Genomic DNA, 61791 nt, shown 5'->3' on the forward strand with positions numbered 1-61791 from the left:
ATGACAACAAGAGGAGAGGAGAGGAGCAGCCAGAGCCTGACATAGCAGAGGAGAGTCATCTACTCTTTCTTTGGTCCTCGACTTGTGATCAAGTGGAGAGGTATTTTTGTGATCTCAGGGTAGGCAAGGAATTCTTAAACAAAACCCCTAATCACAAACCCTAATATTGATGGATTTGATGACGTAAAAATCAAAGGTTTCTGTTCAACACAGGGCATATAGACAATGTTAACAGTGGAAATAGAAATCTATATGTTCATTATCAATAAGAGGTTATTATCTGGAATTAAAGAAGATCATTGTAAATCAGCAATAAAAAATAAGAGAAATGGGAAATAGAGATAAATAGGAAAAAGAACAAAACTGGTTGTTTAATAAACAAATATATAACCAAAATACTCAATCTCAGTAATCAGAAAAACACAAATTAAAGCAACATTGAGATATCACTTTATATGCAACAGATGGACAAAAATTAGAAAGTCAAATCATATCAACTGTTGGCAAAGATGTGGGGATGCAGGCATCCTTCATGCACTGCAGGGTGAAGTATAATCAGAACAGCTGTTCTGGAGGGAATATGGCTTGTGTAATACAATTAAGCATGTGCACATCTCATAACCTAGAAATCCAGCTCCTGAGAATAGACCTCTGACAAGCTGGCTCAGACCTATAGCAGGCACTTAGGAAGATATTCATTGCAATGGTGTTTGTGGAATACTAAGAACAGGGTCAACCCTGTGATGTGTTTGTTGTCAGGGGAATCAATAAGTAAAACCAAGGCAAACACAACTGAAAACATTAATGTTCTTACCTCTCTCTGTGTGTCTCTCTACACATGAGTGTGTGCACTCACAGACACACAGCCATGGAAGGTGAAATGGAAGAATATACATTGAATTCTTTAGAGTAGAAGTGAAGGAAGATGTGGGTGATTAACTAAACTTTATGCATTTGAGGTCTTTAAAAAGAGAAAAAAAAGAAGCTAATAAAAGATTAGCTATAAAATTGGTTTATATCAGTGGTTTTTGTTATTAATCCATGAACTAATAATTCTTATTATTTAGCGTTACATAGAGAATTTCTTCTGATTCCCACTTTTGTCAGTCAGGATTCTCTAGAGGGACAGAACTAATAGGATATTATGTATATATGAAAGGGAGTTTATTAAGGAGAATTGACTCACACGATCACAAGGTAAAGTCCCACGATAGGCGGTCTACAAGTTGAGAGAAAGGAAGCCAGTGGTGGATCAGCCGGAGTCTCAAAGCCTCAAAAGTAGGGAAGCCAACAGTGCAGCCTTCAGTCTGTGGCCAAAGGCCTAAGAGCTCCTGGCAAACCACTAGTGTAAGTCCAAGAGTCCAAAAGCTGAAGAACTTGGAGTCTGATGTTCGAGGGCGGGAAGCATTCAGCACAGGAGAAAGATGGGAGCCAGAAGACTCAGCAAGTCTGCTCTTCCCTCTTCTCCTGCCTGTTTTATTCTAGATGTGCTGGCAGCTAATTAGATGGTACCCACCCAGATTGAGGGTGGGTCTGCATCTCCCAGTCCACTGACTCAAATGTTAATCTCCTTTGGCAACACCCTCACAGACACACTCAGAAATAATACTTTGCATCCTTCAAACCAATTAAGTTGACACTCAATATTAACCATCACACCACTCATAATTCCATCCAGCCTTTGGGGACTCTCTTTGACCAAGACTTTAATTAGCACTTTCTTAAGTGTTTTGCTCATGTGGTGACCCTCATGGCAGACCTCTGAGGAAGAGACTTCATTTTATAGTTGAAGGGAAGAGGCTCAGAGATGTTGAGCTACGGCAGAATGTCAGTGGATTTGGAACTAAGGTGGATCCAACTCCAACAATTGCCTTCTTTCCTCATCACCCGGATTACCTCAAGTCTCTGCGGAATGTTGCACAAAAGCAGTTGTAATTCTTACAGCTTTAGAGTGCTTAAGCTGCTGATAGAAAAAAAACTGAAATTTTTATTTATTTATTTATTTTTATTTTAGATACATTTCAACCTTCCACTGAGACCAGAGTCTTTTCGGGCTCAAATATCCAATGAACCACACCTGACAAAGTTCAAACTTGATGTGAGGAAAATGACTTTCTCTTTGAAAAGTGCTACAGTTGGCCTTTCAGCTCTTCAGCTGATTTCCCTTCTTAGGAGCTCTCTGTTAAGAATTAACTTGCTGGCATAGAGAAATATGATCTTTATAATCTCCTCAGCGTCTAGTGCTGTTGTCTGTGTGTCCTTTTTGTGTCCTTTGTACTTTCCTCAAAACACAGATAGAATCAACCTTGGCTAGTGATTATCCGATACTGTTACAGGGACAACAGCGATCTGTCTAGTGCTTTACAGTTTGCAAAACGTTCCACTCACATTATGTCACTGCATCCTTGAAACAGTCCCAGAGGTTTCATTCTCTCCATTATGCAGAAGAAGAAATGAGAATTCTAAGACATCACTTGTTTCACCTGAGGAGTGCAGCATGAAAATTGAATCTCATTCTAAATCCCATGCTCTTTTCTTTAACCATGTCTCCTCTCATAAAAGCCTCAAAATAGTCTTTATCATTTCCAAAGCCCATTCCCATACTTTCACCCATATCAATGCTTGCACAGTTGACCCTTACACAACACAGGTTTGAACTGCTTGGATCCAATTATATGCAGATGTTTTTTCAACCAAATGCAGTGTTTGCAGGATGCAAACCCTGCGTATATGGAGGGCTGAACTTTTGTATATGCAGGTTGACCGTGGAACTCAAGTATGCACAGATTTTGTTGTGGGAGTTGAGGGTATGTGTCCTGGAACCAATCCCCTGCGTATGTTGAGGATGACTGCACAGATTGGATGACATGCCCAGCATTAGACCATTAACTGGGGTGGGAGGGCGGGATCTGAAGCTGGGGATTGTGTCTTCATGTCCCCACCACTACAGAAAATTATACTCCTCCAGTTTCATGCATGGTGTTTCTAATGTGAATCAGAGATTGTGCCAATAAAATAATCCTTCAAGGTGATGAAGAGCACTACCGCTTCTGTGAGACTCTGAGGGTGAAGCAGACTTTTCAAAAGAGAAAATAACCTGTTGTAAGTTACTCAGTAGAACCAGAGCTGCCAGGTTCCGCCTCTTTCTCAGTGACCCTTAAGCTGAAGAAGAAGAGTCCACCAGGGAATAAGTCATGAGCTCTAAGATAGAGGAGCCTTAATGAAGGTTCTCACAGAGCCTGATAAGACAATTGAGAGGTGAAAGATGGTCCAAGGGATCTGAATGAGTCAGGAGAGGATTAGTCAACGGTGCTTCCTATCAGCTGCCCTTAGTTCTCCACCTCCCTCTGGGCCTGCCTGCCTGCCTTCCCTTCCACATTTTTATTGTCCATTAGCACTTCCAAGGAGGGTGCTGGAGGAAATGAATACTAGAGCTGCTGATTCACTGCTTGGATGAGTGTAGATTTGGGGGTGTCTAGGAGTTCTTCCTCAGGCCTCTCAAAGTCAATACCCCCATATCCCCAGAATAGCTCTCCAGACCCTGGGGAAGAGTATGTTGCAAATCAGCCTCTGAGGATCTTCCCAGAAAAGATCCAGCCTTTAAAGTGAGTGACCAAGAGTTGGTCTTTCTTGGAATCAGAGGTAAGATGGAAAGTTATGTAGAAGAAGAACTAGTCACCAATGATGCCCTAATGATAGGCTGGGTGGCCTGAGAGGCAAAACACAGAGAAACTGTGCTTTTAACCTGTTCATGCTGTTCCTAACCCTGGTCTCTTATTTTATTTATAAATGCATATAGGTCACAGGGCGACTTGGTAGATGGAGTTTTGATAATTAGGGCCTCTGCTGTCAACCCTGGTGGCTAAACAACACTGAGCTCATATTCTGCTCACACTCTCATGGCATTATCTCTGTAAGTTACAAGACAACTCTGCCATATCACTACAGTATAAACCAATTAGCAGATCAGTCTCACAGATGGAACCACTGCAGTGTCCCTGGAATCTGTCCTCTCCTCCCTGTTTCAACAGCTGCCACACTAATTCAGATCCTTCTAACCAGGCTACACGTACCAGCTCTTACATATCCCCCTGCCCCCTGCCTCTTTCCCTTGCATCCACCCAGCCCAAGGTGTTCAGATTGTCTTTCCAAGGCATGGCTTTCTATGTGCCACTTATGGGCGGGTGATGACTCTTTCAGGAATCCAAATAGCTGCATCCCTGCCTCCTCTGGGCTTTCAGAATATTTTTTTTTTACTGTGTTACATAAAGACTTTCATCTTGAATCCTTTTCAAGCTGTTTTATAAAAATAAGTGAGCATGTGCATCTCTCCCCTTAGATAATGAGCTGCCCCTTGAGCAAGTCCAGCCTTCTGAATCTTGTGTGCTCCACAACCCTAGCTGGGTGCATGGCCCATAGGAGGGACTCAACATATGGCTGCTGAATCCAAATATTTTGTGTGAATGCAAGTTTTGTATATATCTAAACACATGTCCTGTAGCTTCTCCTAGAGTAGGGTGTGGCAAACTACAGCCAACCAGCAACCAACTATAACCAAAAACAACTGCCTGTCTTTGTAAATAAAGTTTTATTGTAACACAGCCATGTTCATTCATTTGCATATTGCCCATGGCTTCTTTTGTACTACACCAGTGGTCCCCAACCTTTTTGGCACTGGGGACGGGTTTTGTGGAAGACAATTTTTCCATGGACTGGGGTGGGGTAAGGGGGTGGGAGGATGGCTCAGGGATGAAACTGTCCCACCTCAGATCATCAGGCATTAGATGCTCATAAGGAGTGGGCAACATAGATCCCTCACATGTGCAGTTCACAACAGGGTTTACGCTCCTATGAGAATCTAATGCAGCCACTGATCTGACAGGAGCCAGAACTCAGGCAGTAATGCTCACTCACTTGCCACTCACCTCCTGCTGTGCTGCCTGGTTCCTAACAGGCCATGGGCCAATAGCAGTCCATGGCCCAGGGGTTGAGGACCTCTGTACTACACAATAGAATTGAGTAGTCGCAAAAGAGATTGGCGTGCAAAATTGAAAATTTTTACTATCTGGAACTTTACAGAATCTAAAGTATAAGTACTCTGAGGGCAGGGATTGTGCTTTGTTTATTTTTCTAGTCTACTTAGGAAGCACAGTCCACACTTATTGAATAAATTAACTGGTGAATTAATATTTGGTGAAGAACTATAATTCAAAAATTTGTCTTGTTTTAGATAAACTATGCTGGTTAACTACCTGATAAGGGATCTATTCTTTTCATTCATTCATTCAATGATTATTTATTGAGCACCTACTATGTGTCAAATACTATCCTTGGTGTTGAGACAAATGGTGAGCAAAACTGACATGGTCCCTACTCTTATGGAGTTTAAGTCTTTGGTGGGGACATACATCATTCAAATGTCAAGTGTATAGTATTCATTGTAGTAGGGGAAAAGAGGTATATGGGCTGCTGAGAGCCTATTCCTTTGGGATTAGCTCCAGTAGGGAGGTCAGAGAAGGTTTCTCTGAGAAACTGGCTTTGGAGGGATGTGTATGGGTTAGTTTGGCCAAGAGTTAAGGGAAGAGTGTTCCATGATAAAGGAGTGGCATGTGGAAGGCCCTGTGGCAGAAGGGAGCCTGGTGAATATGAGGAATGGCAGAGTAGGGTGGTGAAAGCCCAGAGAAAGGGCACGTGATATGGCTGGAGGAGAAGACAGTGGTCTGGTTGAGAGCCTTCAAGGAATTCTCTCTTCACCTTTGGAACAAAGGAGGACCACTGAAGGGTGAACAGGGAAGTGCTGCTAGTGGAAGGGGAGTGGGAAGAGGTGGATTTTAAGACAATTGTATTTTACAAAGATTATGCTTTCTTTGGATGCAGATTTTTTTGGTGACAGCTGCTTTCAATGATTGATTGCATATTTCTTAATAAATCAAACTCAGGAAAATAACAGTTATGTTCGTCTTAATATTGTGATAGTAATACCTTGCATTTGTTTAGCTTTAAAAAAAGAACCTCCGTTTTCACATTTAATGCTATCTTTTATTAAGTATTGCACATATGGTACCACAAGCTAGAACATTTTAGCACAATCTACGGTGTCACCCTCCTGGTGAACTGCACACAAGATCACATTAATGAAAGCCTTTGGGCATCGGTTTTAGTTCCGGGGCTGATGTTTCTGAATCTTTTCAGACCGAAATCTCACAGCCCAGGCTAGCTGCTTAAAGAAAAAATGGGCTTAAAGACCTTGGCACTAAACCCTTCAGAGCTTGGAAGAGTCCCAGTAATGGCAACTTGCTGCTGCATTTTGTTCTCAGAGTTAGAAAACTAGTGATTTTTCCTAGCTCTAGTAATTTCCTCTGTGCTAATTGTTCTGTATCTAGGCACTCTTTTCCCTCCTTGGCTTTTCTTTTTTCTTTATTGCCTTTTACCTTTACTTAGTCATTAAAATTTCTTTCTGCTGTCTTGCCATTCTTTTTCCTAAAAATTTCCCTTTACTTCTCAGCTGCAGGAGATGCCTGCCTTGCTTTTCTGGGAAGGGCTGGGAGATGGCTCATGAGACATAAGGTTGGAGCACAGCTGCTAGAAGCACAGGATAAGCCAGGACAGAAAATCAGGACAGAGCCCCCAGTCTGTCTTTGTTTGTTTGTTTTCCCTTTAATTGAACCAGGGTGGCTAGATACTTGGGCATGTCATATAAAATCATGAGAAACTACATTGGTAAACTGGGTCTCCTGAGAGTCAGCGGTAGGAGATCTGAGAGTGCTGCTGGAATCAGGAAACCACTTGGCCAATGTGTGCCTTTTTGAAGCAGCTGGATAATTATGAGGAATGTCATGGTTTTCTCTTTGGTGTCATCCTATTTCACATCATTTATTTTTTATTTGATTAAGACATTTGAATGAAACTGTAGCCATTATTCAGAAATACAGGGGTGTCATTCTTTCTGAATCCAATTGTCTTTGCAATATTCACTTCAACTCAGACCTGAGCTGAGTCTAACTTAGAATCTGTTTTAGCATTTTAATTGCAATTAAATATGAAAGTTGAAAATGCTGTAAAATAACTGCAATAAAGATGCTGTAAAAACATCTTTTCTGTTTGAAAGATTCCCTTTGGGATTAAACTATCTCTCTGGAGGGTTTTTTTTCCTGGTTTTTTTTTTTCATCATTTATAAGTGTATTTGATGCTGAAATTTGATCACCAGATCTATACTTCTATTCACTTTTCTTCTTAGGCATATTTTTGTCTCATTATATTTTTTCTTTGAAATTTATTTACTCATTTATCATTCTTTGGTTCACTAGGTTCTTTTTCACTCTAGCCATGATTTCACTAATCTTTTGGTCCAGAATGAAATAGTTGGCTGTAGAGGGAAAAAGGAGAGAAAAACAGATTCAATTTGGGAGCTACCCTGATGATCAAAGAAAAGATGAGATCTGTGAACCATGAAAGATAAGAACTCAAAGAGGTCTGATATTCATGACTTTGCTCTATGCTTAGTGTCCAGAATGTCGTAGTTAGTAAAATTACAGTAGACATCATCCTGTTCTGATCAAAACAAAACAAAAAATAGACGGAAGGAAATGCTATTCTGTAAACTGGATTACAAGATTTTGACCAGGTCTAAAACTATTTAAGAGACTCAGATTTTTCTATCTTTCTCTAAGCAGAGCTCATCTTGAATTGATTACATTTCCAATGTTTCTCAGCGTTAGTGAAATAAAAACAAATTTGCAATTTATTTTCATTTAAGATCCCATCTAATAAAAGGCAATTTTTGGTTACATAAAAATATAACTCTACCTATTTGGTTTTGGAATGCCCTGTGGACAGAATACATTGTTCCATTCTTTATTTCAGGAGTGGTAATGCCAATTAGCTATGTACTATTAAGTAAACCACAGATGAAATGCTGCAACCCTACCCCACCCAGTGGGATAGAAAGTGAGACAAAGAGCTTTTCCCACCTTCAAGTTGGTTGGGATCAGCTGTTTGAATGATCTCACAGAGGAGTTAGAGTAACCGACTGATTCACAAGGTAAAAAAAAAAAATAGTAGCGAATCCTTGGAGGATGCCATATGCTCTGTGCATTGTGGCAAGCTGCTGACAGCATACAATTACAGACCTGAGATGCGGCACCACCCCAAAATCCAGTGGACAGGAATCTCTCCAGGCTTTTTAATCACTAATGGGGGCACACTCCTTCATTTCTGATATTTATCAGAAAGTGAATTAGTTAAAATGCAAATTCTTTCTGCCTGAAGAAGTCTGCATGTGGACTGAATTAATAAAACACGATTTAAAAAACACTGTGTTGAAGTTATAGTTAGAATCCTTCTTTCCTCTCTGCCATCATGGCCTGGAGATTCTAACCTCATTCTAAAGTCTGGGCCCTTTAAACCTAACCTATTTGACTGCAGCCCAAGTCTCAAATGAAGTTGTTGTTCTAGAAACTTCTTTATAAATATTCATCTCAAAAGGCAAGGGTGACAGTGTTGTAACAGGACATTTTTGCATACAAAGCAAGTGTATGAGGCCTGTATTATTAAAGGCATTTTCACTTCCTTTTCTGTGTGCAGGAAATCCTCATGCCTGTAATTACTAGCTAGTAACATCGCTCCTGCAACGTGGAGCAGTTGGCCTATTGTACATGCAGTGATGGATGTGTACCATGTGCCGGCAGAAGAAGCATCTCCTTTAACAGCCATGGTTTGCTGCATATTTATTATGTATTATTATAGTCTTCATTGTAAGCTAGCCCAGAGTGAAGACTGCAGTGTGATTTCCATTGTAATTTCTTATTTTCATTCACTCTCAGCTTTGGGAAATGAGGTGAATTCGTTCATGAGGGCATTAAAGAACCCTTTTGTTGTACCGTGGCTATTCACCTGTCTTTATCTGACCCATGGAGCATAACTAGAAAGGCGCTAATATATATTTCTGAAAAATTGGGAGACAAATTCATGAGTCAATGATATTTTGTCATGGCTTTTGCATTTTATTCACTCTCTCTCTCTTTTTTTTCCTGCTGATAGTTCTCTCTATTAGCATGGAAATTTGTAGCACAACACAGCATCTCATTGAGTGCTCACTCAGGATCTGGTCTGCCTGCTAGTGATTGGACAAAACAACAGGCTAAAGAAAAGAGAACTTAGAAAGGCCAGGCTGAAGTGGGTGGGGGCTTTTCTGGCCATTCGTAACAAAACTCTTCTTATTTGATCATTGCTTCAGTTACTCTCTTTATCTCTTTAGGATTTTTGTCCATTGCTATTAATTCCGTGTTTCAGAAAATTTGACTTTGTTATAAGGCTGTTGAACCTGAGAAGAAGAATGCACAGCAAACAGTGAGGTGCTGGATGGATGGATAGAAAGTGGTAACATAACCAGGAAAACATTTAATAACACCAGATGGCTGGGCACAGTGGCTCATGCCTGTAATCTCAGCACTTTGGGAGGCTGAGGCGAGTGGATCACCTAAAGTCAGGAGTTCAAGACCAGCCTGGCCAACATGGTGAAACCCTGACTCTACTAAAAATACAAAAATTAGCTGGGCTTGGTGGCACACACCTGTAGTCCCAGCTACTCAAGAGACTGAAGCAGGAGAATTGCTTGAACCCGGGAGGCAGAGGTTGCAGTGAGCTGAGATTGTGCCATTGCACTCCAGCCTGGCAACAGAGTGAGACTGCATCTCAAAACAAACAAACAAGCAAACAAACAAACACACTGAGATAAGGGCAGACAAAACATAATGGGATGACACAGGACATGATTAAAATATGAACAGAATAGCAACATTATTAGTTTGAGTTCTAGCCAATTGGAATGTGGCTTTTTGAGCTCTCAGATGAGGCTTTGGTCCTGTATATCTGACCATGGTGCAGTGTTGCTGGGCTTCTGGAATTCAGGCTTTGGTGGACAGTAGTGGTTCTCAAAGTGTGATGTGTAGACCACTGACAGCAACATACCCTGAGAACCAGTGAGAACTATGAATTATTAGACCCCACTTCAAGTTTCCTGAATCAGAAACTCTGGGGATGGAACCTGCAATATGTGTTTTAACAAGTCTTCCAAGCAAATTTGATACAGAACGATTGCTTCCAAAAAGCTTGAGAACCACTGGCCTAGGGCCTAGACACCAACATTTCAATCTTAAGATGTTAAGAGCTACTTAGAATTTAGTGCCCTTGACTCGAATTCTTGTTTATGATTTAAATGTTTTGTTACCAGCAATTGGTCAAACCAAAGGTGGAGAACCTCAAATACCAGTGTTCTTTTGGTTGTACTATCAGGCAAATGGGTGACTGACTTCTAGATCAACAGCCAGATGGCTATTACCTAATATGATTGTGATTTTGATGGCCGTATTATCACTAGAAGAAGATGACAATTTTTTTCCCCTAGTTTTCTAAGGGAATTATCTGTTGGTTACTCTAGTATTGTTAACTAGACAACCAGTAGACTCTTCCTTAGGATGCCAGTTTCCTTTTGTCTCGCTTTGTTCACCCAAGCTGGAGTGCAGTGGCACCATCATGGTTCACTGCAGCCTCAACCTCCTGGGATCAAGTGATCCTCCTGCCTCAGCCTCCTGAGTAGGTGGGACTACAGGCACACACCACCATACCTGGCTAATTTTTTAAAAAAGTTTGTAGAGACAAGGTCTCACTATATTGCCCAGGCTGTTCTCAAACTCCTGGCCTCAAGTGATGGCCTCCCAAAATGCTGGGATTACAGGCAGGAGCCACCATGCCTGGCCATTTTCATTTTCTGTGTGTGTATGCAAGTGGAATACCAATAAACACTGACTTTCTGATTTTTTTTTACCCAGTATATGTATGTAGAGAGCAAGTGTGTAATGTCTCGAAGAATGTATGATGTTATTGGTTATTTTGTACAATTACCACAGAGCACAAAATTTAGGTAAAGCTGCTTCCTCCTTTAGTTATTTTGCATTTATTAAAATTTGGTAGTCTAGTGTACCTGTTATTAGTGACCTCTGCTGTCCAGAAGCAGTACTACAACCATACAAATAGGTAACGGGAATTTGATATTGTCCTACCTTGCAAGAAGGAATGGACTTATTGAAGTTATATAGAAAGAAAAATGGCATGGCTTACTGAAACACTATTTGGCCCTATGCAAAGAAAAATTCATTGCAGTGATGCCTGATCTGTCTTGAGAAAAATTATATTGTTTTTCCTCCATTGTCAAATTACCAAATGTCACCTTTGATGGCACTCCTCAATAGGATAGAGAACTTTTTAGAATTAGGAAGTCAGCATGATATTCTAGCTACCAGGATAATTCTCAGTCTTTAACATGTGACATTATTACCTATCACTAGTTTGTCTCTGATCATCTGAAATACCTTATAATTCTTAAAATAAAATAAAAAATTATTTTATCTACCTTTAAGTATCTTACCATGAATGGTGATATAGGGGGAACAAAGGTTCTTAATATCCAGTAGGTGATCAATATTTGTTCAATGAATATCTAAGTATTACAAAGTTAAGATGCTATATTGTAGCATCTAAGACAATCTTGATTGCTTCTCTAAAATGCAGGATCTGACCGGGAATTAAAGGACCGTCATTCAAATAACGGTATTTCCTTTTTTCTTGATGTGTAAGCTTTGCCAGTGAGTTAAGAACTTTAGGGACAAGTATTAACTATTATATGTTCCTTGGCTAATATTTTATAAACTAAGCCATGGGATGCTACTACAATGCTAATAAATTTAGAAATATTTATTGAATACCTTTAAGGTACCTAACTGTATAGTATGGTAGGACAAAGATGAGCTTTGGAATCAAGCAAACCTTAGCACTGATACATGGCTCTTTTACTTATTTGCAGTCACAGGCAAGGAACTTAACTACTCTGAACCTCAGCTTCCACATCTGTAAAATGGAATAAATAATACCTACTGTTACAGAAAGCTTCCAAAACAGGAAATAAGGCAGAAAAAAGATAAAGTTATCTTTTAATGCTGTGCTAATAAAATTTTCAGCAAAGCCCACTTCAAAGCCATCTGACTATTTAGGGAAATGTAAATTTACATAATTGATTAGGTTCCATATATTTTACAATTCTGTAAAACTGCTGAGATGTGATAATACATATTTCTGTCCGGTGGAGAAAATAGCTCCTGTTAAATAAAATTTATAAAAGGCCATTCATTGGTTTGGGCTGAGCTCCGTACTAGGCCCAACAAATCAAACCAAAATGGTGTCACTCATGCTGTAGTTCCCTGCTGACATGACGAAACTAAGACCCTTATCTGACCTTCCCAGAAATCAGGAGAGAGAAGAGAGAGAGTGCGCATGCACAAGATAGATAATAGCCAAATCTCCCAACAAGCCAGTTTTAGCCAACACGATAAGGAAATCTCCTCTACTTTAACCTTTACAGGAAAAATAACTTTGAAATGACCTATCTGATTGGTTTTTCCTATTTCTGCTTTCCTCAGCCCTTTTCTGTCTATAAAACCAGGCTTCTCTGCTGGGCTCACTGGAATACTTATTTTACTTTATAGAATGAGATGTTGCCTGACTCTAGAATTGTAAATAAAAGCCAATTCAGATCTTCAAGGGAAATTTGTTTTAATTATTCTCTTTTGATTTCCCCCAAATTATGGGTTTATTGCCTTGTAGGACATTAACTAATTTTGCAACTAACTTAGCAATAATTGCTCAGCATTCTTTTTTTCCCCTCTCCCCTACCTGGTGCCCTATCGTTCCTGTTTTTCCTAATTCTTTTGAACTGAGTTTGTCATCCTGCTAGTTTTCTTAATAATGAGTTATATAAAATTCAATACACACTCACCATATATTTGTATAAGAAGAAGAATGTTTTGAATATTTTGAAAATTATGCTTTGACATACTACCTTCAAGAGTTTTTGTCCAAAGTGAATGAGAACACATCTGGGAAACCTCTTAGCTCAGTGGCTGGCACAGAATATGTTTATTTATTTTGCTATTTCCTAAGTTAAAGATGTTTACACATGGTTCTTGCCCATGAAGAAGTAAAGCTCTAGCTAGGAAAACACAATGATAACCTGATGGGGTTCAGATCATCCTACCCCAAAATATGGCACCCTGGCATTTGAGAAAACGGTAGAAGTAGGAAGATCACTCTCCTGTTCCCCTGCTCTTTCCCTTCTGAAGAAGGTCATAAGACCCTCATTCAAGAGGTACTCTTTCTGTTACAGAGGAAAAGAATATCCTTATCCTCAAAGACACAGATATGCTTCACAGAATCTGAATAAAAAGTCTGGGTGCGGTGGCTCACGCCTGTAATCCCAACACTTTGGGAGGCCAAAGTTGGCAGATCACTTGAGTTCAGGAGTTCGAGATGAGCCTACCCAACATGGTGAAACCCTGTCTCTACAAAAGTACAAAGATTAGCTGGGTGTGAGGCAGGATAATCGCTTGAACATGGGAGGCAGAGGCTACAGTGAGGCGAGATTGCACCACTGCACCCCAGCCTGGACGACAGAATGAGAATCTGTCTCAAAAAAAGAAAAAAAAAAAAGAATTGGAATAAAAAGTCCTTGCTAAGTCTCCCCCAGTTTATTGCCATGTCATACCTGCTTTGTCCAGTCATACTTCCCCAAGACTGTTCACTCTTCATCAAACCTAGCATGGAAATATACAGGTTTCCCTGTTTTGGGGGGTCTTTATTTCTGAAGGCTCCCATGTTATGTAAACTTACATTAAATACATTTGTATGCTTTTTCTGCTGTTAATCTGTCTTTTGTTATTGGTGTCTCAGCCATGAACATAACGTTGGGTGACGTTAAAATAAAAACTTTAGGAATTAGATTTAACGGAGTTTTAAGTGAGCAAAGAGAAATTTGAGAATTGGACAGCCCCAGACAAGAATAGGTTCAGAGTGACTCCAGGGCTGCCACATGGTCAGATCACATTTATGGACAGAAAAAGGAAAGTGATGTACAGAACACAGAAGTGAGGTGCAGAAACAGCTGGATGGGTTACAGCTAGGTATATGCCTTATTTGAACCTGGCTTGAATAGGTGGCTGCCCGTGGTTGACTGAAGTTTGGCTGCTGTGATTGGCTGAAACTCAGTGTTACAAGAATAGGTTACAGGCTGTTTATATGTCATGGTAGGTCACAGTTCACTATGTACAGATAAACCTTCAGTCTGAACTTAAAATATGTGTGGAAGCAGCTTTAGGACAAACAATTTAATGGTGAGAAAATAAATCTTTTCTTCCCTACACACCTAAGAGGGAGAATGTTTATAGACTGGGCTAAGAAGGGCCCACTCTGAAGGCAGAGTTCAGAGAACAGAGAGATCAGGGCTGCAGAAAGTTATTAGCGAAGAACACTGCATGCACGTGGACTCGATGAGGCTGATTCCTATGGGCTCAGGAGCATGCATTTTAAATAAATATCCCTGGTGATGTGGGTTATAATAGTTTAGGGGCACGATAACATGGCAGAGAATAGAGAGGCTAAGGTGCCCCCTAAACTAACATTTCGAAAGTGAGGATAGTTGATGACAGACAGGATATTAGGGTTGAAGGAGAACAAATCCTGCAGTCAGACTCCAGCTGTTTGACAGAGGACGAATACGAGGTATGAATCTTGGATCAAAATATCCAGTGTGCAAGAAACTTACATTTTTTTTTTTCTGTAACTAAACGTATTTTTTATTCAAAGTTGTCTGTCTGCCAGGATGCAGAAGCCTAATCTCTGACAATAGGAGAGACCCTAGGGCTTTCTTAGGCTAGTCATGTAGCTACAACTTGTTGTGTGTTTGTTCTGGGCGTACCCACTAAGGTCCAAGGAGCCTACAGAGACCCAAAGCATTAGTGGGAGGAGGTGGCTGGACTTTTGATTCGTGCCATTATCTGCCAGGACTGGCATCTGCTGAGTTGATGGAAACCTAGTTGGTTTTCATTTTGGGTCTCCTTAACCACTAGGGGTCTACAAACATCTCAGAGGCTGGTGAGCGATTTTCAATATTTTGCAAGGTTTCCTTACCAGGTGTCAATCTCCCATTCTTTTCTGCCAACTGAATCCTTTTTCTCCCAACAATCCAGACTCTATCCTAGAGTTCTTAACTCAGGTCTTCCTACAAAGACTCAGGGAGTCTGAGTCTGGTTTTCCTTTGAAATGTAGATGTATCTTCTGGCAGTCCTTTGAGAGCTCAGAGACCTAAGATGAGCATCTCTGAGTGGCTTCGTTTTCCTTTTCTGCATTTAAAAGTGAAGGCTTCACCTGGGGCTGGTGCAAATGGCTTAGGCGGGGGTAGAGTGTGCTTTAGTGGATGCAGAGTTTTTCTTTTCTTTTCACTTTCCCAGCCCTGCAATGTAAAAGATTAAAAAAAAATTATTAGAAGTAAGTGGAATAGAATGGGGAAAGTAAAACAAAATGCCTTACCCTGGGGCCAGGAGAATTCTTAGGGGAAGAACAGGTTCTAGTAACATTTTGAATAAAAAGGATCCTGGCTGCTAGTATTTCAACCTTTCCCCCCATCACTCCTTCCTAACCCTTATCTCCATAAGTGTCTACCTTTGCTGTACAATTTAACATCAGAGGTTCTGTTCCCACTTTGTTTCTAGTCCTTGTCCAGCTGGAAGAGGAGGCATTATTCTTTATCCAGAGCCTATTAATACAGAGCACTGTGTAAGAAAGTGGGCCCCCTGAGGTCCTCGTAGCTGTGGTAAGTGGGACAGATGGAGGGACCTCCTGCCCCTGTCAACTGAAGAATCACGAGGTTCATAAATGTGGTTTATGGTTTATGATGTGGTTTATAAGGCTTATCTCTTATAAAGGGTTGGAGATTGCAGGATGACCATCCTACAGGCTGGGAAGTGTAGCCTCAGGCAGAAACCAGAAGGAGGCATTTCAAGGGAGGGAAGAGTGAGACAGGAATTTAGGCTGAATGGATTGACAAAGGAAACACATCCGACAGGTTATAGGAGGAGCTATTAATATTCACAAAAGATGCACACTTACATGTATAGTAAGCAAACATGTATGTTACATATGTCCCATGTTCACTTTGTGGTGTAAACTTAACATTTAAATGCATTAAAATTAGAATAGATATAAAGTGAAGCAGAGGACATAGAGGCATCCTGTGTCCTACGTCTGTAATGAGTCCAGAGTGAGTCCATGGTGGATGGTCTCTTATCAAAAAGGAATGCTGGTCAGTTGTTTTGAAACCACAAAAAGGGAGGGGAGGCTGGCTGGGCTGGTTGCTGTTTAACTCTTAGGAAAGAAAGTTCAATATCAGTTAGCAAGTAAGTGGGTATAACAAATAAGGTATATCTAATCTCCCATCTCATCATGGCTGGGAACTCAGTTTTTAAGATTTCTCCAGAGTCCCCTTGGCCATGAGAACTGATTAGTTGATTGGGATGCCTAAGATTTTATTTTTATTCCTCACCCCACCTTTGATGGCCCTCTCTGACTTGATTGTGATAAGAGGATCCCTGATCCAATTTTATGTAAAGAGAAATGTTGCGAGCCTCCCAAGTTGGGATTCTGGATGTATTTTTCTGTGGCAACTTTGAAGCTTTGCAGATGTAACTTCCCCCTGAAATGCCCTTTCCCACCTTAATTATCTGGAATATTCCTAAGGCCTCTCTGTGAGCCTTCTCTGCTATGTGTCAGGGTGTCCACCTACCCCTTCCCAGTAGAGACCATCCCTACTGACTTTACAACATCTTCACACCTTGAGAACACTCTGATTAAGGCTTTATTTCTCTTATTGCAAATCTTCATTTATTTCAAGATATGTTTATTGAGTCCCCATAGAGAGATAGTGAGAATATTACAAGGTTCTGGCTTCGCAGTCAGACTCCCTGAGTTTGGGTCTCAGTTTTGCCTCTTATTACTTGTATGATCTGAAGCAAGTTGCTTAATTTGTCTGTTTCATCCTCTGTAAAATGGATCGAACCCAGAGTATTACTATGTATTAAATGATTTAATATGTGTAAAGTATGTGTGAATTCTTAACATGTAATGCTATTTAATAAATGCTAATTATTTCCCTGTGTCAAATATTTTGTTTGAAATTGTGTGCTTTTTGAAAAACTATGTCTTACTCTTTGTTCACACCACCAATTCCTAATACAGCTATCTATCTATCTATCTATCTATCTATCTATCTATCTATCATCTATCTATCTATCTCTGGTGAATAAATGAATTAGTGACAAACATTTACATGTTATAAGTAAAGTTTTGGTGCCGCAAAAGAAATAGCACTCGAATATAAAATTTTCTTTTTAATTCTCAGCAAGGCAATGTACTTCTATAGAAGGGTGTGCCCTTACAGATGGAGCAATGGTGAGCGCACACTTGGACAAGGGAGGGGAAGGGGTTTTTATCCCTGATGCACATGGCCCCTGCTGCTGTGTCATTCCCCTATTGGCTAGGGTTAGACTGCACAGGCTAAACTAACTCCAATAGGCTAATTTAAAGAGAGTGATGGGGTGAGTGGTTTGGGAGGAAAATTGGTTATGGCAGAGTAGGAAATCGGAATGAGTCAGGGTGGAGCAGGTAATTGGAATGAGCCAGGGTGGAGTAGGTAATCAAAAAAGATTGCTTTATGAGGAAGTTAAGTTTAAAAGTAGAAGGCAAAGAATTGAACATACTGACATATTGATTCTTTGAAGAGAAATTTAGAACTCATATCTAACATACATATCATAATCCCCCAGTCTCCTAAAACAATCATTTCATGGTTTACACATTCATTCTATGATCACTGCTTTTAAGACAAATGAGATAACTGATTGGAGGTATTTTTTGCAAAATGCTTGTCTTACAGACCCATCGGTATTAAATGTCGTAAGTTAGTAGTTTCTTATTAATGCATCAACAATATCATCATTATCATTATCAATGCTATTGAGAACTTACTATAGGAAAGAGGGTGGCTCATGGCCGCCACCCTTATAGCAAAAGACAGATTAACAAGATGAAAGCACAACAAATTTACCTAACCAAATTTTTACATGACATGGGAAACTCCAGAAATGAAGAACCAAAGACCCAGGGAAAGCTGTGTATTTTTATGAAAAGTCATGTAGGGGAGTGACTGGAGGACAAAAGGACGTGATCTAATGGTAATGGTAACTGGGGAGAACTCTGCAAGGTCTGTTTGCACAGATACCTCTTGGCATCTTTGCACCTTCGTTTCTTTCCTCTAGGTGTTTGGCAGGACATCTGCCACGTAAGGGTCTAAAAACCTAACTTCAGGGAATAGAGAATTTCTCTATGGTTGTGTTTCAAGAGAGAAAGGTGAGAGAGTCAGAGAATGACCCTTCTGCTTTTGTGGTTTTTCTCAGTTTCCTTAGGCTTAAATGCCAGAATGCCAAGGTGTCCTACTTTGAAATAGTGTTCCCTGCACCCCATCATTACTATATGCCAAGCACTATGCCAAGCCCTTTATGAAAATTATCTCATTTAATCCCCACAACAACCCCAGGAAGCACTTATACTTCTCAGGCCCACCATACAGATAAAGAAGAGTAGAGTAACTAACTTGACCCCAGTCACACAGCCAGGGAAGGCCAGGTCACAGTTTAGATTCACATGACTGACTTCCAAGACAGTATTCTTAATTGCTTCACTCAACTAACTGTCTGCAGGTAAATACTATTACATTATTTGCCCATTTAAGTTGTTGGCAACAAGCCACCAGTGACTGCAGAAAGATAGTGAGGGGAGAAAGAGCAGAAAGAGTGAGCTCCTTGAATTGCCTTGAAATTTTCGTGGAGTAGAATATTAAAACGTGTTTCACTACCAGTGGGTAGGTGGCACAGGATTTGCAGGGACATTTGGGCTCAAGTCCTTATTCTACTATCTCTAAATATGTGGCCTTGAGCCAAGCTATTTAACCTCTTGAGCCTTGACTTGGATGGGACTCAGGACATGCGACCTCAAAATATGGCACATTGGCACTTGAGAAAACAGCAGAAGTCGGAAGGTCACTCCCTGAACTTCTCCTGCCCTTCTTCCTGAAGCAGGTCATAAGACTCTTTTTCAAAGAGTATCTTCCATATGCCTGGAAAAAAAACACCAAAATCCCCCCAAAAACCATCCTTATCTGTGAAAACACAAGGACACAGAGAAGAATCTGAACAAACAGGACGTGTTGAGTTCTCCCAGTTTATCACCATTCTCATACCCCTTTTGTTCAACCATATTTCTCCACAACTATCCATTTCTTCATCTCTACATCTCATCAACCTGCATAAAAATACGCAGGTTTTCCTGTTTTTTGGGGTCTTCATTTTTGAAGGCTCCCATGTCATGTCAAGTTCATTAAATAAATTTGGATGCTCTTCTCTTGTTAATCTGCTGCTGTTGTTGTTGTTTTGTGGTTTTTGTTTTTGCTGCAGGAGCTCAGCCAGGAACCTAGAGATGGAAAAGAAGATATTTCTTTTCCCCTACAACTTTTTCATCTGTAAAATGGGAGTGACAAGAAGTTACCCCTCAGGGTTGTATTGAGACACCATTCAAATGAAAGTATGGTAAAGGGCTATCTGCAAAGACTTGTTTGCAGAGCTGTTTTGTATTCTATTTTTACTTTCCATTTCTACTTCATTAAAAATTAACTATTGATGGGAATTACTAGGAGGGAGGACCTTTGAGCATGTTCATCGTTTGTTGCTGTGGACACCTACAGAATCCAACCCAAGGAATTTCCCATATTTGAGGCATCATGGGATCCAAATCACCTTTGACATCATGGAAGCTGCCTCCATAATGCCATTTGGTTTATATTTAATTTTAAAATTAGAGTGCTGTCACTGAGTTTATGGGAAAAGAACAACACTGAACTAAAAGCCAGGAGATCTGTAATCTTATCCTAGCCCAGTCAGTCATTATCTCGTTGGCAGACAAATCATTTAGCTACTTTGAGTTTCCATTCTTTAATCCAAAAGTGGAGTCCTATTTCTTTCAGTGAAGCTTCATGGTTGCTGGGGGGAATAAAATGAGATTACATGTGCAAGGGTTTTTGAAGCAGAAAAAAAAGCACTATGTAAATTAATGTAAGGTTGGAAATATTCCTTGCTGTTCAACCAAGATTAAAACCATGTATTCACTTATTCCTGTGACAAGTCTTTCAATATCTACAATGTAAACATCATACTAGACATTAGAAGGGCACAATTCCAATTGCAATTTACTGCATGGTAAACAGAGGGGGGGATAGGTACATAAAAACTATGAAATTAGGCAGACTGGTACAACGTCTTCTGAAGGTGTGAGGCACAAGGTATGGAGAGGGAGAAATCAAGGAAGGCCCAAATGGTCTTAGGGCTGAATCTGAAAGGTGAATAAGATTTCTATACTTGGAGGTGAGAGAAGCAGAAGAGAAAGGACTTGAATTAAGGAAGAAATTGCATGGCCAGACTGTGGATATAGCAAGGGTAATTTCCCTGACCTGGAATCACTGGTGAAACAGCTAGTCATAGAAGGGGAGGATGGTTAGGAAATTGATGATGTGAATAATTTCTTTTTCTAGTTCAGAGATTTTGAGCAGTGTTTTGAAATGTACTTATCCCTTCTGCTCTTATCAGTGGACAGATATGTGCTACTGAAGAGCTAATCAGCTACACCTTTTTGGCTTTGAGGTCCTTATGTGCCATACCTAGGCCATGATGCCCCTAAAAGGAATCTTCATGGGTGATTTTGTCCCCCAGAAATGGTGTTTACTGTTATTAGATGTCAGCATTTATAAACAGTATTAGTGCAAGTGGGCTCAAAAGAAATGATTATGAGAGATTTTCTGTTATGAAGGTAAAGGAGGAGAAGCACATCAAAAGGATAGATCCCTTAATATTCTGGGAAGGATTTATTTGCTCATTTCTTTCCCCATCTATTGCCTTAAAAATGAGAACTTATTGGGGGAAAAGAGGAAGTATAAATATGTCCATTTGGCTGGTTATAACAAGAGGGAGATAATAAGGAGTGGAGTGCCAGGAATCTCAGTGGGCCTAGTCATCTAGGCGAAGTGGCTGTAACTTGGACGCAGATGATTATTCCCACTCAGAAATGCAGGCTTAGTTACCAGATATGGGAGCGTGCTTACAAAAATGGCTGCAATTGCTTATACCTCCCAATATCCACTCCCTTTTGCAATGAGACTTTGTAGCTCCTCTCATCAAGGGGTGAAATCTGCTTCTCCATCTTTTAAACCCAGACTGGCCTTGTGAATTACTTTGAAAATATAATGAAGTGGAAGTGACAAGATTCACTGTGTGAAGTTCATGTATGCTTCCTCTGACTCTCTTGGCACCCTGACCAATTGCCATCTGAACAAGCCCAGGCCAGCCCTACTGAAGGATGAAAGACCATATGGACCAGAGTTGAATGAGCTCAGTTTTAGTCTAGAGATGGGATGGTGCCCAGCCAAGATCATCAAAGCCACCTACCCAACCTGCAGCTGACATAGAATGAAGCCCAGCCAAGGCTGGAAAAACCACCCAGCTAAGCCCAGCCCAAATTGCCAATCAGAAGAATTTTAAGCTAAATAAATTGTTCAAGCCAAACAAAACATGTCAGCAAACTGAACCCAGTGTTCAGGCTACCCATTTGTATCTGTGGTCTACCCTTGCATATTCTCCCCAAACTGTCTATAGATGTGGTTAGAATCTAGTTAGACTAACAGTTTGCCATTCTTTCTTTCCCTTGGGAAATGATCACTTTCTAGCTATTTCATAATCACCCCTCTTATTCTTCTACTTCTGTTGCACTGGGCTTTCCCTCTTTGTTTCCTAATCTGAGACCATCTCCAGTTATTGAATCCCTAATTCCCACTCTAATGCAGGACTTGTCCTCCAAATCCAGCTCCCTGCGGTTCCTCTTCCCATCCGCCTCTGAGGCTGAGCATTTAGGAGCCATAGATATCATCATCTTATAAATTACAACTGAGATGAAAAGTACATGGATGAATAGGGTTATCATCATTGGAACGCTCCTCTTAACAAACCCAGGAATCTTTCTGCATGGTGATAGGGCACCAGTAAAATGTGCATCAGTTATGAAATTGTTCTTGATAACCACTTTAGATAAAATGGCTGTTGTCATTCAGACAATTCAGACAATTTAGACATTTCATACTGTATCTTCCTGTATCTTTTCTTCCTTATGCTTTCTCTCCTGTTCTCTTGGCTATCAAGCCCTTATTAGGTGTGTATGAGTTGCATAGACTCGTGTCCCTTTTCCTAGTTTAATATTACATCGTTTTTATGTGTTCTGCTAAAAAAAACAAAAAACAAACAAACAAAAAAAACACAAAAAACAAAAACCCTTTCTCCGTATAGTCTTTGTTTGGTTTTGTAAAAATATCCCAGCATCTCTGACAGAATAGTTTCTAAGTAAAGCTGATGTGTGTGTTTATATGTGTGTGTGTGTGTGTGTGTGTGTGTGTGTGTGTGTGAATGTACAGAATAAAATAAAGTCTCAGTTTTAGATGTCCCCTTATTGGCTTTCTGGGCAGTGTTTCTGTGGAAAATTACATTTTATATTGAATTTGAGAGTGAGTGTACTTGTGTTCCAAAGCTCATGCCACTCTTCAAGTAGTGCCTCCTGCTGATTTGTAGGACATACCATTAAATATTTGAATTTCTTTTTAAAGGCACATACCTCAACATGGCATGACAGTATTCTCTCTTCTTTGGTGACTGACTAAAATAAAATTCAGATTGTAGCTGAAGAAATATTAAGGTTGTGTTAGCTGATTACTTACATATTGAGACATGGCTCAAATTAGAAATTATATGACAGCAGTCCTGATTCTCATTAATGTGGCAGACCTGTTCCCAGGATGCATTTGCAGAGATGTCACGATGGAGGAAGACAACTCACACTCTGTTACTCATATTTTGATCTTTATTAACAAAGAGTTGGTTTCACATGTTCATGCTAAAAGATTGGTTTATTTACTTCCCCAAACCCAAGTTTTTGTATTTGAGTTTTGTTCTTTTCCCTCTCTCTCTCTTTTTTTTTTTTTTTTTTTTTTTGAGACGGAGTCTCGCTCTGTCACCCAGGCTGGAGAGGCTGGAGTGCAGTGGCACAATCTTGGCTCACTGCAACCGCTGCCTCCCGGGTTCAAGCAATTCTCTCGCCTCAGCCTCCTGAGTAGCTGGGATTATAGGCACTCGCCACCACACCCAGCTTATTTTTATATTTTTAGTAGAGACAGGGTTTCACCATGTTGGCCAGGCTGCTCTCGAACTGACCTCTGTTGATCCACCCACCTCGGCCTCCCAAAGTGCTGGGATTACAGGTGCAGCCACCGTGCCCGGCCTCTTTTCTGTTTTTTAAGGCTTTCCTTTCAGTTTTGTGAACCTAAAAAAAAAAAAAAAAAAAAAAAAAAGAAGCGTTGCCTGCAGTGTGTAAGGCTTTCCCCTAGTGCTTTCCAAAGACTATGTCACTGTCATCATCTGTGTTTAACTCACTCACCCTCAGCTAAAAAGCTCCTCTCCTCTCCCAGTAGAGGGAAAGTGCCGTGTTCTTGGGCTAGGTCAGAAAGGAGAGGTATAAACATTAGATACTAGAAAAGCTCAGATGAATGTTTGCAATGTGATTTTAAAGAGAGCAGCCCTCTCCTTTTAAGTTAGATCTTAGAGGGAAAAAAATATATCCTGCACTGCATACAGATATAACTGAAAAAGGGCCACAGAAGCAGGTGAATATGCACGGTGTGAGGGCTGTGAAATGGAGGCCTGCGATTGTGTTGCAGCTTACGTTGTTTAGGGTGAGGGAGACGATGGCAGGCTGACTTTAGTGTGAGCTGGAACATGGATTTTTCTAGATCTTTTTTCCAAGCCTTTTCCATTAGTGGGATCGGCCCTGTTTCCAACAGTTCTGGGGAAATGGGAGAGTTATTTGGGCTGCGTGCTTTATTGACTAGAGACCAAATGGGGCCACAGATGTCATAATTTCCCTATTATCACTTTGCTGAGTGCTTCCTGGCCTCCCTTCATTATCTTGCTCCACATTCGCAGTTGTAAGTGGCTTCTTTATAGGATCCAAATGGTGTTGACTCCCTTTGGCAGTGCTTGTGCTTGCGGGGATCCAGTGGGAGGACGCACAGGAGCACGGCTTCTCTGGGCTTCCAAAGTGGTTAACGTGGAACATTCTGCTCACCTCTCTTCCCAGCTTGAGGAAGATTTCCTTCCTCATAATACTAAGGCAACTATCTCAGTCGTTTGCTTTCCCTAGGTTAGAAGAGAAAGGCATAAACACTGGAAAGTGGAAGGCACCAACAGGGCTGTGTGTGTCCTACCAGGAAAGGTTATTAGACAACATGTAGCCCTTGGGTGGGAGGGAAATGCAACCCAGGATGGCTTTCCAGGTGCGTGGGGGTGGCAGGGCCGTGTGGCCCAGCAGAGCAGGTCAGGCAATCGGTTTTGCGTTTATACTCTGAGTTTGAGTCATTACTGGCAGGCTTTTCTTCTCTGAGACTTATTAAACAGGGCCTTAGAAAGTTGTTCTTTCATAAAGGAGGCTTTCCCTGGCACCGGAGGCAGAAAATTCAAAACAGGGATTTCTGACAGAATCCTTGATAACCATGGTACCGATTTCGTTATTTTCTTCATGGCATGTATGGCTAAGTTCTCTGGAAACTAATGAGGGTGATCCCAGCTTTTTTTTTTCCCTCTGTTCATTGCTGGTAATGTGAGCTGTGTGTATCCGTGAGCAATCTTTTGCTCTAAATGGTATAATTTCTGCACTCTTACCACAAAGGCCGCATGAAATTCAGGACCTAGAACAGTGCCAGGCTGACAGTCAAGCCTCAAAAATAAATAGCTCCTGAATGTGTAGACGGGGAAAAGAAGTATATTTTCCTCCTCATCACTAGGTTCATGGCTAAGGCTCCTATAACAAAAAACATATTAAGAAGAGAAAAGCGCATACATTTACTTAGGTTTTACATGACACAGAAGCCTTCAGAGTCACAACCCAAACAAATGTCTTTCTCTTGCTAATCTAAATTTGGAAAGGAAGGGACAAAGAGAAATCTTTACCTCCCTCTCTTCAGCAAACACTGCAGACAGAGATCCAGGATATCTGACCTTGGTAAGAATTCTTACCTTTCATCGGCTTTTTGTCAGTTATTTTAGGATTTATCTGCATGCTCCGAAATGAGTGTAGTCTTAGCTGTCTCTTCATGGTTGCCAGAAACTGTAGGGGAGAAAAGATTTTCCTCAACTATTTTGGGGTCCATGGCTGGGTCTGGAAATAAAACTGACAAAGACAGATGAACAGGAGAAAGACATACACGTATTTAATAAGCTTTATATGACATGGGGGCCTTCATAAGGAAATGACTCAAAGGAACAGGTAAACTTATGTATTTTTATGCTTAGGTTTGATGAAGAGGTAAACTGTAATGGAGAAATATCACTGGAGAAAAAATCAGTATGATTTAATGGTAATAAAATAGGGAGAACTTAGCAAGGCCTGTTTGTTCTGCTGCTTCTCTCTGTTCCCGGTGAGGCAGACATTCCTTTCCTCTGGGTATAGGGAGGGCATTTCTCCCATGAGGTTTTATGACCTGCTATGCGTAGAAGACCAGAAATTCTTTTGAGATTTTACAACCTGTTTCAGAAGAGAAAGGAGAGAGTAAGCCAGAGAGACCTTCCTGCTTCTGCAGTTCTCTCAAATTCCTTCATCTTAAAATACTCAGTATGCCAAGGTGCCGTGTCTTAGCATAGCCTGCCTTGAGCCCTATCAAATGGATGAGCGAATAAACCTGACTCCACGATGCGCCAGTTGGATAAGTCCCAAATTCCTCGTCCTTCTGAGCGTGGATCAGTCTAGCAACTTTGTGAGCATTAAATGAGATCCCGTATTTAGAAGCCCCTAAGGGGCCCTAGCTTATAGTAGTTAATCATTTAAAGTTGTGTGTGTGAATGCGTGCTTTTCCTTTGCTTTCTTTTCCTTCCTCCTGGGTTTGTTATAAGCTGCTAAGGGAGTAACGGGTGCAAATGTCCTGAAACGTCTATGCAAATACACCGTGGCTTCATTTTCATTATCTGGTGGGCCCAGGTGGAGAAAGGTAGAACCACAACAGCTACTAATATGACCCATTTGAAAGGCTTCCCATCCTCTGACAGGCAAATGAGCGAGAGAAACGCAATGAAGTCTGCTTAATGGTACTTTTGTCAAGGCAGTGGGACAAAGAGAAGGGAAGCTCAGCATGTTCGGGGATTTAGCTGGGGATCCTTAGATTCTGTGCTACCTGCATTGCTTATGATTTTTCCTTTTTAAAAAAATATTGATTGGCCACAATGAACACTCAGGACAGAAGAGGTGTGACCTGCATCCTCTGTAGAAATTCATAGTCTGTGAGTGATAAACCAGCAAGCAACTAGAGAACAAGCAAGTTTGAACAGAGTTGCATTTTTTTAAAGCTCTACAGAAGACTATTCGTTTTCATCCACTTTCTGTTGGCATGATCATAGAATATTTAAAGTAGAGAAGTATTTGTATGCATGTGTTTGTATGTGTTTATGGGGAGTAAACAGGAAAATAAGGAAAACACTTCATTCATTCCAGGGGGGGAAGAAGGAGAAAACCTGATCACAGACTGTGGACAGGCAAGAAAGAGCAGAGGGAAGCTGAGAGTGTGCACAGAGACTGAGAAAAATGAAAAAGCTCCAGCTTTTAGGAAAGAAGTCAAGATGAGGACTTATCAAAAGAGAAAGCGACGGTGGACACATGAACAGCAGGAGAGGAGAGAAAAAGGCATGGTGGATGCACATAGCAGGGGACACGTCATAGCCTGCTGGGGGAGAGCAGGAGTCTGTAACCAAGAACCGAGAACCATCCTCTGCACAGGGAGGGAGGTGTGAGTGGGAGACAGGCAGCAGATGCACGCAGCAGGGAGCAGAGGGGCATCACAGATCAGGGGAAGCAAATAAATTAGGGAAGAAAAAGACCTGTTGGGTCACTCCTGGGCTCCCCACTACTCCTAATGCCTCTGAGTTCTTTTGCCTAGCATGTATTTTTAAATGTCTCCTGGATTATCGTACCCACTCTTTTCTCTTCTAAATGTTTTGCCAGAGGATGAGGTTTTTTTCCACAAGATCTAGTTTGCTGAATATACATGCAGAATACCTAAAAAAAGACCGGGAGGAAAAAAAGACAGAGAGAATCCTGAACCCAGAAACACACACCTGTGTGGTAGCCATTAAGTGAGTGCAGTGTGCCGGGAGGTGCGTGCTGCCTGAGCCAGGCACTGCTGATTTCTCCTGCAGGCCCTGTCTACAAACAGAACTATCCCAGGTTTCCAAAATGCTATTTAGGGAGCTAGTTTGGTCTTTATTTTGTAGGTAGGGTGGGGGTAAGAGAGAAGGGATGAGAGAGAAAATAATGTGAGAAGGGGAAGAGATGGTGGAAGAGACAGGAAAAGCAGGGTGGGAGGTGGAGGATGCCACTTCCTCAAGGGGTTCAGAGTGAAATAGGGGTAGAGGAGAAGCATGAGGGAATATAAAATCTCATCCCGTCATTTGGTGGCTTTTAAAATTTTGAGGCCATGATCTATTGTCAGAAGCATTTCATAGTTAGCACAGTGGTTGATATTTGGCAATGTCTGGAGACATTTGTAGTTGTGCCAGCTGAAGTTGCGGGGAGATGTTGTGGGCATCTGGTGGAGGCCAGGAATGCTGCTGACAAACCATGATGACAGTACAGCCCCCCACGACAAAGATGTATGCCTAGAGCATAATGCGGCTGAGATTGAGAAGCCCTGAACTCATAAACACGTGTTTGCACACATAAGTAAATCGTAGATTTCAGAAATAATAACCCTTACTCCATGCAATGTTTTTTTTTTTTTTTTTGACAGAGTCTTGCTCTGTCACCCAGGCTGGAGTGCAGTGGAGCAATCTCAGCTCACTGCAACCTCCACCTCCCAGGTTCAAGTGATTCTCCTGCTTCAGCCTCCAGCGTAGCTGGGATTATAGACATGCACCACCACGCACAGCTAATTTTTGTATTTTTAGCAGAGATGGGGTTTTACTATGTTGGCCAGGCTGGTTTCAAACTCCTGACCTCTCGAACACCTGCCTCAGCCTCCCAGAGTGCTGGGATTTCAGGTGTGAGCCACCGCGCCCAGTCGATATTTTCTATTCTAGCTAATTCTGTCATTACACAATGTTGGTCACAATTCGTAAATAGATACCTTGATATACTGTTTGAAAAATACTGTGGAAAGTGATAGAAGAACAGAAAATCCATGGCTCCTTGAGGAGTGACTTGTGTAGCCATAGGTGCTCAATTATATCCCAAGGCCCTATTTTTTCCTGCTCCACTCCCTGCCTCACTGGTGGGTTCCAGGAATACTAACTTCTCCTTCTGCCTCTGGCTTTATTTTTCTGTTTAGGATGTGCCTATTCTGGCTCTGGGTGTGGCTGGGTCTTTCTCAGCATTTGGATCTTACTTGTAAATTTTATATGTCTCCCCCTCCAGAGTGAAGATTCTGGAGAATAAGAATCATGCCTCTCTTCTTTTACATTTTATTTCAAGTGCTTAGCACAGTAGTTGGAACACAGCAGTCATTCAACAAATGCTTGCTGGAAGCTTCTGGGTGAATGAGTGATAAAATACCCATAGGAAGACACTAAGGAGAGAGTAGAGTCAAACTCTGTAATGCAGTATTCCAAGGGGAATTTGGAGATCAGAAGGTTTCTGCCTACATAGAATATGACCAAAGTGGATCCCAGGGGCATGGTTAATATCTCTCGTTTGCTTTTTCACTATCTCTTTGTGAAGCACACACTTTGAGCACTGCTCTTTTAAGGAAAATGCTAGCCCATTCTTTTCTACAAGTACCTGAAGGGCAATGGCCTTTGCAGACGTTTGCATCCTACATAGTAGTGTCATGATGTGAGCTTAATTCATGGCTCCATCTGACCCGTTTCTAATTAGTAAAATGAGAAATCCTTTCTTCCTCCATGATGGATTTAGACAAGACATATTTTAGACATTTGCCGTGACTGGTGTCTCCTTCTAAGTAGACAATGGCAAATAATCCCTCGAGTAATACAAGGAGGGCACTGTTATGAGTTTTTATTTCTTCATTTTACTTTTATCATTGAATTATTGAACTTAAAGTGGAGGAATGGCCTGAATCTTTTGGAAATTTTTCCTTGAAACATTCTTATTTGGAAACTAGGGTGATGCTAAGACATATCTCATATAAGAAAGCTTTTAATTCATGTTGAAAAGTGAAAACAGGGAAGTCATTGCAAAGTGTGAGTGTGTGGACTTGGATTGCACTGAACAAATAATAAACCTAAGGGCACATAAACAAAACAAAATCCTCTCTTGAGGCACAAGGGCTCTTGAAGTGAACATACAGTTTAGCTTTGTTTTGACCCTTGCCACTCAGCTTGATAATTTTCACATTAACAACTCTTAATACCAATTTAGAAAAGGTAGAAGGTCCTGGACGGAATTCTTAAAATGGAAACTTCGTGTATTCTTTTTCTCCTCTCTCAATTTTCTCAAAATTGTGGGACCATATTTATGTCTTGCTCTCTCACTAGCTAACCCCAATTTACAGAATGACCTTACAGATGCCTGGAAAAAAACTAGCACACAACATGCACTAGCCCTGTTTGTTGATGTGATTCAGAACACTGCAACCTTCCCTTCTGCTACCTGGGCAGGTCAGGAAACTTTCTAATCTTTACCTTTTGAGAGGAACATTCCATTTTACAGATTGCATGCTGATCTTTGAAACCAAATAAGGTGAAATTGCTGCACCTCTTTCAAACTGACAAAGAGAGGAGTGCCTTGAAACCATATGAGAAGCACTGTGAAGGGGAGGACAACAGGCACCATGCAGAAAGTGAGACATGAGGTTTCAGTTTGTAATTAGGGGACCATAGAATAGCATGGAATGTTTCTGGGCATTTAAGGAAGATGGGGCTGCACTTTGGGAGGCCGAGGCATGTGGATCATGAGGTCAGGAGATCGAGACCATCCTGGTTAACACGGTGAAACCCCGTCTCTACTAAAAATACAAAAAATTAGCCGGGCGTGGTGGCGGGCGCCTGTAGTCCCAGTTACTCGGGAGGCTGAGGCAGGAGAATGGCGTGAACCCGGGAGGTGGAGCTGCAGTGAGCTGCAATCGCGCCACTGCACTCCAGCCTGGGTGACAGAGTGAGACTCCGTCTCAAAAAAAAAAAAAAAAGGAAGACAGGGCTGGATTTAAATTCTGCACCTCCGCATGCATGAGTAACTTTGGCCTGTCCCTTAACTTCCCTGAGCACTTGCTTCCTCACATGTAAAATGAAAGCTATTGCGCCTTCGTAGAGCTGTGAGGGTAAAATGAGGTCATCCATGAACATTACTTACACAGCGCCTAGTATACAAGGAACACTCAACAGATACTAGCTTTTCCATATTCACAATCTACTTTGTACCCTAGATTACTCTCCTTCCCCAGGTCTCTTAGAGTGAACATTGGCGTTAAATAGGTATTTTGTATTTAATACCTATTTAATAAACCTTGTTCAGGTTAATTACTGAATAAGTAATAAACCCAAGGGCACATAAATGAGACAAAATTCCCTCTCAAGGTGCAAGGGCTCGTGAAGTCAGCACACAGTATAGTTTTCCTTTGACCCTTGCCACTCAGCTTGATAATTTTCACATTAGCAATTGTTAATACTAATTTAGAAAAGGTAGAAGGTCCTGGATGGAATTCTTAAAATGGAAACTTTTTATGTTCCTCCCCTTCTCCTCTCTCAATTCTCTCAAAAGTGTGAGACCATATTTATGTCTTCTTCTCTCAGATATGATGCTATAGGGTGTGGTCACAAGGACCTGAAATGTGGAAAATTGAAGGAGAATTAGGAGGTGCGGGCAGGCAGTGAGTTTAATTTGGGATGTGTCAATACTGAAATGCCTTTGAGTCTTTCAAGAGGAGAGGTAGCGATCAAAACTTCTGGAGAGATATCAGTTTGGAAGTTGTTAACAACTGGTAACAGGTGGTAACTAGTTAACAGGTGGCAGTAACTGAAAAGAGTAAAACTAGCTCCTTGAACCCTAAGGAGCGCCATTTTTAGTAGGGCCAATCTAAAAATGAGGTGCTCTGGGAGACTGAGACAAATGATACAGGAGAACCAAGAGAGATTGTGGGCACAGGTAACAAAGGAAGAGAGAATTTCAAGGAGCGCAGAGTCATCAACACTGCCAGGTACAGCAAAGTAGCCTGGAAAGACAGTAAAAACTATCCCGTAAAATGTTTTACATGTGGAGCTCAATGGTGAACCTGATGGAAGCCTTTCCAATGACACAGCAGCGTCAGAAGCCAGACTGCTGAGGGGAGAAGGGAAGGTGAGGAGGTGGAGGCAGTGAGTACCATTGCTCTTTCAATAAAGAGGGTCACAACTTGAGAGGGAGGCAGGGTCAAGGGCTGATTTTATATTCTGAAGGCAGAGGCTTGAACATGTTCAAAGCCTGCTGGGAAGAGAACTGAGAGAGAGGAAGAGGTTGAAGACATTAGAAAAGGAGAGTAATTTGGGGAGAAATGGAAGGAAAAGGGAAAGAATCAGATTAGGAGAAGGAGAGGAAGGGTAGGCCTTAAACAAGAGGAGGATGCCTCACCCTGTGGGATTGGAGGAAAGGTGGTAAGGGTGGGTGTGCAGGTGGAGAGATTTGAGATGAAAAGGGGTGGTGGGGCAATGGACTCATCACTAATTATTCATTTTATCTTTACTCATCAAGTGTGGTGAAATTGTAGAATAGTCACTGAAAGCTTTTTAAAGATTTTTAAGGTTTTTGAGGTTTTTAAGGTGTTGTCTTAGCTCTAGGCCCCTTGCTCATATTGTATTTGTCCTGCAGGTTCTTGGAGGCCTCCACAATGGTTGCATCCTATTGAGGTTACGGCTCATACCTCTAACCTGTGGCTTCTGCATCCTTTACCTGTTTTCTGTTTGTTTGTTTTGTTTTGTTTTTGTAGCCATCTGTAAGCATTTAGGGACGTAAGCTCCACTGCTTTTTCAAGAACAACATTCATTCAGGAGCAACTTTGTGAGCCCTGTTTCTTGGTTAAGTTGGTCACGGAAATTACATAGTCCCAATCCTCCCTGCGCTTCTGTTCTGGTGAGGGTAATAACAAAGCTATAAATTACAAAAGATGGTAAGACTTGTGAAAGTAAAGCACAGGGTATGAAGATAGGGGTCTCTAATGGTCTGCAAAGTCAGAAAAGGTTTCCTTGAGGAAGAGAGATTTGACCAGAGAATTAGAAAGTAACTAGGCAGAGGGTGGGTGGGCAGGCTGTGTGGTGGGGCTGTAGGGAGGCATCCCAGACAGGGGGAACAAGTTGAAAAGTTGTCCAAAGAAACACAGAGCATGGTGCTTTTTTTCAATCGAGTCTAAGCCTTTGAGCAAAAGATGGAGAGGGAAAAGATGGTGAAGTTAATTGAGAGAGGGAGACATAGGCCAGATCATGCCTAGCATTGTCAGCCGTATTAACCCTGTGGACTTTATGAGAGGTACGATTTGCTTTTTTGTTTGTTTGCTTGTTTGTTTGTTTTTTTGCTTTTAAAAAAATAGTCAATAGGCAGATTTCAACACATTTGCTTTAAAAAAAAAAAAAAAGAAAAAGAAAATTGGCTGGGCTTGGTGGCTCATGCCTGTAATCCCAGCACTTTGGGAGGCCAAGGCGGGCGGATCATGAGGTCAGGAAATCAAGACCATCCTGGCTAACACGGTGAAACCTTGTCTCTACTAAAAATACGAAAAAAATAGCCAGGCATGGTGGCGGGTGCCTGTAGTCCCAGCTACTTGGGAGGCTGAGGCAGGAGAATGGCATGAACCCAGGAGGCGGAGCTTGCAGTGAGTGGAGATTGTGCCACTGCACTCCAGCCTGGGCGACAGAGCGAGACTCCGTTTCAAAAAAAAAAAAAAAAATTTGGTAGCTTTGTGCAAGAGTGGAAGAAGTAGGGAGACCAGCTAGAGGCTCCGCGGTTGTCCAAGTGAGAGAAAACAGAAGTTTGGATGAGGGACATGGCAGGGATGAGGCAGAACAGAACACTGACTTCAGATCTATTTTTGGAGGTAGAGTCAACCAGGCTCGGATGTGGGGATAACAGAGAGGAGAGGGAGCTGTCATGGATGACTCTCAGGATTCTGGCTCTACTGAGTTCAACTGATCTTGAACTAGATAGTATCTTGAGATGATACTGTCTCAAAATTCCCTCCAGCATTGCCAGATGAGAAAGTTGGTGTCTACTTAGGCTTCATGTTATATTAAAAAATACATGGTCTTTAAACACTAGACTCATACTTATCCTAGGAAGATGCTGACACTAGAAGGGGCCCTTGGGGAAACTGAAAACCAAAGAGCAGCAGGTCTGGGTGTGCCACATCACACTGAGGTAGATGCTGGTGGACTAGAATGGAGGGCAGAAGCACCTGCACTATGCAAATTGCTGATTTCCTTCTTTGTAACTTGTTTTGCATAGCTGATATAGTTGACTATATAGAGTCATAATGTGGTATTCTTGACTTATAAATCTTTTGCTGATGAATTTATTTCTGGGTTCAATCGCATTTACCATCTGAATTATTGTATCTTTAATAAAGAAATATTCATCTCTGTATCTTCCAGTATGTTCTCTCATACTGGAAAGTAAGGCTTCAGGAAAGTACCCATTTGAATTGGGCAAAACTGGCTCATTTCACCCAGACTTAGACAATTCAAGATCACAAGATCATGCCAACTCTTTGTGATCTTAAATTGTTTCATTTTGTGTGACCTTAAGCAAGTCATTTAGACACTCCAGCCTTAGTGTCTTCATCTGTAAAGATAAAAATTCCTGGATAGAAATTTCAGGCCTCTACTGAGATTTAATTGAGGTCTTATAATAAAGTTGCATCTTATAAGGAGGTCATATTCCAAAATCAATACTTGGAATTGCTTATGAAGTATTCATCTGATCAAGCAATAGATTTAATCTCTTGATTACAGGAAAGTCAGTGGGCAATGCAACAAATTCGTGTTAAGAAACACTCAGATTGGCTAGGTGCGATGGCTCATGCCTGTAATTCCAGCACTTTGGGAGGCTAAGGCAGGAGGATCACTTGAGCCCAGGAGTTTGAGACCAGCCTGGGTGACATGATGAAACTCCGTCTTTACAAAAAAATACAAAAATTAGCTGGGTAGGTGGTGCACGCCTGTAGTCCTAGCTACTTTGGAGGCTGAGGTGGGAGGATCTTCTGAGCTCGGGAAGTCAAGGCTGCAGAGAGCTGTGATCATGCCACTGCACTCCAGCCTTGATGACAGAACTAGATTCAGTCTCAAAAAAAAGAAAAAATAAAAAGAGAGAGAGAGGAAGAAAGAGAGAGAGAGAAAAGAGACAGAGAGAGAGAGAGAGAAAGAAGAAAAGAAAGAAAGAAAGAGAATCAGATAAATTCAGAATGTGGACTGTCCTGTAAGATATCAAGCCTGGTCCTGGAAACAGTCAATATCATGGAACTGAAATGGAGTAAAAAGACATTAACTAAATGTAATACACAAAACATGACTAGATCTTGGTTTGGAAAAAACTAGCTCTCAGAGTTATGCTCAAGAAAACTGAAGAAATTTGAATGTGGATTATGTGGACCATATTAGGGAGTTGCTGTTACTTTTGTAAGGCATGATAATGCTGTCACGGTTATGTAGGAGTCTGTCTTTTGTATTTTTTTTATTTTTTATTTTTTTGGAGCTACATTTTGAAGCATTAAGGGTGAAGTGATATGATGTCTGTAACTTTGTAACAGTTTAATAAAAAAATGGATATGAGCATAGAGAGATGAAGCAAATATGGCAACATGTGAACACTTGCTCTACATACTTGATAAATGGGTTTTCTTTGTCCTGTTCTTCTTTATATACTTGAACAATCTCACATTGAAAGTCAGAACAAAAGGAAAAATAGGAATATGAACAAAATTCCCTCTAGCATTGCCAGATTAAAAAAATGTTTTCTACTTAGGCTTCATGTTGTATAAAAAATATGTGTCTTTAAACACTAGACTCATACTTAGCCTAGAAAGATGCTGACGCTAGAAGGGGCCCGTGGAGAACTAAGAACCAAAGAGCAGCAGGTCTGGGTGTGCCACATCACACTCAGGTGGATGCTCGTGGACTAGAGTGGAGGGCAGAAGCACCTGCACTATGCAAATTGCTGATTTCACTCTTCGTAATTAGTTTTGCCTGGCTGATATAATTGACTCTACTATGGATTCAAGACATCCATGTTGCAACTATAGTACAATTTTTTGGAAACTTAACACCACTATGTATACACAATTTAATAAACATTACTCAAATAGTGTAGCTCCTCATTCTTTCAGATCAATAAGTCCCTGTCTTTGTATTGTTTCCACTTGAATTTTGGAAGAAGGTGGAATTTTAAGCATATGACTGGTTTGTAGGGTAAGTCATTATGAGCCAATGCTTATGAGTTTCTTGAGGCAGGGGTGGATTCAGGTGGGAGTTGAAGCTCATACAGTTTTGAGGGTGTCTTTTAAAAAATACAAAATTACAAGTACAAAAATAGATATAAAAGTGAATGTTTAGAATGAGGAAAGAAATCACAACAAATTTTAAAAAATCTGTCAAAGTCTATAAATAAAAGATTCAGGAAAAGAAATATTTTTAAAAATAACTTTCTGACACATATAATATTTTTACTTACACTTTTTTTGGTGCATTCTTTAACTCTTCATCTGACAATAAACTTGGAAAATTATTTTCTGTATAGAAAAGAAAAAGATAATCTCATCTTTCGTCTGGCACAGCTGATTTATTCGTTATTGAAAGCTTTGAAAAGTCTCCCATATCTTAAAAGTTTGCTATTGGTCATGTCATATATATTATTGAAATTATTGTTGAATTTGGGAAAGCTTCTACAAGTGTCTTTTACAGGTGAGTTGTAAGACCTCAGGTCATTGCAGGTTTTCATGTGCAGTGACTAATCACAAATTCTCTTTGAATTGACAACCTTTGTTAACCAGTTTTTCACCAACTTATTATTATGAGTTTTTAGTCCTGAAAATTCATGTCACTAGCCTGAGTTAGGGGAGTGGGTAATATTTCTGCAAACCATTCCTAGCTCAGGACAACTAGCAATCACTTAGGTATGCACAGAAATGACAGTAAATCACATGAATATATTCTATAAACCAAAACCGAATGTATCTTCATTCAACTCCTCCTTTTCTGGAGCCCCCAAGTATCCCTGATTACTTGATACCACCAGGCACCAGGGAAACATGTGATTGGAAAGCTATCAGGGAAAGAGACAGCAGTGGATAAACTATATGATTTTTGCAATTTTTTTCTTTTTGGAGGCAGGGTTTTACTCTTGTCACCCAGGCTGGAGTGCAATGGCGCAATCTCGGCTCACTGTAACCTCCGCCTCCTCGGTTCAAGTGATTCTCCTGCCTCAGCCTCCCGAGTAGCTGGGATTACAGGCACCTGTCACTGTGCCCAGCTAGATTTTCGCAAATTTTATAAAAGCTATGAAAATATCAACACATTGCTAGGGTCCCTCTCAGGGCCTTGGAAGGGGGCTGTGCAAATAAAGGCCCTGGAGTTTAGACTCAGTAGCTTTCTGGTAAATCCTACTGTGCTCGAGGTAAGCATTTCTTCATTTCACATAAACTTATAGTATCTAGCAGAGTGTCTTGTTTACAATGAGTTCTTGCTAGTTGTTAAAATTAACTTCAGTTTAAGTTGCTTTCTTTGGTAATATTTTATATAGTATGATATATGTTATTTAAGACCTTCAAATAAGCCTTGAAGAAAATACTTTTCAAATACAATTATTCAAACTTCTCTCTTTATAACTCATATATCTCTAAAGAATTTTCTGATGCTGTAGTTTTTAAGCCTGGCTGCACAAACCCGACGAGTATGACATGTGCACTGGTATTTTTAAAAAAATCTCTAGGTGATTCTAACGTTTAGCCAGAAATTGATATCTACTGTTCTAATGGTTGAAAGTCCTCTTATTTTTTACTTTTTAGCTTAAATGTCAAAATATTATTTTAGTTCTCTCTGGGCTCTTTTGAATGAAATATAAGGATATGAGATTCAGGAAATATGATATACATGCATAGCACAATTGGCCCTAGTAAAATATATCTTTGCTAAAAAGCAATCATCCAGGTAAAAATTCCTATTTATGTGGAATACAGTACCATGGTGTACTGACAGTACCAGATATGAGCCAGATAATGTGAACAGCTCCTAATTAAACATAAAATTAATTTTCTACCAAGCATCCTCTGTTGTTCTTGAAGGTAAATACAATTTTGTTTGTATAACAAAGGGTGCCTTAAAGGGATCAGCTACGAGAATGATTCAAACAGGAAAGTGTCCAGCATGATAAATCTATTCCAGTTCATCAAACACCCATGCGTTCTCACTGTGGCTCAGGTAACCTACCGAATTAGGCAGAATAGTCAACTGGCTCCTGCTCTCTCATCTCTCAAAATGGACTGTGCATTACACATGATTAATTTCAGTCTGTACACACTGAGTGTATTGACCTTATTTCTATTACAGTAGCTAAGGTGGAGAATAACTATAGCCATTTTTAAGGTGATGAAAGAAAATTAGAATTAAGAACCTTTTCGTGAGATATTTTAATGTTTCACAAGTTATCTGATATCTGAATACAGGCTTACTCTTGACCTTTACATGGAGATGTTTTATTTTTTTAATTAAGAAAATTCCACATGCCTCTCTTTTAGTTATTTCACCCAAATCTTTATATATACTCAGATATGTCATGTCTCTCTACCTCAATTTACATAGGTCATTTATCAACAATCATGTCCCTTGAGAGGTCATCTGTAACCACTAGTCTAAGACAGCAGCCCCCATCACTCTGTCTCTACTGGCCGTGCTTTATTTTAATTCACAGCAATCATCATCATCTGACATTACATTAAACATCTATCTATCATCTATCTTCTACCTATCCATTTGTTTCTGTCTTCTATCTATCTACCTTCTATCTATCTAATCTATCATATCTTCTATCATATCTTCTATCTATCTATCTATCTATCTATCTATCTATCTATCTATCTATCTCTGTTACTTGCTTATTATCTCTCTTCTCCATTGAAATATAGGCTTCATGCAGAAAGCCTGTATTTATAAATTTTAAGTTGTATTAACTGCTGAGCTCTCTGTCTAGCATATAATAGACCCTCAATAAATATTAACTGAGAAAAAATAATGTCAACCAACAAATACCTATTCTGTCTGTTGCCTTGTATGTATGGAGTAAGATAGACCCTATTCCTGCGTTCATGATTTTGACAGTTTAGCTGGAAAGAAGCAGCTACTATTTTTTTAAGTATTCTGAGGAAAAAACATTTTGCCTCTAGTCTTAACTGCTATCTATTAACTTTAGGAAAACTATATATCTAGAGTTTTATTTGCTGTACTGTGTAGAGGATGGAAAGATCAGAATCTTACCCTTTAGAAAGTTTATTTCAGCTTTCTATTGTTTCTGTTTCTCCTTTATGGTTTCACCTATCAGGCCATTAGGTAGGCAGAAACAACAAAGTTGTTGGACGGTTTCTGACCCCGTTAATATAAGAAAATTTGATTAATTTTAACTTTTAATTTTAGAGTTATCTTGGCTGATAAAGCAATATTATCAACTAAATAACTGAGTATAAAACAAGTGCAGAAAACAAAACAATATAAATAGCAAGGGGGACTCAGGAAATCTTTAATAATAAATATAAAAATTAACACTGAGTAATTTGTATTCTCAGAACTATAAAATAAATGCATTTAATATACCACAATATTCTTAGGACCTATTATCTTTTTACAGAGGAGGAAACCGAGTTATGGAGGGATTAATAACTTGTAGTTTTTTAAGTACAGCGGCAGGGGTAGCACCACTGTCTGGCTCTACTCTTCTCTTTCTTAAGCTGATGTGTTTTGTGGCATCTCTGTCTAACACGGCTTCCTCATCTGGGGGCATACTCCCCTCTTAAGGCAGTCTTTGTTTCCCCTTCCCTTTCAGGAATCTCCAATCCTTCGGACTTTTCTGCTGTTCTGAGCTCTGCAGTGCATTGCTGCATGGCTGCCCTCCTTATGTGATTGCTTTTGGCTCTTGGACTCTCTGTGACATTGCCTTTCCTCCCTGATAACATTGCGAAGGAGAGAAATCTCTCTGTGAGTCTGTTCCAACCTGATTCTAATCTCACTTTGAATGAGACTCGAAAGTAAGAACTTTATAGCTGTGGGGTCTCTCAGTTACAGCAACTACATTTTGCCATATTGACAAGAATTGGCAGGTGATGCAAGTATAATGCTTTCTACAGCATGCCTCCCTCTACCCCCACTCCACGCCCTCCTTCTAATTCTGCTGCTTTAGAGTGTGGATCAACCCACAGTTGTCATTTGACTGTTCAACACATCACATGCACAGAACTCTTTACTCCATTTGTTTTCAGTGGGGGACACAGAACAGCTGTCAATCTTGACTGCTTTGGCCAAAAAATGTTTTCTGGGTACATTTTAAAGATTAACATAACAAACTGTTAAACTTTTTTACTTGGCAGTGCTGCTTCTCCTCAGTTGGTTTGAGAGGAAAACCCGCAGTGAAGAAACAGAAAGAATTTTACATCTTCCCCACATTCTAAGATGATCATTTTGTCATCAATTACGAAAATGAAGCTCACTCATTTCTGAAGTGCATGGGTTAGACACCAAAGCAAAAATGTCAAGTAGCTTTTTCTCTCTTTTTATTTTATACACAAGGTGGATTTTAAAAAGCCACATTTGAACAACAATTGAATACACCAGAAGTAGAAAATAGCAAAGTTTGGTAGTATTCTTGGAGGAAAAAAATTACAAAATACCCAAAAGGAAATTAATATAGTGATAAACATTGATCATAGAAGAGTTGTTTTAAACAATCAAACATGTTTCAAAAAATGAAATTATTCAAATATATGTCAAACACATGATTCAAGCAGTTATTTGTTTGTAATCAAACTACATTATTAAGAATTTGAGTGCTCATATGTTTCAAGACTTTGACTGGTTCTATGCATCTGAATCTAACATAGAATCTTCTGGCAGAAAAGGAATCACTAGGGATTGTTCAATCCGGGCCCTCTGATCCTATGATGAGGAATATTTAAAACACCCAATCGGATAGGTGATTATCTATTGCTTATCCTATTTTAAAGACTCCAGGGATATAGAGTCTCCAGCATATCCTCATTACCTGTTCAAATACTTAACACTTCGGTTGCTGGATAATTCTATAGAGCTCTCTTGAAAAGAAAGGAAAGAAGATTCAGGGATTACTGATGTCTGTAACAATGACATAGCAGGAGGGGGAGTGGGGGTATAATGAAATAGAAGGAAAAAATAAATGATAAGATTAGAAAAAGCTGAACATTTTAAGGAATAAGTCAGACTGAGAATACATTATCTGAGAAAGGAACAGAAAACACACCTCACCAGAGATAGAGAGAAAGGATCTGCTAGAGTAAATTAATTCCATAATTTAAGGACTCAAAGTAGGAATACTTCTATATTTATATAGACTGAGCTGATAAGGGTGCTGAGCAATGAAGTGGAAGTGGAGGAGAAGAGTCTGTGTTGCAGTTATCAATAACCACTTTATTATTTGCACATATTTGTAGGTCAGGGATTTAGGCAGATCTCAGCTGGGTGATTCTTCTGTTCCATATGGCATCAACAAAGGCCACTAGGTAGCATTTATCTGGCCGACAAAGTGCTCTGGTGGGTTGAAGAAGGATGTTGGCCCCTTGGCAGAGTGGTTGGAAAGGTGAGGCTCAAGTGGGGCTGTCAATCAGAACACCTGTATGTGAGCTTTCTAGCATATAGGGTCTCAGGGCCATTGGACTTCTTACATGACAGTTCAGGGTTCTTAGAGTCTCCAAGGAGAGCAGGAAGAAGCTGCAAGGTATGGTCTAGCCTCAGAACCCCAGAATGTCACTTCCTCTGTATTCTAGTGATTAAAAAAAAGTCACTAAGACCAGTCCGGAATATGAAGGCAAAGAATGAGACTCCCACTCTTAATGGAAGGGGTGGCAAAGAATCTGTGGCCTTTTTAAAACCACCACCATCTATGGTAGTCTTGCTGAGCAAGCTTTTGGGGAATAATATGATAAGAGTAAGATGGATAGACCCAATTAGGATTTAGAATCAAGTAACAACTGATGTGGCTATGTTTGTATCCAAGTAGAATTACAAATAAGCTAATGGGCTTGAGAAATGCCTGCTCTTGTGTGATCCTGGGGCTCACCCAGTGTGAGAGAATAGAATGAGTGAAGGTGAATGGAGAAAGCAAATTTCAGCTCTTTCTCTGTAGTTGAACAAATAATTATTGAGTACCTCCTTATGCTGATTTATAGTATATGCTAGGGACCTCCAAAAAGCAATATAGTCCCTTCCCCTAAAAAGCTCATACTCTGTAGGAGTAAAACAAATGCAGTAGTAGAATAGAATTGTGAACATACAGGAAAATTTATGAAATTTTAGAAATTCAGAAGACTTACTGATATGGATGTGACTAATCTTGCCAGTTCAGGCTCACAGGAAACTTCATGGAGAGACAAAATCCATGCAATGTTTCCATGAAGAGGAGGAGTTTGTCAAATGGACTGGGCAAAGCAAACAGAATATGCAAAGGCAAAGACACCTGGAGAACCATGGTGTGCGTCTGTGTGTAGCTGTGTATGTTTGTGTGTGTGTGTGCACGCACGCATGCAGGCACTGTAAATAGTTTAATGTGTCGAAGAAGGAGTGGGAGAAAACAAAATTGGAGATGAAGGCGGTGGCTTATGTTTAAAAAACAATCTTGCATTTCATATATTTGATTCTAAAAGTTAGTAGATGTCATTGTAGTGTTTTAAGCAGAAGTCTAACATGATAAGGTTTCATGTTTCAGGAAGATTTCTCCTGGCCATGATGAAGCTGAGAGCCTGGCTTGAACAAGCCACCTCCTGCTCTCAGTAACTGGCAGGTTAACAGGCACTTAGCCATTATCCAGAAATGCTTTCTTACAACAAACTGAAATTCCTCTTGCTTTAATTCAAACCCATTTTTTCTTGTTGGGTTCTTAGAATATTTGCTGTGGATGCATTAAGTTGTACTTCTAGTTTTTCTTTCTTTCCCTGACTTGAGAAGCCTTTCCCTCTTGATAGTCTAAGAACGTACTTCACAGCCCTATTACCTGCTCCATAGAATATATATCTGATGGGAGATGCTGTCATCACAGTGTTAAGATCTGTCTGCCCAGCGAATTTTGGGAGATCAAAACAGAAAGAAATGCTTCAGTTCTGGCGTAGAGCAGGTTCATATGTTTGGGTTTTTATATTAAGGAATTTATTTCAGTTTGATATTCTTTATGTTATTATTTTCTTCTACCATTTTATAAATCCTTCTTGGGCTACAAACCACTTCCAAGCACCTGAGTACCTAAGCTGCTCAGCAATAGGCCTTTGAAACCAGGCCATCATGAGCTGGTTTCACATTGAAGGTATATAAAAATATGTTCTTTATGTTAGACCAAGATTACTTCTCAGGATTAGAGAAGACTGTGTACATATACTATATACAATTGTCTCTTCTTGGGGGATTGGTTCTAGGACCCCTGAAAATGTCAGACTCCAAGGATGCTTAATTCATTGTCATAAAATGGTGTAGTATTTACATATAACCTATGCACATCCTCTACATACTTGAAATCATCTCTAGATTGCCTATAATACCTAACACAGTGTAAATTCTATGTAAATAGTTGTCATACTGTATTGTTTAAGGAATAATGACAAGAACAAGAAGTCTGTACATATTCAGTATAGATACAACTGTTCATTTAAAAAAAATTTTTTTTGATTGATGATTGAATGGTTGAATCCATAAGTGCAGAACCCTTGGATACGGAAAGCCAACTGTAGTTGTACAGGCATGTGCCACCATGCCCAGCTAATTTTTTGTATTTAGTACAGAAGGGGTTTCACCATGTTGGTCAGCTAGTCTCGAACTCTTGACCTCAGGTGATCCACCCACCTCCACCTCCCAAAGTGCTGGGATTACAGGTGTGAGCCACCATGCCCGACCTCATTTGTATAACATTTAAATCAACTTTCTGGTAATCAACTCATTTGCATAACATTTAAATCAATTTTCAGGTAAGATTGCTGGGCTCTAATGTAGAAAAACATAAAAATCTGTTTAGTTAAATACTATACTTGCATAAAAGTTGTTACCACTTACCACTCACCTCCTAAAACAATTGTCAAAATTGCTTAATTAGTAGGCAGAGAAATGAACATGATGGAAGAAATTTGAATGCAGTTTAACATTAAAAAGACTGAGATTGCAGGCCAGGCGTGGTAAATCATGGCTGTAATCCCAGCACTTTGGGAGGCCAAGGTGGGTGGATCATTTGAGGTTAGGAGTTCGAGACCAGCCTGGCCAACATGATGAAACCCCGTCTCTACTGAAAATACAAAAATTAGCCAGGACTGGTGGTACATGTCTGTAATCCCAGCTACTCTGGAGGCTGAGGCAGGAGAATTGCTTGAACCCAGGAGGAGGCAGAGGTTGCAGTGAGCCGAGATCGTGCCACTGCACTCCAGCCTGGGCGACAGAGCAAGACTCCATCTCAAAACAAAACAAAACAAAACAAAACCTGAGATTGCTTCCCCCTAACTTACTGGATACCTTAGCTACTCTATAGGAGTGTGGAGTATATATTTGGTCTCTAAATTAAGTAGTGAAGGAAATGAATATACAAGACTTCCATGTATCTTCTCTCAGGCCTAGGTCTACTTGTGAACAAGAAACATCCTGAAACAGAAGGATGTATCCAAGTGACTGAAATCATAGTTATTTTATAAGCTGAGTGCATCCTGGTAAAGTGGAAAAACACGAGTTGAATGTATACTAACTTACATGGTATTACATAAATTACTAAGCTCAGTTTTTCTATCTTTAAAATGGAAATAATAATACTTACCCTGTCTACCTCAATCAATATGTGCTGAAGGCTGTTTGTGCACCAAGCACTTTGCTAGACCTGAGGATATCTAGTAAAATAGTTTAGAATCATGTGTCTGTTAAGAAGAAGGTAAGTCAACCCAGAATTAAGTTGCAAAAGTTGCTCTGAGAGTACAGAGACGGTGGCCAGGGATGGGAATAAGAAAACTCTTGGAATGGATAACATTTGAGGTAAGTGTTTAAAGCTGAGATAGGACAGGTTAGAAATAAGTAGGAGAAAGGCATCCTCAATACATCAGCAAGAAACAAAGGGAAGCACAAGAGTTCTATGATGACAACGAGATAGGAGAAAGAAAGAGAAAGTGAGAGAGAAGACTGAAGACCCAAAATAGCAGAGGCCTAACCAAGATGGAGGTTCTTTTCTTTCTCATGTAAACGTTGGGCCCAGGGCTACTTTGGCACTTCATGGTATAAGGAGCACATGTTTCTTTCATTTTCTTGTGCCACATGTGGCCTCATTCTCAAAGTTCCCTTAAAGTCCAAGATAGCAGCTTTAACCCCAGCCACAAAAGCCACATTCCCATAAATAGGAAGGAGCAAAGGAAGGAAGTCACTCTTCCTAATCCATATGGTATTTACTTATACCACTCATATTCTGGGATCACTTCTAGATGAAAGCAAGATCTAGAAATATAGTCTTTATTCTGGGCAGCCATGTGCCCAGATACATGTGGTGATAGCTCTGACTGAAGCAAGGAGAATGATCGCTGGGAGACACTTCTGGTGTCTGAGAGTATGTGGTGTGTGCATGTGTGTATATGCATTTGTGCCCAGGTGTGTGTATGTGGCTGTGCCCATGTTTCAGAGGCAAGGGGAAACAGCACAGATTGAATGAAAAGACACCTAATCAGAAGTTACATTGTTGTGAAAAGTTACATTGCAAATGGATAAAGCACATTATAAAATTAAGGAATTATTCTAGGACAAATAGATATTTTAGTGGTTACATATTTAACGTTAAAAAACCAGCTCAGGTTTATAACACATTGACTTATATATACAAACTAAATAGAATTGCTTACTTCCTCATTTATGTTCCTATAACGCCTTATATCAATATTGTTATATAACATTTTTCTATTAATATTTTATGTCTTTGTTTCTCTAGACCATAAATTTTCTAGATTATAAATAATGATTTTGGTGGGGAAACTGGTTCCACTGTGTAATGTTTCCTTCCATGTGGAGAGAAATCCATCAGTGTAATAATTCTGGAATCTCTACCCCTTGGGATAAAGCGGGGGCTGGGGAAATGAATGGCTTAACAGAGAGAATTTGGGATGAGAAACTCGGCATGTTGCAGTGAAGCCAACTGGATTAAGAGAATAAACCCCTGGGAGATGTTGTGAGGGAAAGAGGCACTTATGCCCGGCACCCTGACCCACCCCAAATATTTCCATCCATGTGAAGAGGCACTGCTGAGTGTGATACTCGCGACCTCGTTCCAGCTCCTCACTCACTTTGGGGAAAGGAGTGATTTGTTCGATTTTGGACTTGGGCATAAGAAACTGGGTGTGTGTGCATAGTTCTGCCCCTTTTTCCTTACTGTCTCTTAGAATCTGGTCTGTGAGTTTATGCTCTTGATTGTCTTTGGCCATATGGTGAGCCTTGCAACTCACAGGAGAGGGCCGGAGTGGTTTAGAGTCCCCTGTGGCTGGATGATAGCACTCCTTATGTTTTGTGTTATGCATTAAGAAGTCCTCTTGTTTGCACAGATAAAACATAGTTTTCTTTACCAGCTTTAACAGAAAAAAATAATAACTTGATCTTTATTTACTATTACTTTGTGTCTCTCTCTCTCTCTCTCTCTCTTTTTTTTTTTTTTTTTTTTTGAGGCAGTGTCTCACTCTGTCACCCAGGCCCAGGCTGGAGTGCAAATGGCACAATCTCAGCTCACTGCAACGTCCGCCTCCTGGGTTCAAGCAATTCTCCTGCCTCAACTTCCCAAGTAGCTGGGATTACAGGTGCCTGCCACCTCGCCTGGCTAATTTTTATATTTTTAATAGAGAAGGGGTTTCACTGTGTTGGCCAGGCTGGTCTCGAACTCTTGACCTCAAGTGATCTGCCTGCCTTGGCCTCCCAAAGTGCTGGGATTACAGGCGTGAGCCACCATGCCCAGCCTATTATTACTTTTGTCTTATTTTTCAATTGGGTCAGAATTTTGGTAAGGATGGGGAGTGCTATGGATTGGGAACCCTCAAACCCCAAGATTGTATATCTATCTATCTATCTATCTATCTATCTAATCTGTTATTCACGTAATGAATTGTGAATGAATGGGTAGCTGGGTGACAGTGTTAAAGTGGGTTTGTGCTCTTATGATTGACCTTGATAACTTTTGGAACTCATTCATTTAATAAAAAGGGTAATATATTTTAGATATAAATAGGCAAAGCTCAAATTGATAGATTTGACACCAAAGGCATAGTAGTATAGAGCCAGATTTTTTTTTATTGTAAAGGGTGAGGCTTTATATTCACCAATATACTCACCTGGTGGCATTTAAGTTTGAAAGGGTAGATCTGATTGAAATTGCTGTGAATATATTTTTTACATAACTGCCTAGATTCTCCTAGGGGGAAAAATCACATCCTTGGTCTTCAATGTCTTTGAAAGCTTCATTCTGTCAGACTAGTGCTCTTAAAATGAGAATAATAGGCCACCGCGGTGGCTCACACCTGTAATCCCAGCACTTTGGGAGGCCAAGGCAGGTGGATCACGAGGTCAGGAGTTCAAGACCAGCCTGGCCAAGATGGTGAAACCCCATCTCTACTAAAAATGCAAAAAAAAAAAAAAAAATTAGCTGAGTGTGGTGGCGGGCACCTGTAATCCCAGCTACTCGGGAGGCTGAGGCAGAGAATTGCTTGAACCCAGGAGGCGGAGGTTGCAGTGAGCCGAGATTGTGCCACTGCATTCCAGCCTGGGTGACAGAGTGAGACTCTGTCTCAAAAAACAACAACAACAAAAATGAGAATAATAAAAGTGGTCACTGTTTCTGCCTGACACCATCACTTCAGAACTCAGTGTGTCCTAAAACCAGAGATGAGGCTTTGCTTGTACATTAGTTATATCCCTGGGAGGGAGAGAGGGAACAAGTACCTGGACATTGTGAAAAATAGTGGATGTTACGATTAGTAAGAGGCATTTTCTAAGCTAAATAACAATGAGAACATTGGTGAAACTGCAGAGTTTTGAGAGAGTGCTGAAAGGTCTGAATGTCTGAGGAAGGGTGCTGCTGTAAAGACAGTCAGAGATAACCATATCCATGTGTTACCTTAACACCATCCCTGGGCTTTTTCACCTTTGAGTCTGGTGCTAATCATCATCCCAAAAGACACAATTTCAAATGCCATAATCTTCAATGTTGACATCCCAAAAGATCAAAATCCCTAGTCAAATATTCCTAATGTCTAAAATCCCCCAAATCACATTCCTGAAAGATTAAAATCCAGAACTTTGAAATTGTCTAAAGCTGAACTCTGAGAAAGTGATTAGTGCATTTTTGCTGTGTGCAGGATAGTTGCTTCGTGTGAGTTATTTCATGTGAGTTGCATCATGTTAGGAGGAACTATTATCTTGTAATTATTTTTATTTGGAAATTAAGTATGGCTTAAGGAGATGCATTTGAGTGCTAAGTTGACAAGGGATGGATTTGTGGACTTTAGTTGTCAACTTGACTGGATCAAGGAATACCTAGAAACCTAGTAAAGTATTGTTTTGGGTGTGTCTGTGAGAGTTTCCAGAGATTAGTGTGTGAGTCTGAGTAGACTAGGTGAGGAAGATCTGCTTTAAATGTTGGTAGGCACCCTCTGATCAGCAGGGGCCACGGAGAGAACAAATACAGGGAGCCAATTAGTTTCTCTCTGAGAGCGGACACAGATTTTTCTTTCACTGCCTTGAACATCAGAACTCCAGGCTCATGGGCCTTTGGATTCCAGGACTAAGAGTCCACTCCCCTGAGTCCTAAGGCTTTCCACTTCAAACTGAGGGTTACATCATTGGCTTCCCTAGTTCTGGGGCCCTTAGGCTTATCCTGAGCCACTCTATCAGCATCTCAGGGTCTCCAGCTTGCAGACAGCCTGTTGTGGGACTTCTCAGCCACCATAATCCCATGAGCCAATTTCCCTCTCATGTATCTATATACATATCCTATAGGTTTTGTATCTCTAGAGAATCCTGACTACACTATTTGGTATTGGGGAAGGCAAATATCATTCATTTTTACTGTATTTCTTACCATACAGTGGAAGAGATCTGTGAAATTGTTCCCTTGCAAAAAGACTGTGATAAGTTAAGTGTACGAGTGTACTTAATGGTGAAAGATAAAAGTTTAAAGGCTAATTATTATTGGTGCTTCGAAAGCAGAAAATTGCTTAATTGCAAGAGCCAGGCAATAACTAGACTTTCAAATGAGCAGCATATACTTACAAAATTTGTAGACCATAACAGCTCTCCAAATACAAGTGCAGCGAGTGTTTCAAAGATCATAGAAGTGGAAATGCAGGCAAAAAATATAAGAACTCTCCCCTGTCAAATTATTTAATTGTGAATGACTTCTGTCACTTCACACATTAGCACCAATTCACTGTGCTGTGTACTTCATCTTCACATCATTTCCAATACTGGAGATACAAATTGTGCAAAAACCGTTAGAGAGTTCTCATTTATTTTATACATTTTTTTGTAAGTTTGATTCCACAAAGGTGCATTATTACAATGTTGACTTTGTGGCAATGTATGTGTGAGCACTGTGCATGTATGTTAAAACACTGAAACTTCTTCAATAAGTGAAGAGCTGTCTTTTTCCTACACTGGCATCTGTGAAAGATAAAAGTTCCCAAGATCTCAGCTCTTTGGGCAAATGCATATGTGGTGGTGACCCACAATGGCTTTTGCTCTATCTCATCAAAACCTAGGTTGTTCATCACCGTATTTCAGACAACTGAAGTTATGCACACAATTATGAGCCATAGTGATATGGTTTATACATTTTGCTTTTTGACCTATTTACTTAGAGTATGGCTCACTTGCCCATAACTGTTATAACTGTGCAACTGTTGTTCGTGTACTTTAGTGTTTGTGCTTCCAAAAATATGTGTGTTATTATTGCCTATTTTATTGTGTAAAGTGGCCTATAAAGTGTTCAGTCATGGTTTTTTGTTTGTTTGTTTGTTTTTGAGATGGAGTTTCACTCTGGTTGCCCAGGCTGGAGTGCAGTGGTGTGATCTCGGTACATTGCAACCTCTGCCTCCTGGGTTCAAGCGATTATCCTGCCTCAGCCTCCCTAGTAGCTGGGATTACAGGCAGGTGCCACCATGCCCAGCTAATTTTTTGTATTTAGCAGAGATGATGTTTTACCATGTTAGTCAGGCTGGTCTCGAACTCCTGACCTCAGGTGATCCACCCACCTCGGCCTCCCAAAGTGCTGGGATTACAGGCATGAGCCACCGTGCCCAACCTCAGTCATGTTTTTATACATTTCTCAAATAAACCCCTCTTTAAAAATGTCAGTAAATCCTTTTAAGTAATTATTTTTGTAATTTTTTTCCAGAATTATATAGTTGGGATTTGGATCTTTTGGGATTGTTATTTTTGGAATTTTTAGACTTTAGGAACTTTGATCTTTCAGGATTTCAACATTTGGGATTATGGCATTTGGGATTGTGTCTTTTGGGATTACAGCCCAAATCCCTTTGGGTTGCTTAATGAGGATTTAAGGGTTTTTTGTTTGTTTGCTTTTTCTCTTTCTGTGTAGTTACTGATGAGCCTTAGGGCTCAGACAGTGATGAGAAAGTCAAAATAAGAATCAGGTTGCTTTTCTTTTGTATTTGCTGAGCATTAGAATAATGTTTCTGTTTTCAAGTAAAAATGTAGCATAAAGAGATACCATAATCCACATTTTGGTTCATTTGGGTGGTTTAATTTGGGTGTAATGGGATTTGCTTATATTCTACCCGGTGATAAATGTGACACCATAAACCAGCCTGGAGCTTTCTTGTGTAAACAAAAGACCAGAGAAATTAGCATTAGGATGAACAGCATTTATAAAACGCGATTAGCTTTTGAAGTAGATTTAGATCCTATTCTCTAAATTGTAAAAATCCTCCACTTCTGCCTTTTCTCGGCTCTGTTATCTGCTGAATTCAATGCTGTAAACACAAAAGTGCTCCATAAATATACTCTGGTGATGACAGACTTGGATATAAAAGCAAAATGGTACTTAAAATTGCTCAAGTAAGTTGGTTATAGTTAGATTTTTTAAAGGCCATGGTGGTATACTTTGGTAGAATCCCCAGCTTTCTTTAAATGATGACGGAAGGTAGCCAGTGCTGTCTCTGTTATGCCTCTGAGTGTCTAATATAAAAATGAATTAGGAGAAAAGGGCCAGGAGACCTAGCAGAGAGCTTTGTTCTGGCAGGATGCAGGGTGGAATAATTCTGAAAATTCTCCATGAGGAATCATCCATTGATAAGCTATCATACCCTCCTCAAAAAGGGCACAGGTAGGACTGTATTAACTTGCTGTGTGAAATAATAAATTACCTTGTCCCATCAGGCACATTATAACTGCATTGATGGGTTTTAGCAACGTCCCTTCCCTGAGAGCTCAACATGAATGCTTTATGAATGATGGCTGAGCTCTGAGACTCCTCACAACCTTTCTTATATAAAGTTGGTAACCCATAAAACTACCATTCCTTTAAAAAATGACCAATTTTGAACAGATTTGTAAGAAAGGGAACCTTTACTTTTGCAAAATCGTATTAATGTGAGTAGGGAGAAGGTTGGAAGGGAAATCATGCTGAAATATTACTATCTCAATACTGTTTGAAGACTAAAACTAGGAATAATTATACCTAACACATTCTTTAGGGATTCTTTATTTTCATAGAAATTTTGCTTAAACTAAGATCCCAGATAGCATTTTCCAAGTTGTGTTTAGAGGTTGCTTGGCTATTCTTCAAAAGGCACGAGGTTGGTTTATTGGCAGTTTATGTTTGGATTTTCATAGCAAATATAAAATAGTTGGCACTGCAAATGTGTGAGTGTGTGTGATGGGTGGGAGTGGGGAGGGATATATTGTTCTCTCTAGCAATTTGCAGATCCATCTGCCTGTGCAAAACCACTTCTCTCTGTGCAGGATGACTGTATATATCTATATTTTTAGTATTTTTAGATTTTGGCCCCCTTTATTAATTCACTTTTGTCTCCAATGAGAGTGTTTCTTGCAATCCTTCTGCCTTTATATGTGCTTTGTAAACCAATAGAGAGTGACAGCAAAATGAGTAAATGTCTCGATTGCAAACTGTTCATCAGCTTCCTTTTTTAAGATAAATTTCACTTCTTACATTCTGTAGAGTTTGGAGACTTCTTTTTTAAAATTCTTTTTCTTTCTTTTTTTATTTTATTATTATTATACTTTAAGTTTTAGGGTACATGTGCACAACGTGCAGGTTTGTTACATATGTATACATGTGCCATGTTGGTGTGCTGCACCCATTAGCTCGTCATTCAGCATTAGGTATATCTCCTAATGCTATCCCTCCCCCCTCCCCCCACCCCACAACAGTCCCCGGAGTGTGATGTTCCCCTTCCTGTGTCCATGTGTTCTCATTGTTCAATTCCCACCTATGAGTGAGAACATGCGGTGTTTAGTTTTTTTGTCCTTGTGATAGTTTGCTGAGAATGATGGTTTCCAGTTTCATCCATGTCCCTAAAAAGGACATGAACTCTTCATTTTTTATGGCTGCATAGTATTCTATGGTGTATATGTGCCACATTTTCTTAATCCAATCTATCGTTGTTGGACATTTGGGTTGGTTCCAAGTCTTTGCTATTGTGAATAGTGCCACGATAAACAGACGTGGGCATGTGTCTTTATAACAGCATGATTTATAATCCTTTGGGTATATACCCAGTAATGGGATGGCTGGGTCAAGTGGTATTTGTAGTTCTAGATCCCTGAGGAATTGCCACACTGACTTCCACAATGGTTGAACTAGTTTACAGTCCCACCAACAGTGTAAAAGTGTTCCTATTTCTCCACATCCTCTCCAGCACCTGTTGTTTCCTGACTTTTTAATGATTGCCATTCTAACTGGTGTGAGATGGTATCTCATTGTGGTTTTGACTTGCATTTCTCTGATGGCCAGTGATGATGAGCATTTTTTCATGTGTTTTTTGGTTGCATAAATGTCTTCTTTTGAGAAGTGTCTGTTCGTATCCTTCGCCCACTTTTTGATGGGGTTGTTTGTTTTTTTCTTGTAAATTTGTTTGAGTTCATTGTAGATTCTGGATGTTAGCCCTTTGTCAGATGAGTAGGTTGTGAAAATTTTCGCCATTTTGTAGGTGGCCTGTTCACTCTGATGGTAGTTTCTTTTGCTGTGCAGAAGCTCTTTAGTTTAATTAGATCCCATTTGTCAATTTTGGCTTTTGTTGCCATTGCTTTTGGTGTTTTAGACATGAAGTCCTTGCCCATGCCTATGTACTGAATGGTATTGCCTAGGTTTTCTTCTAGGGTTTTTATGGTTTTAGGTCTAACATATAAGTCTTTAATCCATCTTGAATTAATTTTTGTGTAAGGTGTAAGAAAGGGATCCAGTTTCTGCTTTCTACATATGGCTAGCCAGTTTTCCCAGCACCATTTATTACATAGGGAATCCTTTCCCCATTTCTTGTTTTTGTCAGGTTTGTCAAAGATCAGATGGTTGTAGATATGTGGCATTATTTCTGAGGCCTCTATTCTGTTCCATTGATCTATCTCTCTCTTTTGGTACCAGTACCATGCTGTTTTGGTTACTGTAGCCTTGTAGTATAGTTTGAAGTCAGGTAGCATGATGCCTCCAGCTTTGTTCTTTTGGCTTAGGATTGACTTGGTGATGCGGGCTCTTTTTTGGTTCCATATGAACTTTAAAGTAGTTTTTTCCAATTCTGCGAGGAAAGTCATTGGTAGCTTGATGGGGATGGCATTGAATCTATAAATTACTTTGGGCAGTATGGCCATTTTCACGATATTGATTCTTCCTACCCATGAGCATGGAATGTTCTTCCATTTGTTTGTATCCTCTTTTATTTCCTTGAGCAGTGGTTTGTAGTTCTCCTTGAAGAGGTCCTTCACATCCCTTGTACGTTGGATTCCTAGGTATTTTATTCTCTTTGAAGCAATTGTGAATGGGAGTTCACTCACGATTTGGCTCTCTGTTTGTCTGTTATTGGTGCATAAGAATGCTTGTGATTTTTGTACATTGATTTTGTATCCTGAGACTTTGCTGAAGTTGCTTATCAGCTTAAGGAGATTTTGGGCTGAGACAATGGGGTTTTCTAGATATACAATCATGTCGTCTGCAAACAGGGACAATTTGACTTCCTCTTTTCCTAATTGAATACCCTTTATTTCCTTCTTCTGCCTAATTGCCCTGGCCAGAACTTCCAACACTATGTTGAATAGGAGTGATGAGAGAAGGCATCCCTGTCTTGTGCCAGTTTTCAAAGGGAATGCTTCCAGTTTTTGCCCATTCAGTATGATATTGGCTGTGGGTTTGTCATAGATAGCTCTTATTATTTTGAGATACATCCCATCAATAGCTAATTTATTGAGAGTTTTTAGCATGAAGAGTCGTTGAATTTTGTCAAAGGCCTTTTCTGCATCTATTGAGATAATCATGTGGTTTTTGTCTTTGGTTCTGTTTATATGCTGGATTACATTTATTGATTTTCGTATGTTGAACCAGCCTTACATCCCAGGGATGAAGCCTACTTGATCATGTTGGATAAGCTTTTTGATGTGCTGCTGGATTCGGTTTGCCAGTATTTTATTGAGGATTTTCGCATCAATGTTCATCAAGGATATTGGTCTAAAATTCTCTTTTTTTGTTGTGTCTCTGCCCGGCTTTGGTATCAGGATGATGCTGGCCTCATAAAATGAGTTAGGGAGGATTCCCTCTTTTTCTATTGATTGGAATAGTTTCAGAAGGAATGGTACCAGCTCCTCCTTTTACCTCTGGTAGAATTCGGCTGTGAATCCATCTGGTCCTGGACTCTATTTGGTTGGTAAGCTATTGATTATTGCCACAATTTCAGAGCCTGTTATTGGTCTATTCAGAGATTCAACTTCTTCCTGGTTTAGTCTTGGGAGTGTGTATGTGTCGAGGAATTTATCCATTTCTTCTAGATTTTCTAGTTTATTTGCATAGAGGTGTTTGTAGTATTCTCTGATGGTAGTTTGCATTTCTGTGGGATCGGTGGTGATATCCCCTTTATCATTTTTTATTGCATCTATTTGATTCTTCTCTCTTTTCTTCTTTATTAGTCTTGCTAGCGGTCTATCAATTTTGTTGATCTTTTCAAAAAATCAGCTCCTGGATTCATTAATTTTTTGAAGAGTTTTTTTGTGTCTGTATTTCCTTCAGTTCTGCTCTGATTTTAGTTATTTCTTGCCTTCTGCTAGGTTTTGAATGTGTTTGCTCTTGCTTTTCTAGTTCTTTTAATTGTGACATTAGGGTGTCAATTTTGGATCTTTCCTGCTTTCTTTTGTGGGCATTTAGTGCTATAAATTTCCCTCTACACACTGCTTTGAATGTGTCCCAGAGATTCTGGTATGTTGTGCCTTTGTTCTCATTGGTTTCAAAGAACATCTTTATTTCTGCCTTCATTTCGTTATGTACCCAGTAGTCATTCAGGAGCAGGTTGTCCAGTTCCCATGTAGTTGAGCGGTTTTGAGTGAGTTTCTTAGTCCTGAGTTCTAGTTTGTTTGCACTGTGGTCTGAGAGACAGTTTGTTATAATTTGTGTTCTTTTACATTTGCTGAGGAGTGCTTTACTTCCAACTATGTGGTCAATTTTGGAATAGGTGTGGTGTGGTGCTGAAAAAAATATATATTCTGTTGATTTGGGGTGGAGAGTTCTGTAGATGTCTATTAGGTCTGCTTGGTGCAGAGCTGAGTTCAATTCCTGGGTATCTTTGTTAACTTTCTGTCTTATTGATCTGTCTTATGTTGACAGTGGGGTGTTAAAGTCTCCCATTATTATTGTATGGGAGTCTAAGTCTTTTTGTAGGTCACTAAGGACTTGCTTTATGAATCTGGGTGCTCCTGTATTGGGTACATATATATTTAGGATAGTTAGCTCTTCTTGTTGAATTGATCCCTTTACCATTATGTAATGGCCTTCTTTGTCTCTTTTGATCTTTGTTGGTTTAAAATCTGTTTTATCCAAGACTAGGATTGCAATCCCTGCCTTTTTTTGTTTTCCATTTGCTTGGTAGATCTTCCTCCATCCCTTTATTTTGAGCCTATGTGTGTCTCTGCATGTGAGATGGGTTTCCTGAATACAGCACACTGATGGGTCTGGACTGTTTATCCAATTTGCCAGTCTGTGTCTTTTAATTGGAGCATTTAGCCCATTTACATTTAAACTTAATACTGTTATGTGTGTATTTGGTCCTGTCATTATGTTAGCTGGTTATTTTGCTCGTTAGTTGATGCAGTTTCTTCCTAGCCTTGATGGTCTTTACATTTTGGCATGTTTTTGCAGTGGCTGGTACTGGTTGTTCCTTTCCATGTTTAGTGCTTCCTTCGGGAGCTCTTTTAGGGCAGGCCTCATGGTGACAAAATCTCTCAGCATTTGTTTGTCAGTAAAGTATTTTATTTCTCCTTCACTTATGAAACTTAGTTTGGCTGGATATGAAATTCTGGGTTGAAAATTCTTTTCTTTAAGAATGTTGAATATTGACCCCCACTCTCTTCTGGCTTGTAGAGTTTCTGCCAAGAGATCCGCTGTTAGTCTGATGGGCTTCCCTTTGTGGGTAACCCAACCTTTCCCTCTGGCTGCCCTTAACATTTTTTCCTTCATTTCAACTTTGGTGAATCTGACAATTATGTGTCTTGGAGTTGCTCTTCTCAAGGAGTATCTTTGTGGCATTCTCTGTATTTCCTGAATCTGAATGTTGGCCTGCCTTGCTAGATTGGGGAAGTTCTCCTGGATAATACCCTGCAGAGTGTTTTCCAACTTGATTCCATTCTCCCCGTCACTTTCAGGTACACCAATCGGACATAGATTTGGTCTTTTCACATAGTCCCATATTTCTTGGAGGCTTTGTTCATTTCTTTTTATTCTTTTTTCTCTAAACTTCCGTTCTCGCTTCATTTCATTCATTTCATCTTCTATCACTGATACCCTTTCTTCCAGTTGATCGCATCAGCTCCTGAGGCTTCTGCATTCTTCACGTAATTCTTGAGCTTTGGCTTTCAGCTCCATCAGCTCCTTTAAGGGCTTCTCTGCATCAGTTATTCTAGTTATCCATTCGTCTAATTTTTTTCACAGTTTTTAACTTCTTTGCCATCGGTTTGAATTTCCTCCTGTAGCTCGGAGTAGTTTAATCGCCTGAAGCCTTCTTCTCTCAGCTCATTAAAGTCATTCTCCATCCAGCTTTTTTCCATTGCTGGTGAGGAGCTGTGTTCCTTTGGAGGAGGAGAGGTGCTCTGCTTTTTAGTTTCCGGTTTTTCTGTTGTTTTTTCCCCATCTTTGTGGTTTTATCTACTTTTGGTCTTTGATGATGGTGATGTACAGAAGGGTTTTTGGTGTGGATGTCCTTTCTGTTTGTTCGTTTTCCTTCTAACAGACAGGACCCTCAGCTGCAGGTCTGTTGGAGCTTGCTAGAGGTCCACTCCAGACTCTGTTTGCCTGGGTATCAGCAGCGGTGGCTGCAGAACAGCGGTGGCTATAGAACAGCGGATCTTGGTGAACCGCAAATGCTGCTGCCTAATCGTTCCTCTGGAAGTTTTGTCTCAGAGGAGTACCTGGCCGTGTGAGGTGTCAGTCTGCTCCTACTGGGGGGTGCCTCCCAGTTAGGCTGCTCGGGGGTCAAGAACCCACTTGAGGAGGCGGTCTGCCCGTTCTCAGATCTCCAGCTGCATGCTGGGAGAACCACCACTCTCTTCAAAGCTGTCAGACAGGGACATTTAAGTCTGCAGAGATTACTGCTGTCTTTTTGTTTGTCTGTGCCCTGCCCCCAGAGGTGGAGCCTAGAGAGGCAGGGAGGCCTCCTTGAGCTGTGGTGGGCTCCACCCAGTTCGAGCTTCCCGGCTGCTTTGTTTACCTAATCAAGCCTGGGCAATGGCAGGTGCCCCTCCCCCAGCCTCGCTGCTGCCTTGCAGTTTGATCTCAGACTGCTGTGCTAGCAATCAGCGAGACTCCGTGGGCATAGGACCCTCTGAGCCAGGTGCGGGATATAATCTCCTGGTGTGCCGTTTTTTAAGCTCGTTGGAATAGCGCAGTATTAGGGTGGGAGTGACCCAATTTTCCAGGTGCCGTCTGTCACCCCTTTCTTTGACTAGGAAAGGGAACTCCCTGACCCCTTGCACTTCCTGAGTGAGGCAATGCCTTGCCCTGCTTTGGCTCGTGCACGGTGCGCTGCACCCACTGTCCTGCACCCACTGTCTGGCACTCCCTAGTGAGATGAACCCGGTACCTCAGATGGAAATGCAGAAATCACCCGTCTTCTACGTTGCTCACACTAGGAGCTGTAGAGCGGAGCTGTTCCTATTTGGCCATCTTTCAGTTTGGAGACCTCTTAACACTTGGAATCAGTCCTAGATCTGCTGCATGCTTTAGCTGTTCCTCTTACCTTTCACAATAATGCCTCGTTGTTCCTTTTATTCATGCAGATTTATGTTAATGATTATTTGCTATGCAAATATTTCAATTTAGTACTTATGGTAGAGAAAGCACTGACCAGCAGACCTGAAATTGAAGCTTAGCTCAGCTTTTAACTGAGAGACTTCCTGTGTTTTACTTCAGCTCTCTGGGACATAGTTTTCATATCTGTAGAATGAACATTGTAGTAATTGTCTCTTAGAACTGTGATGATAATTCAGTAATTGAAAAGCTTAATAGTCTGAAACCTAATATAGGAATTAGGCACGTAGCAGAGGCTGCTCTATGTCCACCCCAATTCTCTCTCATCTTCTTCCCTAGTAATGGAGTTCTGTCTGGATCCAGACTGGGACTATATTTTGTGGCCTCTCTTGCAGCTAGATGTGACCTTGTGTTTAGGCTCTTGCCAGAGGAATAATTTACTTTCATTTACCTTGTGAGATATCTCTTACCCAGGACTTCAGCTTGTCTTCTTTCTGATGGACTGACTGGAAGGGCTATTATTAGAGTGACTTTGAAGGCCAAGTATCTTTAGACCAGTTCTCTGAATTGAATTGTGGAGCAGAGCTGTCAGCTGATCTAGAACACCTGTCCTGAGCCATTGGGTGAAAAAAAAAGATTTCTATTTTGTTTGGGCCTTTGCACTTTGAAGTCTACTTGTAACAGCAGTTTAGCTTACCATAGCTAATACCAGAATTGTTCTTGAGTCCATGTTGATTGAGATTCACAAAGTCATAGAACTGGAAGGAGCCCTAGAGGTCGTCTTGCAAACAAACAAACAAACAAACAAACAAACAAACAAAAATGCTTGGAGAGAAAAATAACTTTTACTTGGCCATAAAACAAATTAATTACACAATTGGAATAAAATCTAATTTTCATTACACAACATTGTCTCTTTGTAGAGTGCGTGATAAACATGGAATGTAATCCCTACGAGATAGTATATGCAGAACATATGAATAGATCCCAAAAGTGCCTCTGTAAACTTTTTGTAACTCCCGTAGGAATGGCAAATTAGAGAAGCACATAGACTCTTACCCAACCTTTTACACGAGATTTGAGTGGATAAGCAGGCCCTTATAGAACACAAACTTTGAGGCTTCTTTTTCAGCAGTCCCTGAGCTGGAGGGTCCATGTATCAGATGAAGGGGCACATCCCTTTGGTTCTGTGTGAGAACAGCCTTAGGGAAAAATGACCAACCTAGCAGCAGTGCTGGGTATGTTTTAGTCACAGCTTCTGAAGCTTGTGTGCTCAAAAAGATTGATCTAAAATGGCTTCTCGAAACATAATCCAACAAGAGAGAGACAAGATTATGTTTTTAGCATTTGAACCTGAACACGCTCACTCTGTTTTAAAAGGTCTTATGGGACTGAAAAAGCTCAGGGAAAGAGAAGTCGCTGTTCTCATTAAAGGAGAGAGGTATTTTTATTCATTGTTTTTATTCACATCAGTTAATTTAACATGCCTTGAAGGGCCTCTTCCAGGGTAGCAGTATTAAAGTAGCAGCTTACTCACTGATTATAAACAAACATTAGTCAAGTTTACTTACAAAAGTTGGTGCACGGATAAAAAGCAAAAGAATTACCTCCTACCTGACAGATGGAATGAGTCCCAAAGGTCTCTTCTGGTCTTGTGACGATATGCCATTTAAGAAACTTGGAATGAAATCCAAACTGTTTAACCGTGACTTGTAAATCTCTCCATGATCTGGTCTGTACCCACTCTCATCTCAAGACCCTCTTATCCTCGGCTTGCTACTGAGATGCCTCATCCCAGCAGTGTTTCTGTTCTACAACCACAATCTCTTTCATGCTGCAGGGCTTTGCACATGCTATTCATACAGCCAGCTACTCCTTCTCTTCTTGGGTCTCAACTTAAATATCACCTCCCTTACAGATGTCTTTCTTGACCACCTATAAAAGGAAGGCTCACTCTGTTTTTCCTACATTTTAGCTTATTTCCTTCAAACCATTTATAGAAATTAATTTATGTCTGCTTATTTATTTTATGCTAGCATTAATCTCTTCCTCTGAATGGTAACTTAATTGGCTAATTAAGCCATTTTGACCATAAAAGGGGCAAAGTTTAATCCAGGATGGTCTGAAAACTCTATGTTGAAGCAAAGCCAGAGGTTAGGTAAGGAGAAATTGAAACTGAGAGACTAGGAATGCAGAGTGGGATTAGTGACATGAATAGGGTTTTTTTGTTTTTGTTTTTTTTGGAATGGCAGACAGGCTGAGGTGGACTCCCAAATATAGATCAGTCTAGTAGCGAGGTTGGAAAAGAAGACTAAAGAGATCCAGAACCTGAGAAGAAGCTAGTAAAGTAAAAGCCAAGGCAAGGAAAGAGGCAAAATCTCAGACAGACTGACTGAGACTCATGTCTATGTTCAACTCTTTAGCAAGCATCTCAGCACTTGCCTGGATAGCCATGCTCAAGACTATTCTCAGTATCTCTTAGGGCGATCGTAGTGGATGTTGTTCCTCTGGGTAAGTGACTTCACCTCCCTTGGGAGGCGATGTGATTTGTCTTTGGGTCAAACAGCTGGAAAGTGATTCTTTCACCTGTCTAGTATTACCCCAACCAGTTCTTAACTCTGTGCCTATATCCCAACAATAAGATGTTTTCCTAAATCCTTGCTAGCTGATTTCCTTGACAGCAGTTTTGTACCTTTGGTGTAGAATCAGTTTATAAACCTTGGGCTGCCCTTCACCTTCCTCAAATTCTGAGCACTCTATGCCCCATCCATACACCAAAACCCTATTCAGGCTTTGCTTCTTTTCACCAAAATTTACCCTTGCCTCCTGGAAGAGGAACCCAGGAATCCTGCTGGTTTGCAGTCTGCCCTCTAGTGCAGATAATTCTCCGTAGACGCTGCCTTTCTGTTGTTATAGTAACGGCAGATGTGCCTTCTGGAATGTTACGTTTCCTGGGAACACTGTTGGGAGGATCAAAAGAGAGATTTACTTGATCCCAGTTCCATTTCAAATTAAAAAAAAAAAATTCTGCACCCACAACTGTATTTGTTTTCCTGCCTTACAGAAGCCAGGAGAAATTGACAGAGTAGTAGAACCAAATCTTGACAAGAAGCAGGACATGGAACATGATGAAATCTGATATCTAGCATGTTCTACTTTACTAAAGAAAACACAATGCTCATAATTTAGCTGTACTTTGGTTATCAGGATAAATTATGCAATAAAATATATGGGTATAATGGAAACTTCAAAAGCGACAAATAGATGATAAATGATATAAAAGTAGATTATTGTGCTTAGCTTCGATTCTAATGCTTGTAAAATGAATGAAACAATGTGTTTATATGCAGAAAGTCATATTATCATAAATATATTTGCTAAAACAGGAAGCATAAATTGTGGTTAAATTTCCTAATGTCTGATGGTATGCTTAAATGTTTCTTTGTGATTAAATGTGAACAATTGCTCCTTTAAGGTAAAGGTCTGTGTATATGTGATTAATCAGATTGAAATGAAAGTGCAGACAGCTCACGCATGCCTAGTTATCAGAATGATTGATTTTACTCTGTACTTGTAGGTGAAGAAATATCTGTTAATAATCCCAGTAGCCAAACCCCTGATGTCACTGATAGCTCAATGATTTGTGCACATTCTGCATTATAGAGCTCATTTGCAGGTTTAGGGGCTACACAATGATCCATTGGATCACAAAATTATAACATGAAAAAAGTGACATCCAGATTTATGCAAGTGTTATGACTGCAAAGTGCATTTCATCAGTGAGAAGTTTAAAATTGCTGCTGTTGTAGCTGTCACAGGCATCTTATTTTCTTTGGTTTGTGTGTAGGCAAGACTGTCAAGCTTTTATCACACAAACTGGTGTTTTTGTGTACTATCGCTCTCCTCCTGCTGGTGACAGCCAGTCTCTGAACCGAGTTGTTATTAAGTCTTCAGCTTTAAGATAGTACTTGACTAACTTGTTTGAATTACACTTGATCATAAACACCTTAATGTTTTACTGGGTATAAAAGATTCAGAACAAAATAGGAAAACAGCTCTGTAGT

At 40.3% G+C, this 61791-nt stretch overlaps 1 long non-coding RNA gene across 6 annotated transcripts; it reads right to left on the reverse strand.

Moving 5' to 3' along the window:
- Window positions 1-8986: 8986 nt before the first annotated feature.
- Window positions 8987-60625, reverse strand: LOC107967611 (uncharacterized). Of its 6 annotated transcripts, none has more exons than XR_010148126.1 (7): window positions 60545-60625; window positions 59342-59662; window positions 58425-58508; window positions 58198-58338; window positions 35711-35768; window positions 25099-25606; window positions 14664-15338 (listed from the first exon to the last, which is right to left on the reverse strand). It is a non-coding gene; the product is annotated as an uncharacterized LOC107967611 (long non-coding RNA). The 6 variants fall into 6 exon arrangements; XR_010148123.1 differs by lacking the exons at window positions 58198-58338; window positions 58425-58508 and adding exons at window positions 23260-23350; window positions 23465-23521 and having other exon boundaries at window positions 14666-15338; window positions 60545-60613; XR_010148124.1 differs by lacking the exons at window positions 58198-58338; window positions 58425-58508 and adding an exon at window positions 8987-9323 and having other exon boundaries at window positions 15017-15338; window positions 60545-60618.
- Window positions 60626-61791: the final 1166 nt, after the last annotated feature.

This window comes from Pan troglodytes, chromosome 10 (genome assembly GCF_028858775.2).
Source record: "Pan troglodytes isolate AG18354 chromosome 10, NHGRI_mPanTro3-v2.0_pri, whole genome shotgun sequence".
Lineage (NCBI taxonomy): Eukaryota > Metazoa > Chordata > Mammalia > Primates > Hominidae > Pan > Pan troglodytes.